Genomic DNA, 72089 nt, shown 5'->3' on the forward strand with positions numbered 1-72089 from the left:
TATTCTTCTGCAGGTACGCCAGGGTCAAGTTGCTCCGATATACGTCATCAACCTTCTCATTTCAGACATCATTCAGCTCTGCTGCATGATCGCACTTGTGTCAAATCATGAGACTCTCATGGCTGTGAATGTCTACAACAGTAGTCTACTGTCGAGTGTTGGCTTCATGGTGTGCATCTCACTGGAAAGGTAAGGTCTGTTTAAAGCCGTGTGTAGTGCTACAGTGTCTGATAATCATGTTTCTGAATGTTCCTGCACCTCCTCAAAGACAGTGTGTCCCTCTGGTTTTGCAGGTACCTGGTCATCGTCCACCCACTGTGGTACCGATTCAAACGAACCATCAAGATCTCTATAGCGGTCTGTGCCGTAGTCTGGGCCTTCCCTCTTGTTTATTTCCTTTTTGTGTTTCCCTGGGTTACTTATACGGTTGGTGTAATAGTACTCCCCATTATCCTCATCATCCCCTTCCCACTGTTCATCTTCTTCCTGGTCAGGACCCTCAGAGCCCTCTCTTCTACCGCCTCAGTCCGCTCTGATGAGAAACGACGAATCGTTGGAACTTTGGTGGTGGTGCTGCTCATTTACACGCTGCTGTTCCTGCCCATCATTATTAGGTTCCTGTTAGAGGCGACTGGCTTTTACTCTTCAATGTTTCACTACACGTCCGGTATATTTGTTAGACTGAGTCCTCCTGCAGACTTGCTCCTGTATATCTTCATCAGAAAGCAGACCATGGGCAACTGTCTGGCCTCTGTGTGTGGTTGCATAAAGGAGAGCAATGATCCCACCACATCAGCAGTGACTGTTGACGACATTTAGACAGAAAGCTTTAAGGAGGCAGAGAGAGAGAAGAGAAAACAGAGCAAATGTACTCTAGAATCATAGTATATCCAAAATGTACATCCATGTCTATCCAAAACCTTTAGCATGTGCATGAAGAAGGACCATGTTTGTCATGTTGTTAATCATCTTTGAAAGCATGAAAACTAGCTACACACACTTGTGGATCTTTAATAAGTATATCTTTTACTTCTGCAGCAACCAGAACTTAGCTTCATGACTCCTCCCACTCCAGGAGTCGGTTAACAGACGCAGTGATACAGCTGCTAGGCAATTCTGATTACTACTGATAGTTAGCAGAAGAAAAGCGCTAGGCTAATGTAACTTTCCATCTCTATCCATTTCAACTTGAGAAGGCATTTGACAGAGTAGAGTGAGGCTTTCTGATAAAGGTCTGTGAAAACCTGGTTTGGGGCAGAATTGATCAAATGGGTTAAAGTGGTCTACGCAGGGCCGAGAGCATCAGTGCTCACCAACGGACAAACGTCCCCCTTTCTTCAACTCATACGCTTCCATCTTCAAATGTTCTTCATGGCACAGAAATAAATCACATGATGAATTATGTGTAAATGTGTGTTTTCTTTCAAGTGCAGACACAAAAGTGAAATAAATCCAGTAACCTCTACAAAACTACACATGGACTGTGCAGAGGCTACCTGTACACTGCAAAAAGGGTAACTGAAATATACTTGATACAAAAACTACTTGAAAACAAACTTCCTACAGAACAGTTAGAAGTGAAATATACTGAATATAAGCAAAGAACATCTCATTGATTTATTTAGTATATTTAATTTGAGCAAATGAAGGCCTGGGGACAAAAAAGACAACACTAGTTTAAGTATAAAATGACTCACTATTAGAAGACTATGAATACTCTGTTTCTTGATATAAACTGGCTCATCTTAAAACAAACCCTAATCCATCTTCAAACTAAAACTAAAATCTTTAAACCAGTCCTTAGTCTTAGAATATACCTCTGAAATGTTTCTACAGAAACCACAACAGCCAGCTGGATTACTGGCAACCTTTAATAAACGTCAGGATTAACAACATATAACATCAAGAACAGTATTAATAGTGACTCAGGGCTGATGCATACTTCAAGACATTTAAAACAGTCTTTAGAGCCAAACCAAAACAATATATTACCATTTTGCACAGCAGGACTATGAGCAATCAATAAGATACAAGCTGCTGTAAATGCCTTAGGTTGGAATGTGAAGACAATCCACAAAAATATCAAATATAAATCTAAATTTGAGATGTCTAGAAAGTAAACAGATCTTTTAAGGGTCTGCAGGAACCTGGGTGAGCTATTTCAGCAAATAACTAAAGAGACTGACTGTGCCAGCTACTACAGTTTTTCTTCAGACACAAACCAAGTGCAAAGAAAAACAAGAAGAACAGACCTGACATTATGCTGCTTAACATTCACCTACTTCTCAACAAATCATTTACATTCTGTCTTCGCCTTCTTATATGCACTAGTGGAGTCTTCATCATGGGTGGTATCACTAATCACCTCAGTTTGAATGACAGAGAGGAGTGTCGCAACGCATTTTGGGTCCTTGCCTGGCTGTAACAGAAAGAAAAGGTCAGTGTGGTGAAGAGTTTGAAGAGAGGCAGTGCTCCTGCTTAAAAGGGTTTATCCACACAGTCATTTTTTGATGAACTGATCATTTGGAACTAATAAATGAAACCAGGAGCACTATCAACACTTAACATCCCTCATACTGTGATTCACTATAGGAAATGAAATTAACATGAATTAGTTCACAAAGATCTTCACAAAGATCTTCAACACATCACTGGAGCTGTGTGAAGTGCCCTCATGCTTCAAAAGCTCCACCATCATCCCAGTTCCAAAGAAACCCACCATCACAGGACTCAATGACTACAGGCCTGTCGCCCTGACGTCTGTGGTCATGAAGTCCTTCGAGAGACTAGTGTTGAGCCACCTGAAGGACATCACAGGCCCCCTGCTGGACCCCCTGCAGTTTGCCTACCGGGCAAACAGGTCGGTGGAGGATGCAGTCAACATGGGTCTGAACTACATCCTGCATCACCTGGACTCCCCCAGGACCTACGCTAGGATCCTGTTTGTGGACTTCAGCTCTGCGTTCAACACCATCATACCAGACATCCTGCACCAGAAACTCACCCAGCTCACAGTGCCGGCCTCCATCTGTCAGTGGATCACCAACTTCCTGACGGACAGGAGACAGCAGGTGAGGCTGGGGAGCATCAAATCCAGCACCCGGACCATCAGCACTGGCTCCCCACAGGGATGTGTTCTCTCCCCACTGCTCTTCTCCCTCTACACCAATGACTGCACCTCAGGAGACCCCTCGGTGAAACTCCTGAAGTTTGCAGACGACACCACCGTCATCGGTCTCATCCAGGACGGAGACGAGTCTGCTTACAGACAGGAGGTGGAACAGCTGGCTCTCTGGTGTAGTCAGAACCATCTGGAGCTGAACCCGCTCAAGACGGTAGAGATGACAGTGGACTTCAGGAGAAGCCCCCCCCCCACTCCCCCCCCTCACCATCCTGAACAGCAGTGTCCACTGTGGACTCTTTCAGGTTCCTGGGATCCACTATTTCCCGGGACCTGAGGTGGACCTCCCACATAGACACAATCAGAAAAAAGGCCCACTTTGTCTGTTAGTGTAACACTTGAATTTCCCCGTTGTGGGACGAGTAAAGGAATCTCTTATCTTATGGATTGGCACAGTTCAGTACAGAGCATAATAACTTTCACAGCCTCAGGGGCTTCAGCTCTTCTGCTCCGTAGCTTCACACTTCCAGAAGAAATGAGGGAGGCTCCAACCTCTCGCACAGTTTCCACAAGAACATCAATAATGTTAGTGTAGTGGAGAAAATGTTGATAACTCCGTCTGGACACTAGTTTGTGTAGTATTACCAGGTTCACACAGGGGTGTCGGCCAGAACACCACTTAAGGCCAAATGCTCGAGAGCACGAAAAACACCGAGAGTTGGAAGTTGGTTGATTTGGGTTTTACTTCGTGTTCGTATGTGTGGGTGTGTGGTTTTCTACAAAGAAAAAGGGACAACAAATATGTCTTAAATAGGTAAAGCAATAAACACACTTCTTTATACTATAGCTTAGCTTAGCAAGACAGTCTGCAAATCTACACAATGAGCACATGGTGAACATCTACACTCCGAACGGTGGCTCAATAACAGTTCACAGTGCAACATCAAATTAAATCAACTCTCTTATTACAATTATCCTTTAGATTAATACTCACTCTTTCATTCATGCACATCCAGCTTCTTGTCACTTGTCTGTCACTGCACCAGCTCTCATCACCGCATGGCCTCACTCACTCACAGTCAAACACTAGCTGGGGAAGCCCCTCCCACATTGAAAGTGAAAGCATAACTTAAACAGAACTGAAACCAAACAGGATTTAACATTACTCTGGGGCCTTTTCTACAGTTAGAGTGTTTTGGTTGCGGTCTCCCTCTGTGACCACCTGAGGGCGCTCAAGACTGACCTTTGACTTCTTCACTGTAGTTCACTTGTCAGAGTGCTGTAGAGCTGAAATATGTTTGACTTCTTTGATTTAGAGCTTCACTAACAAGACCACGCCCTTGTACAGTATAATTATGTTTGTAACAGGACCTACCGAAATACTTAACAACACCATGTCATTGAACATTCCAAAAATGAACCACATGATGTTACAGTTTAAAGAGTTTCATTTAAAGAAGATAAAGGATGGAGGTAGGGAGGGATGAGTAAGGGTCGAGGTATCTGAAGAGTCGGGAATGAGGTGTCGAGACTCAGGATGGGGATAGTCTTGACGCCCCTCTGGTTCAGCAACCCCCAAGTGAACCTCCATGGACTAATCTGTTATGGGGCCTTTTTGTGTCTTTATGGTAGATGTAACCCTGGTAGGCTTGGGAAGACCAACAACCAAGAGTTTTAATTGTATGGTCAGGGATCCCTTGCCTGGATGTGGCTCCGATTGAAAAGAGTGACCTGAAGAAAGCTCAGGGGAGATGCCTGTTTTTGTGAGAACTTGGCGGAGGTGGTGGTGGAACCTGAAGCGTGTTTCTACTGTGCCAGTTTTGGTGATGCAGAGAGGGTCTTGAGGGGAAGCTTGCTAGGCTAGACGTTACTTTATGTGAGACATGACGGGTTCGAAAGTGCTAAGATAGTTGTCAAGTTTGAAAAGGAAAATGGGCTCAGAAAGAGCAAGTTGATCTGTTTTGCTGTTTGAGATGAAATCTTTTTTTATTTTGTATTATTTAAGTGTTGCATAACAATACAAGAAGTGTGAGGAACATGACAATACCGTACAAAACAAAGAGGAAGACAGGACAACAAGTGAACATTTCAGAGACAAAACAGTGACAAGCAGGAACAAACAAGGTACTGTAATAATAAGCATACTAAGGAAGTTAGAAAGCTGTGTGTGTGTGTGTGTGTGTGTGTCTGTCTGTCTGTCTGTCTGTGTATCTGTCTGTCTGTCTGTCTGTCTGTCTGTCTGTCTGTCTGTCTGTCTGTCTGTCTGTCTGTCTGTCTGTCATTGTAGCAAATAGGACAGTAGTTTGAGATAGACTGGGTGGGAGAAAGTAATGGAAACAAATCTGGGGGAGTGGGGTGAGTTACATCAATGATTAATAGAGAACAAACATTAAATAAAAATAGATTAATCAATTCATCATAATGATGATAACAACAACAACAACAATAATAATAATAGTAATAATAATAATAATAATTATTTTTATTATTATTATTTTTTATTATTATTATCATTATTATTATTATTCTAATGATAATAATAATGATAAAATAATAATAATAATTATTATTATTATTCTAATGATAATAACAACAACAACAATAATAATAATAATACTTATTATTATTGTTATTATTCTAATGATAATAATAATAATAATAATAATAATAATAATAATAATTGTTATTATTATTATAATGATAATAATAATGATAAAATAATAATAATAATTATTGTTATTATTCTAATGATAATAATAATGATAAAATAATAATAATAGTAATAAATTAATAAAAAGAAAGAAAAATAGAATTAAGAAAAAAAGGTATACAGATACTACTGCTACTACAAATAATAATAAAAATCCTCATGAATAGTAATAATAATTACTATAATTAACATTACCAACATCACATACAAATGAAATAAAAAAGGAATATAAAATAATAATATTAAAGGCACTATGAGGAGTTTTTAACTGGCTGAGAAACAGACTGAAACTGATACTGATGCATCATCATGACCCTCTAAAGCAAACAAGACCATCCACAACAACACCGATACCTCCTCTGTTGTCATTTTTAATGCCTGAAACTGTTCTGAGGGGGTAGGTGTCAGAACAGATGATTGACATCTCGCTCTAGAGACACCCTTTTTTTGGCTGTTTTCATGGCAAACAATCACATTGTGTGATGAAGATAAATGGTAAAAGACAACAGGATGAGGTTATTGTCTGAAGACATTAATTTTGTATTTGCAGGAGAAGAGATAAGAGGTATCACTTTGTCCACAAGGGGGCGCCAGAATCGATACACACCAGAAGTTCCTCACAGCAGCTTTAATAATAATAATAATAATAATAATAATAATAATAATAATAATAATAGTAAATAAAAAAAGGGGAAATAGTTCAGTGGGCCAGCAAGAAATTGAGCAAATAAAAAAAAAATACAATACTTATAATACTATTAATAGTAACAATAAAAAAGTTTAAAAAATAAGAGTACTATAACCAAGTACTAAATAATTACAATAATAATAATAATAATTCTGATAATATGTTTTGTCTTTTTCCCCCTGATTTGTTGGGTTCCTGATTGGGCCACCTCCCGACAGACTCTCAAACATCCCGGACAGCCCCCAGACCCAATGGGAGGGGGCTTGCCCGAGGGGGTAAATTTCCATGGGAAGTTAAGCTAGGGAATTTTGCAAATGGATAGGTATCATATCCAAGAATAAATATGTGTGTTGTTATAAGCAGACATCCATCCAAAATAATACAATTAAAACAGATTTATTTGTAAGTAGAACTTTATCAAGTGTTAAATTCTTTCATTGAAGAACAAAAACATGAATGTTGAGTTAAATATTACTCATCCCCCTGATCCAACCCATTCAAAACTTAACAAAAATACAATCCCAACAAAGTCCCTTTCAAAATGTTAAATGAAAAGAGCCGCTCTTCCTCCAACAAAGTCCCATTCAACATGCAAATAAAAAAGCATCTTCCCTCAAGCTTCTCAAGACTAGCCTCTGCAGGATTCTAGAAATCATCTGTGCATGTGATGGAGGAATGCACAGTGCATGTAGGGGGCGTGGTCTCAATAGCCCTGCAGTAAGCAGTGTGCTATGTGCATGTGATTGAGGAATAGCATAGATATTCAACTGTACTTGCATGAAATCTGGTTGTTTTAGTCAGGATTATGCTCAAATATATTTCCCCCAACGATATTTAAGTTCACTATTAAGAGCCAACCTTCAATTTAGTTAATTCCTGCTTTATTCCCATTTATTCCTGTTAATTCCCATGGAAAGTTTCCAACTTTGAAAATTCCTGGAATTTTGCAACCCTAGTCAGGACCCAAACTGTCCATCAACCACACTGTCTATCACATATTTCCTGATTTCAAAAAGTTTTTTTTATCTTTTCAACAGAGGGTGAGATGGAGGGCATCAGAAGGGAACAGAAAGAGTGAAGTGAAATAAATGATGGTACAGATGGAGCAAAATCGTTCTGATTCTAATGATATAATGACAGCAACAAACATAGTTGGAGTAGAAATAATAACAACAATAAGTCATGAATGAAAATAGAAGAGGTAAATAAAATTTGAAAAAAAAAAATTATATATACTTAGCTTTAGCTTTCTACAAGTAGTCTCTGCACAGTCCATGTGTAGTTTTGTAGAGGTTACTGGATTTATTTCACTTTTGTGTCTGCACTTGAAAGAAAACACACATTTACACATAATTCATCATGTGATTTATTTCTGTGCCATGAAGAACATTTGAAGATGGAAGCGTATGAGTTGAAGAAAGGGGGACGTTTGTCCGTTGGTGAGCACTGATGCTCTCGGCCCTGTGTAGACCACTTTAACCCATTTGATCAATTCTGCCCCAAACCAGGTTTTCCCAAACCTTTATCAGAAAGCCTCACTCTACTCTGTCAAATGCCTTCTCAGGTTGAATTGGATAGAGATGGAAAGTTACGTTAGCCTAGCGCTTTTCTTCTGCTAACTATCAGTAGTAATCAGAATTGCCTAGCAGCTGTATCACTGCGTCTGTTAACCGACTCCTGGAGTGGGAGGAGTCATGAAGCTAAGTTCTGGTTGCTGCAGAAGTAAAAGATATACTTATTAAGATCCACAAGTGTGTGTAGCTAGTTTTCATGCTTTCAAAGATGATTAACAACATGACAAACATGGTCCTTCTTCATGCACAAGCTAAAGGTTTTGGATAGACATGGATGTACATTTTGGATATACTATGATTCTAGAGTACATTTGCTCTGTTTTCTCTTCTCTCTCTCTGCCTCCTTAAAGCTTTCTGTCTAAATGTCGTCAACAGTCACTGCTGATGTGGTGGGATCATTGCTCTCCTTTATGCAACAACACACAGAGGCCAGACAGTTGCCCATGATCTGCTTTCTGATGAAGATATACAGGAGCATGTCTGCCAGAGGACTCAGTCTAACAATTATACTGGACGTGTAGAAAAACATTGAAGAGTAAAAGCCAGTCGCCTGTAACAGGAACCTAATGATGGTGGGTAGGAACAGCAGCGTGTAAATGAGCAGCACCACCACCAAAGTTCCAACTATTCGTCGTTTCTCATCAGAGCGGACCGAGACTGAAGAAGAGAGGGCTCTGAGGGTCCTGACCAGGAAGAAGATGAACAGTGGGAAGGGGATGATGAGGATAATGGAGAGTATTATTGTTACTGTATCAGTAACCAAGGGAAACACAATAAGGAAACAAACTGGGAAGGCCCAGACCACGGCACAGACCGCCACAGAGATCTTGATGGTTCGTTTGAATCGGTACCACAGTGGGTGGACGATGACCAGGTACCTGCAAAACCAGAGGGACACACTGTCTTTGAGGAGGTGCAGGAACATTCAGAAACATGATTATCAGACACTGTAGCACTACACACGGCTTTAAACAGACCTTACCTTTCCAGTGAGATGCACACCATGAAGCCAACACTCGACAGTAGACCACAGCTGTAGACATCATCAGTCATAAGAGTCCGATGATCTGACACAAATACAATCATGCAGCAGAGCTGAATGATGTCTGAAATGAGAAGGTTGATGACGTATATTGGAGCAACTTGACCCTGGCGTACCTGCAGAAGAATAGAGGTAGAAGTAAACATCACTCTCTGCAGTAACAGCCATGATTCATCAAACTATGACTCTCATGACATCCTGGCATTTCACTGTATTCAGACTTTGACCTGTGTTTCATGCTCTCATGGGGAGGCACTCTGACCCAGTCAAACAGGAGCACAAGGCTGAAGTGTGGGTTGTGTCATGTTTATGTAACCAAGCTAGGGCTGGAAAGGGATTTCTGGGTTTAGAAGATAAAATACCAACAACGCCACCTTGGGACTTTCACCCAAAGAGTTTTACCAGTATACTTATTTTTAGTTACCGCCCCTTTAACAGAGGGTTTCCCCTTTAACAATACACAGGTTAGTCCACAAATGAATACAAAGGCATGGTTTAGAAAAATATATACACAATCTTTATTTTAATTGGCCGACAAAATAGTTTTAAAACAACATAATTATTATTACTTTAACCATGAACAGACATACTAGAAATCAGTGTTAGAAAGACACCGCTAACTGCAGCCAGGTTATCTGAATCAGGCCTATAAACACGGCACAATCACTACAATAACACACATCTAGTTAATACATTAGACGATGCAAAGAACATGAAAAAGCCTGACAGTAAACTGTAGCTACAGCCACGGCTGCTTACACAGCCTGGACGGGGATACTTCAACACTGTTACTGAGCAGAGTCTTTAAATCACACTGTTCCTGAGCAGAGTCTTTAAATCACACTGTTACTGAGCAGAGTCTTTAAATCACACTGTTACTGAGTAGAGTCTTTAAATCACACTTTTACTGAGTAGAGTCTTTAAATCACACTGTTACTGAGCAGAGTCTTTAAATCACACTGTTACTGAGTAGAGTCTTTAAATCACACTGTTACTGAGTAGAGTCTTTAAATCACACTGTTACTGAGCAGAGTCTTTAAATCACACTGTTACTGAGTAGAGTCTTTAAATCACACTGTTACTGAGCAGAGTCTTTAAATCACACTGTTACTGAGTAGAGTCTTTAAATCACACTGTTACTGAGCAGAGTCTTCAAATCACACTGTTACTGAGCAGAGTCTTTAAATCACACTGTTACTGAGCAGAGTCTTTAAATCACACTGTTACTGAGCAGAGCCTGTAACTCAAGGCAAAAAGAGACAAAAAGACACCAAAAAAGACAAGCAAAAAGACAAGGAAAAAGTGGCAATCTCGGCCGTCCGCGACCCTATCACGTCACTACCCCACGCTCATACCGCGTACTATATGCGTTGCTGGCACACAACGACCCGCCAACCCGAAAGGAACACCGTCCTGCTCTCAACCTGGGGTGCATCTCAAAGCTCTAAACGTCCATCCTCGCGTCTCTTCCTCGCGTCTCTTCCTCGCGTCTCTTCCTCGCGTCTCTTCCTCGCGTCTCTTCCTCGCGTCTCTTCCTCGCGTATTAGTCCCGCCCACCAGAGATGTGAGGAAATGAAACGAGAGGAGAGAGGAAACGAGGAGATTTGTATTTAGAGAAATGAGACGTCCTCTCCTCCAGAGAGTCACGTGAAGCGACGTCGGTTTGTGATGACGGCTTTAACAGCTGTTTGTGTCTGCACACATGTTCACTGTAATAACTCTGATAAATATAAACAGTAACAGAGCTCTGTCTCTGTGTTTACATGTTTAACACACACCTGTTTAACAAACACCTGTTTAACACACATGTTCACTGTAATAACTCTGATCAATATAAACAGTAACAGAGCTCTGTCTCTGTGTTTACCTGTTTAACACACACCTGTTTAACACACACCTGTTTAACACATACCTGTTTAACAAACACCTGTTTAACAAACACCTGCACATGAAGAGAATCAGCTCTCTGTTTATTCTGTCCTGAAGCATCACGGATCGATTCATCAGTAAAATGCCTCATTATTAAATTATTTATGACTTTAAGGGAAAATAGAAACCATGCAACTCTTTTCAAACCCTGTGCTCATTAATGATCAGCCTCATATGAAACTTTATTAACCTGACAGGAAATATAACAAGTGTTTTTACTAACAGACAAACTTTACAGTCAGACTTCTCTTCATGAAGAAAACCAGAACAAACAGGGAAACTAACAGGAGGAATAACTGATCATTAATATATATTCTATCTATGATATTAGACTCTATTACTCTATTTCATTAGACAGTGAATCTGACAAAAACAATCAGATATAACATAATCCATCCTCTGTTATATTGAATTTATGATTTTGCGTTCAGTATTTTGTGTTTAAACTCACCTCAAACACTTTTCAATCTCAGGTCATCAAATACAGACTGTTTAGAAACCAACGTGTGTTTATGATCTGTTTCAGGGCACCCTTAGTGACTGTTTTAAGGTCTGTTTCAGGGCACCCTTAGTGACTGTTTTAAGGTCTGTTTCAGGGCACCCTTAGTGACTGTTTTAAGGTCTGTTTCAGGGCACCCTTAGTGACTGTTATAAGGTCTGTTTCAGGGCACCCTTAAGGCTGATTTATACTTCTGCGTCGAATCGACGGCGTAGCCTACGCCGTAGGTCCGCGTAGCTCCCGTACCTACGCAGAGGCCTACGCACGTAGCTGACGTGCACCTCCTCCAAAATGTAACTACGCGTAGAGCCGACGCGGACCGCAAGCTCTGTGATTGGTCCGCTCGACGGCTTTGTCTTTCCCGCATTCACAGCACTTCCGGGGTCTCGGACATCGGCCACACATCGGCCGTGTATTTCATCTCCTCCTCTCTATCCTTCATGTAATCATGTCTGTATGATAAACAGCAACATGTATCAGCTGTAGATTAACAGAACACGCTCTGAATCGATGTGGAAAAGTAAACAGAGATCGTAGCGGGACCGGAAGCAGGCGACCGACTATCAGAGAGACCACACTGCCCTCAGGCGTTTCGGCGGAGAATTGCTGCGCGACACAGACACATCGACGCACAAGTATGTGGGGCTCATGTCCGCGTCAGCCCCTGCTGCGTAGGGCGACGCAGAAGTATAAATCAGCCTTTAGTGACTGTTTTAAGGTCTGTTTCAGGGCACCCTTAGTGACTGTTTTAAGGTCTGTTTCAGGGCACCCTTAGTGACTGTTATAAGGTCTGTTTCAGGGCACCCTTAGTGACTGTTTTAAGGTCTGTTTCAGGGCACCCTTAGTGACTGTTTTAAGGTCTGTCTTTTCTCTGTTATTAAACTCAGCTGATGTTAAGTTTCGGTTAGGTCCGAGCCGCTGCAGCGTCCAATCGGTGAGTGATATTCGATAAGGGGGCGTGTCTGTCAGAGAAAAGACATCCGCAAAGTCTGCTCTCGTGTTTCCTCGATCATCCCTCCTCTGATCAGTCTCCTCGCTCCTCTCTCCTCTCTCCTCCAGCAGCGTTTAGAGCTTTGGGACGCAAGTTAAAATGGCGCGTCAGTAACTACTTCCGGTTCGAGCGAGGAGCAAGGAGCGAGGAGCGAGGAGCGAGGAGCGAGGAGACTGCAGTTTAGAGCTTTGAGATGCACCCCCGGAGCTCTGCAGAGACTGAAGGGAGCTCCGTCACTCAATTTTATCCCCGCAAACAACCAGGTAACCGCAGGTGATTGGTTCCCACCCAGCTGTGGGGCATGAGCGCTAATCAGCCGGTTACATTTGCATTCAGAAGCTGTACCTCTATAACTTTACACACATTTCAGGGACTATCCTGAAACTAATGGAGAAGATGATTTTTCACTAGTGAATTATGTTTTATGTGAACTATGTATTACACTGAACTAACTATATATATCTATAGACACTTCAGACATTTCACAAAAAGTCCATCTCTGGTTAATTTAAGAGTATCTGTAATGGTGAGGGAAAGTCAGCCTCTGGAGACCATGAATACTCACAAAGTGTAACACTTCTCCATAGTTTTTATTCTAGTTTTTAAAACACAAATGTTGAGAACTGATGGAATAGACTATGTTTTACTTATTCTTTGCCCAAAAGTCATGAAATAAAAAAGTAGGTTGGCTTCATCCTCTGACGACCATGAACGCTGACAGAATTGAACACTCCTTTGACCTTTTTTAATCAAACTTACTGACCAAGTTTAGTGTGTTTTGCTGTTTCTTCCTCTACAGTGTAATTGTGATGTTCAGAAAATGCACCGTCACATTTTATGATGTTTGTAATGTTTTATTTTGGTAATCATATTCCTGTTACAAGAACAGTGTAATAATATAAGCCATAACGGCTGGTTGATATTCGTTGTTTGACTGCAAAGTGTCACTTATATACAGAGTGTGCACCTTGCCAGTAGGGGGCAGTGTGGCGCTGTGCTTCTCCCTAGGGACTCTCTTTGATAGCGGACTCTGGCTCCTTCCTCATTCTACCGAGCGAAGCTTCACTGTACAGAAGCATGGCTGCCTGTCTCATCCTTTCTCCTGTTTAACACAGGTTTGTAAGCATTGTAAACATGTGTCAATGTATGAAAATGTTGTTTAACAGAACAGAAGATATACTGATGTAGAAAACTTATTGATTTGTATTATTCGGCCGATGAGCAGAGACTTCATTTTTACTCTGTGTTGTGTCTGAACCGTAATGGTGCCAACGAACTAATGTCTTTACTTTGGTTGATTTCAAAACAAGAGTCTGGTTTCTTTTTGGGCTCCAGGGGCCTGCTGCATGAAAGTAGGATTAAGATATCCGGGATAAATGACTGAGCCGAGTTCACCCAATCCAAAACAAGAGCGTCCAGGCTCAGTCGGTTGCACAAAGACCAAGCCAGGATGAGCAGACACGGATTCATCAAGCCAGGGGAAACCAATCCTGGCTAAGTGCGCGTACGCGGCTTCCTTAAATAGACCCCAGATATCGATCGCAGATTCACTGATTCACCATGGCAACGCGTGCGGCATACTTTTCACCGTCAGAAGAGGAGATCCTCATGGAAGCATATGAAGAGGTGAAAGATCAAATCAGAAAGAAAGGCAACACAGCATCAATAATTAAACAGCACCAAAAAGCTTGGGAAACCATTGCAGATCGCCTGAATGCGTAAGTAGTGCACATGTACACACTTACACTCTTGATAATCACTAAATTAAAATTGTTGTGGAATCGATGCAGATGTGTTTGAAATTGTGTAAATGTAACTTCATCAGACTGTATAACTCTCTGATTTAATTTCCCCTTGGGAGAAATAAAGTTTCTCCTATCTTATCCTGCAAGTGTGTGTGTGTATATATATGTATATACTTACTTACAGGACAAGATAGAAACTTTCTTTATATATATATGTGTGTGTGTGTGTGTGTGTGTGTGTGTGTGTGTGTGTGTGTGTGTGTGTGTGTGTGTGTGTGGCTTAAACATGACTGGGCCAAAAAGAACTTGGCAGCAAGTAAAAGTCAAATACAAGAACATCTTGCAGAATGGTAAGTGCCCCCCTGACTAATACTTACACAAGTGTACATTGTACCCAGAAGGTGCCTGCTCACACAAATGATGTACTGTTTTAGCCGTCAAAAAGAGAGGCCAAATACAAAGAACGGGTGGTGGGTCACCTCCCACCGCCCTCACCCCAGCCGAAGACATGGCCTTATCACAAAATAAAGGCAGGCCAGTTTTGGAGGGGATCCTTGGGGGGGACAGAAACAAATGCATGTCCCTCCCAAGAGGCTAACCGCTTCATACAAGGTACCTTCTTCCATCTTTACATGTGATGTAAGCACATTCATATCTAATCCATTTGGACTATCTGACTTTGGTTTGCCTTGCAGTTTCTGGCAGCACTATCTCCTTGCTGGAGCCACCAATGCCAGATGAAGATGATGATGATGATGATGATGATCCAGTGAGTACACTGTAGGCCTGCCGTGTTCCCTGATGACGACAGTGGTCGGCTGGTCAGGGACCAATATGTGTTGAATTACTTTAGTTAACATGCTTTAAATTTCAGTTATATATGGCCTGCAGTGGCAGAGACATATATATATTCAAATTTGAATTAATTTGACCTCTTATAATTGCACTGTATATTGTGTATACAAGCTTGTAGGGAGGCTACTGCATGTATTAATTTGTCTGTTCATTTGTTGTGTATGGATTTGGCCTGCATTTATTTCAGTGTGCAGACATTATATACAGACTGATTGTGTATGCATTATTTTGTTGTATGCTTTTGATTCCATGCTTTCTATCTTGTAGAGTCACTGTGTGGCTTCAGTTTTGAAAGGAGCTGATGGTTTACCTGCTTTTATATATCCTTATTCAATAAAGGAAGATCATGTCACTCTCTGTGTATTTATATGGGATGTGTATTTTATATATCGCGTGTGGGGAAACTAAATTATCTAATTGCAATTTGCAACATCTAAAATCATCATTTATCTACAATGATTAAAAATCAATGATCGCAAATGTTTAAATAATGACTGTGGGTCTAGTTGAATGTGATAATGTGTAGTGGACAGCAGAATAACTATTAGTTTCCATTTGTGGTGACTGCTGACTGAGATAAGGGATGAGATTAAATAGATCCTGGAACTTAGCCTGGTCTGGAGCAGGCTAGCTCCAAAGAATAAATCTCCATGGTAACTAATGTCATAAAATATCCTGCTTCCTCCTATCCTACTTTCATGCAACCGGATCACGGATAAGTTGAGCCAGGATAAGCAACATATCCCGGCTTAATCCCTTATCCTAGTTTCATGCAACAGGCCCCAGTTCATTTCAGGTTGTGTATATATTGTGTTTTGGTGTAATACTTAGTTCTAAATGTATATAGTGTTACGTCAGGGTTCTGTCATGTTTTGTGTCTGCAGCTTCCTGTGGTGATCACCTGTGTGGGGGCAATCAGCTGAAGTCTATTTGGGCAGGTCCTCAGTTAACATTCACTCTCTCTCCCCTCTCTCAGCAGCAGCAGCACCTCAGTGGTTTGTTTCCAGTTTTCAGATTAATTTCTGTTTGGTTTACAATAAAATACAATTAACTAACTTAACCCTTTTGTGTTGTGTCCCTTACTATGTTCGGCATTCGAGCCAGCCATAACAATAGGTTAAGAACTTTAAGAAATGACAGTTGTCAGCCTTCAGCTCATGTACTTAAATGTTTAAAGGTAGCAGCATGTTAGTTTATTTTCATTAACATTGAGAACATATGATTTTAATATTTAATATCAAGTAGTTAAAACTACAATTGTATAAAATATCAGTTTAAGAGCTGAAGACTAACTTTGACAGTTGAAGACTGTAGAAACAGAGTCACACTGAGGAAGGGAAAACCTTTATTTTGAAAAGTAAAGTATGAGATACTGTTGAAATTCAATGTCTGAGGATCTTGTTTATTTGTAATGTAATGTATGTGGTGCTGTTAAATGCAGACAGTAGCAAACAGAAAGTTAACAGAACCTCCTTTACTGTGAATGTACGAAGAAATTGTACCGAGCAAAGCTGCACTGTACAGAAGCATGGCTGCCTGTCTCATCCTTTCTCCTGTTTAACACAGGAACCTTATCTGTTTATGGGACCTCAGACTGGGACCTGTAACATAAGCAGAAGCATTCTGCATGTGTATAAACTCACATCGTCTTTGGGCTGATATTAAAGCTAGCACCAAACCCAGATCCAGATCCTCTACAGACAAGCACACAGTTCCACAGAAACATGACACAGACAGTAAATAAAGTCACAAAGTACATACCAGAGAGAGAAGAGCATAGATGGTCACGAGCACCAGAGGAAGGCTGATACTGATGATTATGCATGTCACAACATAATATATGAAATTCATATGTCCGTCATCCTGAAGTCCTGTGTCATCGTAGTAGTCTGTGTTGTAGGTGGTGTTATTGAAGCCTGCTTCCATTCTTCAGTGTAATCTAAAGTTATAGAGATCAGGAAAAATAACAGTTAGTAAAAAGCAGAGTGCAGTAACATGAATAACATGGTCGTCACTAAACACAGCATTTCATCTAACGTGCTCAGTTTATTCAAAAGTTTGAGATCAGTGTGAATAGTTTCATGGACTTTAAACTTCAAAGGTTCTGGTGGCCAAGGCTTTCCTTTTTCACTTTACAAAATGTTTTCTTTAGAAATATTATTTGTGTTCAATATTTGAAACAAATACAAAAGGAGGTTTAAAAGGTTCCAAATAACACGGGCTATAAAGGTGGAGTCTGGGGTTTGAATCCCACATGGAGCTAAGAATATACAGCTTACATTTTTCACACTGAGACAAGTCAAGTTTCTTTTTCTGGATGATTCCTCTTTTAGTCCGATCCAGTGTTGTAGTACTCGAGTCCAGGACTCGGACTCGAGTCACGTTTTGCAGGACTCGTGACTTGAATTGGACTCGGGCACCGATGACTTGGATTTACGCACGGCATGCAGCGCTGTGACTTCATTCATAAATGAATCTCCAGACACACTGGCTGTATTTCATTAGAATCTCACTGCAGTGGCAGTTAGACCTCGTCAATTTACTAAAATCAAAACAGAAAATCAAACCGGCCAATGAGCCAGGTAAAAACCATCAGACTATCAAAATGCTTACTAAAATAAAATAATAATAATGCACATAACATTGCCCTTAATATAAACAACACCAAATAAATGACATCAAGTAAAATGATTATGAATATATTAGAATAATTCATATTTATGACATAAAATGATGGAAATAGTTCCAACATTAAACTGGACTGGTCAGAACTCAAATGTGCTGTACAAGAAGAGACAAAGCAGACTCTTTCTGCTCAGGAGACTCAGGTCTTTTGACTCTGTGGTGGCATCAGCCATCTTCTTTGGAGTGGTCTGCTGGGGAAGCAGCATCTCTGCTGCTGACAAGAAGAAGCTGAACAGACTGGTGAAGAAGGCCAGCTCTGTCCTGGGCTGCCCACTGGACCCTGTGGAGGTGGTGGCTGACAGGAGGATGATAGCAAAGCTATCTTCTCTGATGGACAACACGTCACACCCCCTCCAGGAGACCATAACAACACTAAGTAGCTCGTTCCGTGACAGACTTCTTCACCCACGGTGTCTCACAGAGAGATACTTTTTTAATAATTGATATTTTATAGGCTCTTGTTTGCTTCATATTTTTTGCACTGTCTACTTTGTTACTGTGACACTTGAATTTCCCCGTTGAGGGACGAGTAAAGGACTCTCTTATCTTAACACTAATGTTAATGAAAGAAATGTGTTTCCTACACATCCAAAAGGTCCCACACAGCCAGTCCAGGTCCACACAGCCAGTCCAGGTCCACACAACCAGTCCAGGTCCACACAGCCAGTCCAGGTCCACACAGCCAGTCTAACAGTCAATAGTTTGGATTCAAACAGCTGCCCTCCTTGTAATATATGATATTACCGGTGAGGACTCGACTTGGACTCGGACTCAAATAATGAGGACTCGACTCGGACTCAGATTTTTCTCTGGTGACTTGGACTCGACTCGGACTTGAACACAGAGGACTCAGGACTCGACTCGGACTTGGATTTGGTGACTCTACTATAACACTGGTCCGATCCAACTTTTTAATATTCATGCTGCATAGTACTGTACACAAACACAACAAGCTTTTAGTTTACCTCTTCAAAATTTGGTGTGCAGCAGCTGTTGGTTGTGCAGCAGCTGTGACTTATCACCAGAGGGTGGTGCTGTCACTAATGGAGCGCCGCCTGCAAGCTAGTTCAGGCAGACAACTCGAGCCGCGCTCATCATACTGACACGTCACCACCTCTCCATCAGCTGATCTCAACATCCTCATTCGGCGGTCTATTTAAACGGCAAGCCTCCTGTCTCTGCCTCTGCTTGCAGTGCTCCTGCTGTTCTGCTCAGTGCTGTGTGAAGTTTGTCCCCACCTCCTCCCCGGCTTCCACCTGCGGGCTCCGGGGGGGTTAGTCCTCTCTCATTGCTCCTAATGTCTGCATTTAAATAATCTACGAGGAGTAATGAAATTCGGAGCCCACACGCCAAACACAATACTGTATGCTGCAATAAACTTATTAAGTAAACGTGAGTTGTCTGACTGAACTGAATGTATATGTAGAGCTGTTCAGGTCCAGACTATCAGCTTGTGTAAATGTTAGCACAGAGAACAGTCTAACACTGGCTTTAAACAGCAGGTGGGCCATGACTGAGTTATCACCTGTGTTCATGTTGTGAATGTTCATGACAGAACATGAATCAAACAGTTAAGATTGAAAGATAAAACCTGTATATGGGGGTTTATCTTGTCTGCTTCCAATAGGCAGGGGTATGACTATGACCACAGTGTGTATGTAGATGAGTTGAGGCTGGGACCGACATCAACCCTGTTAGATCAGACACTGTGGGCCCGATCTACTAAAGGTTTGCGTGTATAAAAACACGTGCAAACTTGATAGCGTGCGCAAAGCAGATTTACTAAGCGGGTGCACCGAGGATTGCGTCTTTCAAATGAGCAAAATAGCACTCGCTATCCATTTAGCGTGTTTGCCTTCATGAATATGCAGAATACATGTAGATCATCAGAACGTGCAAAATACTGGGAGGAGGAGATACAAATGTAATCATTAACACACGCAATGTGATTTATCAAACCTGAAGCAGATAGCGGGCGGTGTTTTTGCGTCTATATTTAGCACGTTTGAAAGGCAGGTGCAAACTGGCACAGTGTTACGCACACATGGCTGTGGTCACTGTAAAGCTCATCATATCTTTACAACATGCCCTGTAACAGCGGGGCTTACAAGCATTACTACAGTTTTTACACACAGTTATGTCATTTTCAAGTCAATCAAACGGACATGAAGTCTAACAAACCAAGAGAACAACGCAAATAAATAAATAAAACAACACAAATTCAAAGCAGTTCAGCACCACGGATAGTGACCGCATCATTCTAACACCCACTTTAACTTTTTCATACAATGAGAGCACAGTAGGTCACTGTATCAACAGCTATAAAGTTTAGTCAAACTGGCACAGCGGCCCACATCTTCACATACAAACAAAAAATCTATATGAAGTACTCGGCCTACTCACTACTATTTGAAGGAGCCTTAAGCTCCGCGGACTTGTCCATGATGCACTGTATGTCCATTTTCTTTGCTCTGTCATTCTCAATAGATAACATGACATGTCCACACAGTCTCTCCTGTCCCATCGTGCTCATCAAGGGGTTCTTAGTTAGTTTTAACTTGGAGAATGAGCGCTCAGAAGGTGCAATGTTGACGGGAAGAGTAAAAAATAAAAGCAGGGACAGGGCGGTGCAAACCTTACGGAATGCATAAGTTACTGCTGGGTGGTTGACAATGAGTATTTTTGCCAGATCCGCAACAGACTTTTGCTGTGGTATCTGGTCCCTGAAAGAGGTTCTAAAAGAAAGCAGCTGGCCAGGGAAGCTGAGGGCGATGTCCCAACTGTAGTGCTCACTAAGCCGCCAGGCAGCTTGGTGTAACTCCTCATCTCGTGCTTGCAGCAGTGTGTTGGGGTGAATTGCCTCAAACATGTTCACAGTTCCATTTAAGCTGGTGAATCTATGGGACAGTTGCTGGATGATAATATCAGGCATTAAAAACGTTCACCCGAAAGTTGCTCTCTGCATCAGTGAGGCGACTGTCTTCATCAGAGTGACGCCTAACTTTTCTGGCCCTGGTTGTTTCAAAACTGCGATTGACTTCCCAATTGAGTAGTTAGAGCAAGAGTGGCAGACTTAGCCTCATCAAATTGCTCTCTTTTTTTTTTTTTTTTCATTTTGGTACTAACCCAAGCCCAAGTTTTATTTGCTTTGTTAAATGCATTACCATATATAAACTAATGTTATTAACAAAGTATTGCCAGACCACTTGTCCATTCACTGCTCAGGGAGTTACAGTATATGAGACAATACTGGGTCGGTTGAAAATAGGTATAAGCATGATCTCAATTAACTTAGTTTGCTTCCACCTGTCTGATGTACTGAAGGCTTTTCCTTCATGCCAAATTTCACTTTTTCAATGACATAAAAAATACTACGATGTGAGAAAACAGTGATAAGTGTAGAGTCACCACGGCTAATGAAAACCTCATATAAGTCAGGTTATGGTGTCTCCTTTAAAAGCATTGATTAACAGCATTAGCATCCAGTTCAAAGTGTGCTCTTATTATACTTGTTTAACTTCTTTAAACATTTGAGGAGAGGATATTACATATGACTAATTATAAGTGACATGTTTATCTACAATATTCATTCTGCAGTCTTATTTTCTCATAGATATGTGTTCACACTTCAAAAAAATCTAAATAAAAAAAATCCCATTATGTCTTCATTAATTTGTTCAGGAAAAGCTCCAACTGGCCCACAGCAGCACCAGAGTGCTGGCATAAAGGACCAGAACGAAGAGGTAAAAGCGGAACAAGTAGAGGTCAAGCTTAGAGCAGAGAGCCAGCCAGTCAGCCTGAGCCGAAGACTCGCTGTCATCCTCTGAGAAGGCCAGATGGAGGGAGACCAGCTCAGGGAGAAGCCACTCAAGTCCAGAAGGAGCCTCCTGGATCTCATTCAGGGACAGCAGATCCTCCTCCAGAGAGGGCTCCAACTCATAATCTCCAGAGGGGTTGATGAAACAAGGGTTTTGAGGGAGGTTAAAGCGCTCTCGGTGAACTCCTTTTTTTTTTTTTTTTCTTTTTTTTTTTTCTCGTCTGCATATATATTTCTGGTTTGCGTCATGTTTGACACAAACTGTCAAATATTAATGAAAATTGTTCTCTAAACTCCATCAAAACGCTGACTGCATTTTGGAGTAGAGTAGATGCGTTTATTTCATCAGCAGATCTTCTGTTTTTTCTCACATCATTCACCTTTTCACAGATGGCCTCCTAAATCGTGTTTCTAACGCTGAGATGTCTTTGCTGGAGTTCACCGATGTGTTTATTTCCCTCCTCCACAAAGATCTCCAACTCCATGTCTTCAAACTTCATTTATCATTTAAGGCCACTCTGCTCTCTCAAACTCTCCATGGTGACAGCCGACAGCACACGCAAAATACTCATTAAAGGGCGGTCCGCACCACTTTTGCACTTGTTATCATTTGCGCACGCAGTCTTAGTAGATCACCCGCAACACGCCCAGAAGTAGTGCGTGCAAAATTATTATTTGCACACGCAAATTAGGGCTCGTTATTTGGGATCTTAGTAGATCTGTGTGTAATAGTCAGTACTCTGTATTCCCACAGGGTGGCGCTATGACTGCAGTTGGAAATCTGCATATAGTTGTGTTCAGGGGTGGACTCTGATCATGTTTATGTAATTTGGAGCAGATGGAACACTGTAAGAAGGATTTGCAATAACTTCCTGTTTCATGTCCAGACCGCGCTGCCAGGGACACAAACTTTGACGTACGCAAAAACATTTGATAACTTTTAATATTTCAGAGTGTAGATACACTGACTGAATTTGGAGTTGATTGGACAAAACCCCTCACAAGTTTGCTCAAATATGAACCCTATAAATTGCCCTTAACATGACAAGATCAGACTTTCAACTTAGAGTGGTGGACTTCCTGTTTGGATGTCATCATGACAGTAAGACACTTTTTTCAGGTTCTTAACTTGATACATATTCCTCCCGGTGTTCATGCATGAAATCAACTCTGGGTGAATCTTTGAAGATTTCTGGGGTTGATATGGAGCCGTTCTTGCAGAAGTAGTGTGTGGAACCATGAGATGTCAGATTTTCATCAGGCCTGATGTGTGCACTGAATCCCAGAGTTTTGAGTTTATTGACTCATCAAAAGCATGTGATACCGTAGACCATCAGTTGCTACTGCAGAGGCTATAATAGCATTGGTTTTGATTTTAATACATAAAATTGGTTGACCAGATATCTTTCAGATAGAAAACAATCTGTTCAACTTGGGAGCCATTTTTCTGATTTTTCAGCAGTCAAAAAGGGAGTTCCACAAGGCTCGATTTTAGGTCCAGTTTTATTTAATATTTATATTAACAATGTTGTTTCTTCTTCTATATGCTGATGACACTGCACTGTATTGTTTTGCTGATTCTGTTTAACTCACAGTCAGTCATTTACAAAATTAATTTAAGATACCCTGAATGACTTAAAGCTGGTACTTAATGTGACAAAATAAAAGTGATGCTTTTCCCCAGAGCCAGAACAATAGAGCAGAATGATGTAAGTATAGTTACAAGAACAGGATTCAGAACTGAGAGAGTCACAGAATCTAAATATCTATGCATTGATAAAAACCTCACATTTAATATTCACATCAGTTCTCTTTCAGACAGACTCTGAGAGGAAGAGGGCTGTGGAGGCTGTTTTCATGTCAGTCTTGGACTACGGGGAAATAATCTGTTGAAACACATCTTCCTCAACCCTCAAACGCCTCGACTCCATTCATCACTCTGCATTAAGATTTAAAACAGGTGACCCCTATAACACACATCAGTGTGTTCTGTACAATAAGGTTGGCTGGTCCTCTCTCCAGGAGAGATGGAATATTCATCACCATCTTTTATATTTAAAATGACCACCATACCTCACTGAACTTTTTAACTACACAGATCGTTTGTATCAGACTCACACCTCAAACCAGCTGCTTCTACATGTTCCTCCATTAAAACATCCCATAATTCCCCCTCATTAGTTTCATGTTGGGGCCAAACATACAGAACAGACCATGTGAAAATGAATAATGAGGAGAGGAATATGTCAAAGGCTATGAACAACATTCTAGGTATACAGAGCTTATATGCAAATAGATATATATTCTTTACTTTTTGTCTTTACAATCACACACTGGACATCATCCCAAATTAAACTAGAAGATAGAAGCATTACAAATGTCATTACTGTAACATTCATTTTCATGCCTTTTTGTTCCTCTTCTCATTCTTTCACTGACGTTTCTGAAAAGATCACAATATTAACTCTGTTGACTACTGAAGGATTCTAAAGAGTCCAGATCTTACCTGAATGAAGTCCCTGCTCTGTGTCTGATGTTTCTCTGCTTCTTCACCGTCTACAGTGATCACTTTAAGATATTACATCCACCAGGTTCCTCAATTTATCTCTGGTCTCTTCTAAGGAAGTCAACAAAATGATTCAGATATGATAATGTGTTTTCTGAGAAAGAGATTGCATCACAAGCACAAACCATGTAGTAAGTAAAGCAGAGGCCTTTTGTCACATGAGTTTCATCTCCTCCTACAAAGAGACAACCCAGGAAATGTACTTTTAACTTTATTAGTTAATATATATTTGTGCTGCCATGCCAGCGTGTGTGGCTATTGTTTTAGAATGTTCATTTATTTTTTATTTTTATTCCAATAGCCAATCAGGCTTAGGCTGGCCAGATAAACAGGAAGTCAGTGTCACATGTTCAGTAATGGCAGACAGAGACTGAGTTTGGAAATGTCATAATTTAATCCTCATCCATCCGTCTTGTTGTTCTAAGGAAAGCATCGTCTGTATGTATGTTCAAAGTTAACGTGTCTGACACATTTTGATGACTGTTTTTCTATTTCAAGTGTTTTAGTAAATTCTACTCATGATGTTTGTATTGTTAGCATAGCCAGGTTCATTTTGATAGCACTCTATTGTAGTGATGTGTCATGATCAAAAGCTGCTGCTCTGAGATCCGATGCTTTATAGTGGATCAGAAGAGCCGGCTCGCATCGAGAGAGAGACGGCTCCCAGTTTTTTCCTTTCGCTGCTTAGCTCTCACAGTGCTCAGCCCCAGCTCTGCTCACGGCAGAACTTTGTTTTGATTGGTCAGCATGGCGGCCATGCAGCCTATCACATGTGAGGATTTAGGATATAGGTGACGGAGGGGAGGCTGTGTATCGTGGCTACATCTGTTCCTTCAGAGAGAGTCTTCTTGAAGACAGGGCAAATACTCACTGAGAGGAGAAATCAGATCAGACAATCCAAGCTGAGGCATCTGATTTTTCTCAATGCCAACCTGAGGACATTAATAATGTTTGCTTGAGTTTGGTTCTGGTTCTTTTTGCTTTTGTGCAATAAAAAGTTTGATTAAAATACTGAACAAAAGTAAGAATAGTTTTGTAACAGAATAAATGAACAAAATTAGGCAATTATAATGCTTCTCATAAAAACACTGTAGGTAAAAGGGTTGTCAACACACAAACCATGAGTTTTTGTAAAGTTAAGGTAAAATATACGGCTACAAAAGATCCTAAATTAAGAGCCGTCCGGCTCTTCTTTGGGAGCCGAGTCAAAAGAGCCGACTCTCTGAAAAGGGCTGAACTTCCCATCACTACTCTATTGGCGATGTGTTTTTTCTTCAGTTTTACTCTGTTATCAGTGAAGGATATGTCTAATTAAAGAGCCATTACACCTGTCACTCATTGAGGAGTTGTCCGTGCTAAGCTAGCTGTGCTAAGCTAACTGTGCTAAGGTCCAACAGTGAGGGCAGAACAATATTACATACTTTTAAAGTGTGTATATCACTGGAAAGCTGAAGGCAGGGGTTTGTCTAAGAGGTTATAACTTCAGTACACGTTGACTTCTTAAAGTTGACTTCTGAAAAAATCTAAATTATAGATCGTGTTTGAAACGGGCATCAAATCACTCCTATCCTTGCATCTCTCTACTGGCTCTCTGTCCATTTTAGAATTGGTTTTGAGGTTTTACTGATCACTTTAAAAGCTTGTCTGGTCTTGCCTGGAGTTAAAGTCTAGAAATGCTGAACCTTTATGATCCATCTTGTATACTTAGATCCTTGAATGGAGCTCTTCTGGTTGTTCAAAAGACGAGACTTAAATCTAAATGATTTCTGCTTGTGCCGTCGGGACCCCTCTACACTGAAACTAGCTCCGGTTTGAGTCATATGTTAAAGGTCGTGAACAGTGTGTCGTGATCAATAACACCAGGTCTGCTTTTTACAAAAGTGAAACAGGAATTCCCCAAGGATCTGTCTTTGGACCCGTCCTTTTCAGTTTGTATGTTAATGACTGACCAAACATATGCCCTGGTATAGGTCTTCAGATGTACGCTGACGACACAGTGGTTCATGTACCAGGTAAAACCTGTGGTGATGTTGCAGATAAGCTAACTAAAGGCTTTCAACAAAAATCAGCTTGGCTTGATGCCTCTTGTTTGACACTAAACACTAAGAAATTTGAGTCAATCTGTTTCTCCATTAAAAAGTGACCTGCAACAGAACCACTGAACGTCAGGATTAGGTGAATTCATGGAACACAGATGAAGTATTTCGGGATATTTTGGACTAAGTTCAATTTTAAAAGCTATGTTAAAATGATCTGCCAAAGAATTAAAGCTAATCTCTGCTGTTTTAAAATGATAAAAAACAGCTTGACACTCAACTTTGCTTTCTATTGTAAATATGATGATACTTTCACATCAGTCTCATGGTTTAACAGCCTGGTCCCCGGCCAAGCAGTCACCACTCAAATCCTTAGAGAGCCTTAACAATCAGGCCAATTAGACACCACCACTGTCACGTCTTAAGTAAATACAAAGGTTTACGTTTTAGTCATTTCATTGATCTCCATTATGTAAAGTTTGTGTTGAAATGCTGCGATGGACTTTCCCCTGAACCTTTCTGCAGACACATACAGAGACTACAGAGCTGCAGCAGATCCACCAGAGCAGCTTTAAATGGTGACTGTAAAGTCTCATGCTGCACAATATCTCTTCCTTCTCTCTGTGATAGGAGTCATATCCTGGAACTCTCGACCTGACCGCATGAAACTCGTTACAAACTTCACCAGGTTTAAGAAGAGAGTCAACAAATCCTGGTTAATTCAGCACCAAACCTGCACATGTCTGATTGTCTGAATGTTCTGTCACTGCCTAATGTGTGTTTGATTGTATCTAGCTGAACTCAACATAGCTTTTCTTTTTTATTTGAATGTCCTGTTTTGATATTTGACTCCATCAAAGCTCCTCTAGGGACCGGCTGTTACAAATGAGCGTTCACTTCAAACACTATGATACCTGTATTAGATGTTCACAGTCCATGTATCTGTGCCTAACAAATAAACTATAGATCAAATAAATCACTTATTGAAACTGACTTTTAATCTCATGACTTTGTGTGATTTTACCTTTTTAATTGAATGAATTTAGTATTCATTAGTTTTGTTTAATCTCTCTGTCATTGATTCTTTTTAATGCTCCTGATCTATTTATCTGTTCAGCCCTCTTCTGATGTTCTGTCTTACTGTCTCTAACCTCTTTTATGTATTTATTTGACTTTACTGTCTTACTGTTCCACTTAACAAAGAGCAGGAAACAGTTCTAAGGTTTTAAAGTTTTGTACTTCAGTACTCCAATCACTAAAACATGCTCCAACGTTCTTGCTTCATACCCTGTACTTCATGTTTCTGTTACTTATTTCCTGTTTGTGCCTTCATTATCTGATGTTCAGGGTTGTCAGTAAATGATGAAAGTAGAGTTCTGAGAATGAGTTGTGTGTGTCGTAACAGTGTGGTTATTGAATGATGTCACTAAACAGAAGAAATGGTATAATCAACGATGTCCTTGGAGATAAAATGTGTCAGGACTTCAGAGTTTGGTTCTTTAGATGTACACAAAACGGGACGATGCCCGCTCAAGCTAGTATGTTACAGACAACCTGAACCAACTTCATGATAATCTCAAAATGTATGCAGAGTGAACAAGACGGGGTCCAAAGTTAGAGAAAAATACTTTGATAGAATAAGTCTCAGGGTGCTTTCACACCTATGGCTTGTTTTATGTGTCCTCATTCAGGTGATAAAGTGAGGCATTGTTGTATTTTTCCTTTGCCTAAATCACACAGCACCACAGTGCTGTCCTCCCCCACTGCCCACACATCCATATCATCAGCTATGAGTAAGAGCTTACCCACCCCCACATGCTACAAGCTCCTATTCCTGCCTTTGATTCAATTCAAACACTCAAACTATCTTTATCTCTATCTCTTATCTCTACTTCCTCTGACTCCAACCTTCTAACTAACCCACAAAGTTTGCCATGTCCACTGCACTTATACAGCCTGATGATTTGCCCCACATGTGTTACCCATAATAACACAATTATTGCCCTCATTGTAAGCAGGTGCGATTTGAGGATCAGACTTTAATGGGTGCTCAGCTGAAATTGTGATATGGAGAATTCCTTGAAAGTGTTGGAACCTACCATTAAACCACTCATTCACATATTCCTCCTACATATGAGATTTCTTTTAGCCTCACACTCAGGACAAGTTTATTTCTTGAATGCATTATAATATTCAGAGGTGAAAAAGATATGTCATAAGACTTGAATTGGAATCGTGATAGATGTCTAAATGTCATATCACAAGTTCATCTGGCTGAGTGCATTTCACCACAGCTGACAGCAATCTCCATGTTGACTACGAGCAGAGTTTAAACATATACCTGACCATACACAGACTTTATTTTGTACTTGTATACTAATGTAGACACGAACACAGGATGATGATCACGAAAAACAACATTATTCATGCTGTTAGCTAACGAAGGCGTCACTACTAAAGGCTGATCTATACTTCTGCGTCACCCCTACGCAGCAGGGGCTGACGTGGACATGAGCCCCACATACTTGTGCGTTGTTGTGTCCGTGTCGCACAGCTATTCTCCGATGAAACGCCTGAGGGCAGTGTGGTCTCTCTGATAGCCGGCCGCCTGCTTCCGGTCCCGCTACGATCTTTGTTTCCTTTTCCACAGAGATTCAGAGCGTGTTCTGTTAATCTACAGCTGATACATGTTGCTGTTTATCATACAGACATGATTACATGAAGAATAGAGAGGAGGAGATGAAATACACGGCCGATGTGCGGCCGATGTCCGGGATCCCCGAAGTGCTTTTAATGCGGGAAAGACAAAGCCGCCGAGCGGACCAATCACAGAGCTTGCGGTCCGCGTCGGCTCTACGGGTAGTTACATTTTGGAGGAGGTGCACGTCAGCTACGTGCGTAGGCCTCGGCGCAGGTACGGGAGCTACGCGGACCCCCGGCGTAGGGTACGCCGTTGATTCAACCCAGAAGTATAAATCAGCCTTAAGGGAGAGGTTCCGGTGGCCAGTGGTGACGCTTTCAACAGTGTGACTGCCCCCTGGTGGCTGGCTGCAGTATAGGTCAAAAAATCCATCTCCCCCATTCATTTGAATGCAGTCAAACTTTAAAAAATAAATACATGTGGTATGAATGTTTCTCACATCCGTATGCTGTGGTGATATGTAGTTAGTATTTGACTGTTTTGTGTCCAAGGCCTCTTTTTCCTGAAAAGTTTCTTTTTCGTTAGTTATTAGAGTTTAAAAAACGGGGTTTTACTTCTGGGTTTCCTTTGATTCACAGCCGCCGTGGAGTGAAACTTCAAAGGACACACAGCGTCTTGTGACGTCACGCTGTAGGGTTACAGTGGCTTCACAGACTCTGGCTGCACAATGGCGGCGCCCAGGAGAGGGATTTTTTGGCTTCAGATCTGTACAATGGGAAGAGGCGGAGCAACGCTGTCCATTTTTATTTACAGTCTATGGTCACTATATGTCACTTTATTGCAGCAATATCTGTTTCTTTCTGTTTTATATTTTCATTTCTTGTCATTTTTGACCAGATGAATACGATTTTCCTGTCGAAGGAGTAAATGATTTTCACGTAGGCTACTTCTGTCCACATTAAAATCGATGTTCCTCCAAACGGGGCATGTCGTAATGTGTCAACCATGTCAACATAAACAACACTGTAGAGTCAAAGACAAGCAGAGTATTCATATGTTTTGATTTTCTGAATAGATGACAATGTGTGCTGAAAAGCTGCTCCTTCAACTCATCTGTCCGGACTGTCACCAGTTAATCTAGCACCAGTTCAACCATGACACCGGCATGTAAACACATGACTTAACGAGCATTCAGAAACCAGCAGCTGGGGCTGGACACAGCACTTTAATATCAAGAAGCACAACACTACCACCATAATATTTCCATCCATCCATCCATCCATTATCTTGACCGCTTATCCCGTTAGGGGTCACGGGGGCTGAAGCCTATCCCAGCTGGCTCCGGGCGGAAGGCAGGGTACACCCTGGACAGGTCGTCAACCAAACACAGGGCTAACACAGAGAGACAGACAACCATTCACGCACACACTCACACCTATGGGCAATTTAGAGTGATCAATCAACCTGGTAAGCAAGTTTTTGGACTGTGGGAGGAAGCCGGAGTACCTGGAGAGAACCCACGCATGCACAGAGAGAACATGCAAATTCCACACAGAAAGGAACCTGCCAGACCGGGGTTTTGAACCAGGAACCTTCTAGCTGTGAGGCAACAGCGCTACCCACTGCACCACCGTGCAGCCCATAATATTTTCTCACCTTGCTAATCTTTTCCAAAGTAAAACATGAGCTGCTGGTTAGCTGCCAGTAAAACTCCTCTCCTGCACATGTCCTCTCTGCATGCTGCAGTGAACACGTGCAGTGACGTTAACGAGGCTTAACGAGCAGAGAGACGGCACTCTCAGCACAGCTAAACTTAGTTCTGTTCACTTTACCATGTGCTTCTCTGATGTTACACATAAGATTCAGAACACATCTTTATTATCACATGGAGATGCTTACCTTTAAAAGCAGAACAGTTCACAACAATCCACTGCATCCATTAGGCCTGACTCTGTTCTCCTCCTCCTGTACATTTAACGTAGTGGGCAGGGTTAAAAAAAATAAATAAAAACAGTGTCAAAGGCTGTCCCACACCTGCGCCACTTCAAAGTGAATCAGCCCATTACAAGACAGGGCGCCAAATTTGGTCATGTGAATCAAAATGTGTAAGAAACTGTAATTCCAGGACAAGCTGTGGGTTACGCTGTGATACACTGGGATACACTCAAAGTCAGGTCGAGTGGTAGATAACGACTTCCACAGAAAAAGAGAATATATGTTATTTAGACATTGACAAATGCAGATTCACTCTCCAAATTATGAGGACTTTGGCATAGTCTGTCTATTACCTTCAGGTCCAGTTGGCCCAGGTAAAAAGCCAGGTAAACTGTCTGTACAAACCATGAAGGAAGGACCATGAAGAATAAGGACAATGAATGTGTAACAAATATATTGGTTTGATGTGTTTCATGTTTTCCTAAAGTTTTCATAACATAAAGAAGCATGCAAGTTAGAGACACACACGCACGCACATACACACACACACAGATCCACAAACACACACACACAGATCCACAAACACACACATACAGATCCACAAACACACAGACCTCTCCTTATCTGTCTGTCAAAACAGTCGTGAATTGTGCATTCCTTCTCCTACCCTGCTTGAATATTCTAAGGTATAAGATTCTAGACATTTCCAAAATGTATGTGAACCTATGAGTTTGTCATTCTGAAGCTAAGATAAAGACTTTGATAAGAATACTGAAAACCCTGAAGCACGATAAATTAAGACAAAGTTATTAAAAACACGTTTTAAATGTGTTTTCTTCCATGTGGTCACACCGCCATCTAGAGGACATATGCATTTCACTGTATACTGATATACATATAAGTGATGATAATCATCAATCAAAATGAACTGTGATGTTTCAGGGTACGATATATTCTCATAGATTACTTTGATTTGTTTGTCTTTGTAGGATTGTGTTTACTGTCACTTATTTTAATCCATTACTGCTCTCCAAAGATATGCATTGGTGATAGCGGTGGTGAGATGTTTATATTAATGCAATATTTCAAGAGAACTTAGTCAGTAATTACAATAGAAATCCTTTATTAAGAGGCTGTGTTAAAGTTGGAGTCAGAGAGATAGGAAACGCCCAGTGAAGCCCATAAAAACTCCAGACGCAAAGCACTCGCTCTCTTTTTGCTTTAGTCTCTTATTCCAGCTCCTCTTATTCCCTCTCTTCTTTTTACACTCTTAGGGCGTCTCATGTCTTCTTACTTTTTCTCCTGTCTCTCGTGACAGATATTTTTTCTAGAACTTTTTCTCACTGTGTTACTGACGTTAGCGTTGATTATTTTTCCGCAGCCACAAAGTTAATTTTCTTAGTTAATTTTATTTGACCAAAGTTCTTTTTTCATCCTTAAAACACTTTTCTTACTTTTAATTCTTTACGCCAAAGTCATGGCAGTAAAGCAAAGCCCGCCTTTATCACTAAAGATATTATCTTCTAGTACTTCCTTTTTATATTTTTGAAACACAAGTCTTTAAGAAGCCTGTCTTTTAGACCAATTCCCAACTAAGCTGCTAAAAGAAGTAATTCCACTAGTTAGCAGTTCTTTACTCAGTATGATTAATATGTCTTTACTGACAGGCTATGTACCTCAATCATTTAAAGTAGCTGTAATTAAACCTCTCCTTAAAAAGCCCACTCTTGATTCAGGCTCCTTATCTAACTATAGACCGATATCTAACCTCCCCTTTATCTCTAAAATCCTGGAGAAAGTGGTGTCAGTTCAGCTCTGGGACTTTCTTAAGAGCAACAGTCTGTTTGAGGACTTTCAGTCTGGGTTTAGAGCCCACCATAGCACAGAGACTGCACTGCTAAAAGTAACCAATGATCTACTAATGGCCTCAGACAGTGGTCTTCTTTCCGTACTGGTTTTATTAGATCTTAGCGCTGCATTCGATTGACCATCAAATCCTGTTACAGAGATTAGAGCAACTAATTGGCATTACAGGAACTGCTTTAGCTTGGTTTAAATCGTACCTAACAGATCGATCTCAATTTGTTCACGTTAATGAAAAGTCCTCAGTGCAGACCAGGGTTAGTCAGGGAGTTCCACAAGGATCAGTGCTAGGACCAATTCTTTTCACCTTATATATGCTTCCTCTAGGTAACATCATGAGGAAACACTCTATTAATTTTCATTGTTATGCTGATGACACTCAGCTCTATTTATCAGTGAAGCCAGAAGAAACCAATCAGTTATCTAAATTAGAAGCTTGTCTAAAAGACATAAAGACCTGGATGACCAGAAATTTCTTACTGCTAAACTCAGGAAAAACTGAAGTGATTGTTATTGGCCCCAAACACCTCAGAGAGACTTTTTCTAATAATATAAGTACCTTAGACAGTATTAGTCTGGGATCCAGCACCTCTGCTAGGAATCTAGGAGTCCTATTTGATCAAGATTTATCCTTCAACTCCCAAATTCAGCAAATCTCAAGGTCAGCCTATTTTCACTTGCGCAATATTTCTAAAATTAGACACTTCCTATCTCAGAGCAACACAGAAAAACTAGTCCATGCATTTGTTACCTCCAGGTTAGATTACTGTAACTCCCTCTTATCAGGCTGCCCCAATAAGTCTCTAAAGATTCTTCAGCTAGTTCAAAACGCCGCAGCTCGAGTATTGACTAAAACTAGGAAGAGGGAGCACATTTCTCCAGTGTTAGCTTCTCTACACTGACTCCCAATAAAATGTAGAATAGAATTTAAAATCCTTCTTTGAACCTACAAAGCCCTTAAAAATCAGACACCCTCGTATCTTAAAGAGCTCATAGTGCCCTATTACCCCTCTAGAACTCTACGCTCCCAACATGCAGGCTTGCTAGTTGTACCTAAAATCTCTAAAAGTAGTATGGGACCTCTCTCTCTTACTCCCCTCTGTCTTTCCAGACCCAATTCGGTCGAGGCATGATGGCTGTCTAACATGAGTCTGGTTCTGCTTGAGGTTTCTGTCTGTTAAAGGAAGTTTGTCCTCTCCGCTGTAACTAGCTAAATACTGCAATGTGCAATGGTCATGATGGATTAAGGTGGGGTCAGACTGAGTCTTATCCGGTCTTGGTGTTGGGTCTCTGTTCATAATTTGACATAGAGTGGTCTAGACCTCCTCTGTTTGTAAAAGCGTCTTCAGATAACGTTTGTTGTGATTTGGCGCTATACAAATAAAGATTGATTGATTGATAGATTGATTGATTTATTGACCATGTCATTGAACATTAAAAAAAGAAACCACATGATGTTACAGTTTAAAGAGTTTCATTTAAATAAGATAAAGGGTGGAGGTAGGGAGGGATGAGTAAGGGTCGAGGTACTTGAATAGTCGGGAATGAGGTGTCGAGACTCAGGATGGGGACACGTCTTGACGCCCCTCTGGTTCAGCAACCCCCAAGTGAACCTCCGTGGACTAATCTGTTATGGGCCCTTTTTGTGTCTTTACGGTAGATGCAACCCTGGTAGGCTTGGGAAGACCAACAACCAAGAGTTTTAATTGTGTGGTCAGGGATCCCTTGCCTGGATGTGGCTCCGATTGAAAAGAGTGACCTGAAGAAAGCTCAGGGGAGATGCCTGTTTTTGTGAGAACTTGGCGGAGGTGGTGGTGGAACCTGAAGCGTGTTTCTACTGTGCCAGTTTTGGTGGTGCAGAGAGGGTCTTGAGGGGAAGCTTGCTAGGCTAGATTACTTTACGTGAGACGTGACGGGTTTGAAAGTGCTAAGATAGTTGTCAAGTTTGAAAAGGAAAATTATTATTATTATTTTATTATTTCAGTGTTGCATAACAATACAAGACGTGTGAGGAACATGACAATACTGTACAAAACAAAGTGGAAGACAGGACAACAAGTGAACATTTCAGAGACAAAACAGTGACAAGCAGGAACAAACAAGGTACTGTAATACTAAGCATACTAAGGAAGTTAGAAAGCTGTGTGTGTGTGTGTGTGTGGGCGTCTGTCTGTCTGTCTGTCTGTCTGTCTGTCTGCCTGCCTGTCTGTCTGTCTGTCTGTCTGCCTGTCTGTCTGCCTGTCTGTCTGTCTGTCTGTCTGTCATTGTAGCAAATAGGACAGTAGTTTGAGATAGACTGGGTGGGAGAAAGTAATGGAAACAAATCTGGGGGAGTGGGGTGAGTTACATCAATGATTAATAGAGAACAAACATTAAATAAAAATAGATTCATCAATTCATCATAATGATAATAACAAAAACAACAATAATAATAATAATTATTATTGGTATTATTCTAATGATAATAATAATGATAAAATAATAATAATAGTAATAGATAAATAAAAAGAAAGAAAAATAGAATTAAGAAAAAAAAAGGTATACAGATACTACTGCTACTACAAATAATAATAAAAATCCTCATGAATAGTAATAATAATTACTATAATTAACATTACCAACATCACATACAAATGAAATAAAAAAGGAATATAAAATAATAATATTAAAGGCACTATGAGGAGTTTTTAACTGGCTGAGAAACAGACTGAAACTGATACTGATGCATCATTATGACCCTCTAAAGCAAACAAGACCATCCACAACAACACTGATACCTCCTCTGTTGTCATTTTTAATGCCTGAAACTGTTCTGAGGGGGTAGGTGTCAGAACAGATGATTGACATCTCACTCTAGAGACACCCTTTTTTTGGCTGTTTTCATGGCAAATAATCACATTGTGTGATGAAGATAAATGGTAAAAGACAACAGGATGAGGTTATTGTCTGAAGACACTAATTTTGTATTTGCAGGAGAAGAGATAAGATGTATCACTTTGTCCACAAGGGGGCGCCAGAATCGATACACACCAGAAGTTCCTCACAGCAGCTTTAATAATAATAATAATAATAATAATAATAATAATAATAATAATAGTAAATAAAAAAGGGGAAATTCAGCTAGGGAATTTTGCAAATGGATAGGTATCATATCCAAGAATAAATATGTGTGTTGTTATAAGCAGACATCCATCCAAAATAATACAATTAAAACAGATTTATTTGTATGTAGAACTTTATCAAGTGTTAAATTCTTTCATTGAAGAACAAAAACATGAATGTTGAGTTAAATATTACTCATCCCCCTGATCCAACCCATTCAAAACTTAACAAAAATACAATCCCAACAAAGTCCCTTTCAAAATGTTAAATGAAAAGAGCCGCTCTTCCTCCAACAAAGTCCCATTCAACATGCAAATAAAAAAGCATCTTCCCTCAAGCTTCTCAAGACTAGCCTCTGCAGGATTCTAGAAATCATCTGTGCTTCATGTGATGGAGGAATGCACAGTGCATGTAGGGGGCGTGGTCTCAATAGCCCTGCAGTAAGCAGTGTGCTGTGTGCATGTGATTGAGGAATAGCATAGATATTCAACTGTACTTGCATGAGATCTGCTTGTTTTAGTCAGGATTATGCTCAAATATATTTCCCCAACTATATTTAAGTTCCCTATTAAGAGCCAACCTTCAATTTAGTTAATTCCTGCTTTATTCCCATTTATTCCTGGTTTATTCCCATGAAAAGTTTCCAACTTTGAAAATTCCTGGAATTTTGCAACCCTAGTCAGGACCCAAACTGTCCATCAACCACACTCCATCACATATTTCCTGATTTCAAAAAGTTTTTTTATCTTTTCTTTAAAGGTGACATATCACGCTTTTTTCATCAATATATACTGGTCTAAGAGGTCCCCAAAACATGTCTTTAAAGTTTATGCTCAAAAAAACACTTTGAAATCAGATTTTGGCAAGCCTGAAAAACTCTCTTTGTCAGCCCTGCTCAGAACGGTCTGTTTTCTCTCTGACCACGCCCCCTCAGGAAGTGGATGTGCCCTCTGCTCTCCAGCATGTTGATCTAATGTTTACATGTTGGCTGAATAGACACACTGCTTACAGACTTACTTCAACCCTCTGAATCTGATCCAGAATCTGATCCTGACGGAGAGGCGCCTGCAGCAGGACCTTTCTGAACCATTGGTCACAGATTTAGTGTTTCTTGGTACACAGCGACGAACATGCAGCTATGTGGCTATGCTAACTAGCGCTAGCACTTATCCATGATAAATAAAAATCATCCACTAGATCTTCAAATCTGCAGACGTGGGGAGTAAAACCGACCTTTGTGTTTATTAAGACAGCCTACAACTAGCATGCCTCCCTGCTAAGCTCCTTGTTAGCACACATTTGTGCAGGGAATGAAAAACGGAGGCAGAGTTGAGTTGTATTTTATACAGTCTATGGGCTGAACAAGCTCCGAGCTCTGACTCCGTGACAGACCGGATATTGTTGTGACGTAACAAAAACACTGAAGTCTGAAACGGCTGGTTTCACACACATTTACAGAAAGGTGGAGAAATCAGAACAGGGGCAGAATGGATTCTTTTTTTATTTTCAGGTTTTTTTTAGACATGCCAGGGAAACATATTCCAGGTAGGGAACCATTAAAAAGTCGATTTGGCATGATATGTCACCTTTAAGAAAGAGTGAAGTGAAATAAATGATGGTACAGATGGAGCACAATCGTTCTGATTCTAATGATGTAATGACAGCAACAAACATAGTTGGAGTAGAAATAATAACAACAATAAGTCATGAATGAAAATAGAAGAGGTAAATAAAATTTGAAAAAAAAAATTATATATACTTAGCTTTAGCTTTCTACAAGTAGCCTCTGCACAGTCCATGTGTAGTTTTGTAGAGGTTACTGGATTTATTTCACTTTTGTGTCTGCACTTGAAAGAAAACACACATTTACACATAATTCATCATGTGATTTATTTCTGTGCCATGAAGAACATTTGAAGATGGAAGCGTATGAGTTGAAGAAAGGGGGACGTTTGTCCGTTGGTGAGCACTGATGCTCTCGGCCCTGCGTAGACCACTTTAACCCATTTGATCAATTCTGCCCCAAACCAGGTTTTCCCAGACCTTTATCAGAAAGCCTCACCCTACTCTGTCAAATGCCTTCTCAGGCTGAATTGGATAGAGATGGAAAGTTACGTTAGCCTAGCGCTTTTCTTCTGCTAACTATCAGTAGTAATCAGAATTGCCTAGCAGCTGTATCACTGCGTCTGTTAACCGACTCCTGGAGTGGGAGGAGTCATGAAGCTAAGTTCTGGTTGCTGCAGAAGTAAAAGATATACTTATTAAAGATCCACAAGTGTGTGTAGCTAGTTTTCATGCTTTCAAAGATAATAATAATAATACCTAAGTTTTATATAGCGCTTTTAAATAACTCAAAGACGCTTTACAAGAGATACAAATAAATAAATAAAGACATACAAGACAAGCAGACAACAAGAGGTGGAAAAATTAATGTGAGGGGAATGCCTGTTTGAAAAGGTAAGTTTTTAACTGTTTCTTAAATGAAAGAAGTGAGTCAGAAGCACGGATGTGTGTGGGGAGAGAGTTCCAGAGGGTGGGAGCGGCTATGGCAAAGGCCCGGTCCCCCAAGGTACGGTGCTTGGATTTAGTGATGGGAGTGAGGAGGTTGGAGTCAGAGGATCGGAGACGGCGGGAGGGGTGGTAGTACTGGAGAAGGTCAGTGAGGTATGGGGGGGGGGCAGGTTATTGAGGGTTGATTAACAACATGACAAACATGGTCCTTCTTCATGCACATGCTAAAGGTTTTGGATAGACATGGATGTACATTTTGGATATACTATGATTCTAGAGTACATTTGCTCTGTTTTCTCTTCTCTCTCTCTGCCTCCTTAAAGCTTTCTGTCTAAATGTCGTCAACAGTCACTGCTGATGTGGTGGGATCATTGCTCTCCTTTATGCAACAACACACAGAGGCCAGACAGTTGCCCATGGTCTGCTTTCTGATGAAGATATACAGAAGCAAGTCTGCCAGAGGACTCAGTCTAACAAATATACCGGACGTGTAGAAAAACATTGAAGAGTAAAAGCCAGTCGCCTGTAACAGGAACTTAATAATGATGGGCAGGAAGAGCAGCGTGTAAATGAGCAGCACCACCACCAAAGTTCCAACTATTCGTCGTTTCTCATCAGAGCGGACCGAGGCGGAAGAAGAGAGGGCTCTGAGGGTCCTGACCAGGACGAAGATGAACAGTGGGAAGGGGATGATGTGGATAATGGGGAGCACTATTACACCAACCGTATCAGTAACCAAGGGAAACACAATAAGGAAATAAACAGGAGGGAAGGCCCAGACCACGGCACAGACCGCCACAGAGATCTTGATGGTTCGTTTGAATCGGTACCACAGTGGGTGGAAGATGACCAGGTACCTGCAAAACCAGAGGGACACACTGTCTTTGAGGAGGTGCAGGAACATTCAGAAACATGATTATCAGACACTGTAGCACTACACACGGCTTTAAACAGACCTTACCTTTCCAGTGAGATGCACACCATGAAGCCAACACTCGACAGTACACCACAGCTGTAGACATCATCAGCCATGGGAGTCTCATGATCTGACAAAAATGCGATCATGCAGCAGAGCTGAATGATGTCTGAAATGAGAAGGTTGATGACGTATATCGGAGCAACTTGACCCTGGCGTACCTGCAGAAGAATAGAGGTAGAAGTAAACATCACTCTCTGCAGTAACAGCCATGATTCATCAAACTATGACTCTCATGACATCCTGGCATTTCACTGTATTCAGACTTTGACCTGTGTTTCATGCTCTCATGGGGAGGCACTCTGACCCAGTCAAACAGGAGCACAAGGCTGAAGTGTGGGTTGTGTCATGTTTGCATTCAGAAGCTGTACCTCTATAACTTTACACACATTTCAGGGACTATCCTGAAACTAATGGAGAAGATGATTTTTCACTAGTGAATTATGTTTTATGTGAACTATGTATTACACTGAACTAACTATATATATCTATAGACAATTCAGACATTTCACAAAAAGTCCATCTCTGGTTAATTTAAGAGTATCTGTAATGGTGAGGGAAAGTCAGCCTCTGGAGACCATGAATACTCACAAAGTGTAACACTTCTCCATAGTTTTTATTCTAGTTTTTAAAACACAAATGTTGAGAACTGATGGAATAGAATATGTTTTGCTTATTCTTTGCCCAAAAGTCATGAAATAAAAAAGTAGGTTGGCTTCATCCTCTGACGACCATGAACGCTGACAGAATAGAACACTCCTTTGACCTTTTTTAATCAAACTTACTGACCAAGTTTAGTGTGTTTTGCTGTTTCTTCCTCTACAGTGTAAGCAGAAGCATTCTGCATGTGTATAAACTCACATCATCTTTGGGTTGATATTAAAGCTAGCACCAAACCCAGATCCAGATCCTCTACAGACAAGCACACAGTTCCACAGAAGCATGATATAGACAGTAAATAAAGTCACAAAGTACATACCAGAGAGGAAAGAGCATAGATGGTCACGAGCACCAGAGGAAGGCCGATACTGATGACTATGCACATCACAACATATTCTATGTAATACATTCCTACGTCATCCTGAAGTCCTGTGAGGTTTCTGTCATCGTAGTAGTCTGTGTTGTAGGTGGTGTTATTGAAGCCTGCTTCCATTCTTCAGTGTAATCTAAAGTTATAGAGATCAGGAAAAATAACAGTTAGTAAAAAGCATAGTGCAGTAACATGAATAACATGGTCGTCACTAAACACAGCATTTCATCTCCTGTGCGGTATCCTGACTCTCATGTGATCCAGCTGTCGAACAGGTATGATATATTTAAACTGGATGAGTTTCCCTCCTCTGGTTTCCCACTCATGGCTGACCGCCGTGAGTGGGAAACCAGAGGAGCCTAGTGCCTCCTTGCTCTCCCCCTCAAAGCCTGTCGTGGGCCAGAATGTCGGCCCATTTCCAGCCATTCTCTGCCAAACTTCACCACGGCTCCTCAGGGCATTTCCGCCAGTCGCTCATCTGGCTGTGCTCTGTCACTGCCGCCGCCGATAGACCCGACTCCGGCCGTGGCTTCCCCTGAAGTCGCGCTGCTTCTCCTCCACGGGTGTTCAGTGCAAACCGGGCTACTCAAACTGCTTCAACCAGGATGAGGCGCCGTAAGATGCTGAAGGAGGCCGTGATCAGACGTTACGTGGATCTCCCTCAGACGGGGCTTCTTCGCTCCTGTTCACCTGGGCTGTGCCCACAATCACAACCGCTGTCCCTGTCTCTGTCCTCCAGCCCCGACAGCTCCCAATCATCGCCCCCACGTCCTCTCATTCCCCCAACAACTCTAATTATCAGCGACTCCATAATAAGGGACATCCACTTCTTTAACGCCATCACTCGGTGCTTTCCTGGAGCTACGGTCCCCGTCATCCTGGACAATCTGCTGGACCTCCTCCCCTCACTCCTGCTGACCATCAAAAACATTGTCCTTCATGTTGGGACGCACCAAACGCACCAAAAATGATTTGAACCTTCTTTTAAATGTTTTGAAGGACTCTGGAAAAACGTTTTTTATCTCTGGCCCCATCCCTACCCTCGGTCGCGGAGCTGAGCGATTCAACCGAATCCTCAGTCTTCACACCTGGCTCCAATCCGCATGCAGCTCTCATGACCTGTCTTTTGTGGACAACTTTAACCTTTTCTGGGACCGTGCAACACTGTTCAAACGGGACAGAATTCACCCCAACAGACGGGGTAGCCGAATGTTGTCAGCAAACATTCTGCATCAGGTCCACTCTCAACACTCCGAATGACTGTCTGCAATCAAAAAACACAGGTACACCTGCTCCTGTCACTCACTCCTCCCCTCAAAACTGCCTGTTGTTGTCATCTGGAGTTACCGCAATAGCCCCACCTACTGGTTCAATAGTGTCCATACATGTCCAACCCCCGTAACAACATCACAGGAGTTGTCCCATCTGTTAGAATCACTCACACTACCTCACCTCACTCTGTTGATTTCATTAAAGCCATCATCTCTGCTCGCTACAATACTGTCAAAAGAACTACAAAAGGACCAAACAAGAACAACCTTACTACAGTTCACATAAACAAGCACTCCTCTTCATCTCCAACTCAGACAGAAATCAACATGGCACGTTTTAATCATCAGGGCATTAACAGAAAAATCTCTCTGTATAAATGAACTCATCAGTGATTACAAACTGGACTGTCTTTTTCTAACCGAGACTTGGCTGGGCACAGATGCACCTGCCACACTGCTAGAGGCCTGTCCACCCAGCTACACCTTTTCTTTTTCCTTTAGAGAAGGAAAGAGGGGTGGAGGCACAGCCTCAATTTTTAAAGAAACAATGAAGGTAAGAGATGTGGATTTGGGAAGCTTTAATGCATTTGAATATAATGCAAGCTTTTTTAACGCCAACCCTAACTTCCTTGCTGTGACTGTATACAGAGCTCCTAAATGATCTGTACCCCTGTTTTTAAGAGAATTCTCAGAACTACTGTCAGTCATTCACACTACCCATAATGCCTGTATCTTAACTGGTGATTTTAACAACTATACATGTCGACAATCTGGCAGATACCAGAGCCAAAGAGTTTTTAGAATTGTTAGAATGTATGGGTTTTAAGATAAGATACTCCTTTATTCATCCCCCAACGGGGGAATTCATGGAGTTACAGCAGCAAACAAGAAGGTGTACAGTACAAGAATTTAACAAGAATATACATAGAAATAAAATGTTCATCAAAGACGACAGCTTGGCCGTAATTCTCCTATCCGCCACCACCTCCACAGGGACCAGGACTTTGAACAGTTTTAATCACTGCCTACCAAATTGCACAGAACGTAGTCAGAAAACGCCCCCCCCCCCCCCCCCCCCCCCCCCCCCCCCCCCCTGAAGTAGCCACAGCTCTCACATCACAAATATCAAACTACAAAAATCATGTCAGACCATCAGCCTGTGATGACTTAGTCAAGGATTTTAACAGTAAAATGAAAACAGTGCTTGATGCAACTGCTCCAATTAAAACCAAGAAAACGACCACAAAAAAGGTGGTACCATGGAAAAATGACCACACAATGAACCTCAAGAGAGAGTGTAGAACTGCTGAGTGCAGATGGAGAAAAACAAAACTCACTATACATCAAAACATATTTACTGAAAAATTTCAAAACTACAATAAAGTAATTCGGACGTCACGACAAGCATACTTCTCAAACCTCATAAACACCAACATCCACAACCCCAGACTTCTTTTAACGTATCATTGATTCACTCTTACACCCCACAGTCAACAACAGTGCTCTGCTTTCAGGTTCCAAATGTGAAGAGTTTGCTGGCTGCTTCAGGGAGAAAGTACTCAACATTAGGTCTGGTATCTGCCAACAAAACATGCACACTGCACTTTTACCTGTACCACATGTGCCATGTGATGACAAGTACAGCTGTTTTGACCTGGTTGATGGTGACACACAGAGAAAAGTAGTAACAGAACTGAAACCCTCCACATGTTCCCTTGATCCCATCCCTACCTCTCTCTTTAAAACTGTTTTTAATTCTGTATCTGAAGACATACTCACCATAGTAAACTACTCTCTACAGCTGGCTGTCTTCCCCAATGATTTTAAAACCGCTTTAGTCAAACCTCTTTTAAAGAAAGGGAACTTAGACATTTTATCAACTAGCAATTTTAGACCAATTTCAAATCTCCCATTTTTAAATAAGATTTAAGAGAAACTTGTTTTTATTCAGTTAAATACCTTTTTAAACTCAAATACCAAATTTGAAATGTTTCAGTCAGGTTTTAGAACACATCACAGCAAAGAGACCGCCTTACTAAAAGAAGTAGATGACATCAGGAAAAACCTTGACAACAGCAAACCTACAGTCCTGGTGCTACTTGACCTCAGTGCTGCTTTTGATACTGTTGACCATCAAATCCTTTAAAACAGATTAAGTGAGCATGTTGGCCTGTCCGGTAGTGTTTTTAAATGGTTCACATCCTACCTCTCTAACAGAAATTTGTATGTAACAATCAATAATCAAAACTCCAAACATCATGAGGTTAACTGAGGGGTACCGCAAGGATCAACTTTAGGACCCCTACTTTTTAACGTGTACATGCTTCCCCTGGGCAGTGTCATCAGGAGACATGGCATAGATATCCACAGCTACGCTGATGACACTCAGCTCTATGTGGACATGTCTCCTGATGACACTCAGCTCTATGTGGACGTGTCTCCTGATGACACTCAGCTCTATGTGGACGTGTCTCCTGATGACACTCAGCTCTATGTGGACGTGTCTCCTGATGACACTCAGCTCTATGTGGACGTGTCTCCTGATGACACTCAGCTCTATGCGGACGTGTCTCCTGATGACACTCAGCTCTATGTGGACGTGTCTCCTGATGACACTCAGCTTTATGTGGACGTGTCTCCTGATGACACTCAGCTCTATGTGGATGTGTCTCCTGATGACACTCTGCTCTATGTGGACGTGTCTCCTGATGACACTCAGCTCTATGTGGACGTGTCTCCTGATGACACTCAGCTCTATGTGGACGTGTCTCCTGATGACACTCAGCTTTATGTGGACGTGTCTCCTGATGACACTCAGCTCTATGTGGATGTGTCTCCTGATGACACTCAGCTCTATGTGGACGTGTCTCCTGATGACACTCAGCTCTATGTGGACGTGTCTCCTGATGACACTCAGCTCTATGTGGACGTGTCTCCTGATGACACTCAGCTCTATGTGGACGTGTCTCCTGATGACACTCAGCTCTATGTGGATGTGTCTCCTGATGACACTCAGCTCTATGTGGACGTGTCTCCTGATGACACTCAGCTTTATGTGGACGTGTCTCCTGATGACACTCAGCTCTATGCGGACGTGTCTCCTGATGACACTCAGCTCTATGTGGACGTGTCTCCTGATGACACTCAGCTTTATGTGGACGTGTCTCCTGATGACACTCAGCTCTATGTGGACGTGTCTCCTGATGACACTCAGCTCTATGTGGACGTGTCTCCTGATGACACTCAGCTCTATGTGGACGTGTCTCCTGATGACACTCAGCTCTATGTGTGCGTGTCTCCTGATGAAACTCAGCTCTATGTGGACGTGTCTCCTGATGACACTCAGCTCTATGTGGACGTGTCTCCTGATGACACTCAGCTCTATGCGGACGTGTCTCCTGATGACACTCAGCTCTATGTGGACGTGTCTCCTGATGACACTCAGCTCTATGTGGACGTGTCTCCTGATGACACTCAGCTCTATGTGGACGTGTCTCCTGATGACACTCAGCTCTATGTGGATGTGTCTCCTGATGACACTCAGCTCTATGTGGACGTGTCTCCTGATGACACTCAGCTCTATGTGGACGTGTCTCCTGATGACACTCAGCTCTATGTGGACGTGTCTCCTGATGACACTCAGCTCTATGTGGACGTGTCTCCTGATGACACTCAGCTCTATGTGGACGTGTCTCCTGATGACACTCAGCTCTATGTGGACGTGTCTCCTGATGACACTCAGCTCTATGTGGATGTGTCTCCTGATGACACTCAGCTCTATGTGGACGTGTCTCCTGATGACACTCAGCTCTATGTGGACGTGTCTCCTGATGACACTCAGCTCTATGTGGACGTGTCTCCTGATGACACTCAGCTCTATGTGGACGTGTCTCCTGATGACACTCAGCTTTATGTGGACGTGTCTCCTGATGACACTCAGCTCTATGTGGACGTGTCTCCTGATGACACTCAGCTCTATGTGGACGTGTCTCCTTTTATGTAGGGTTTAAAAATTGTATTAATTACTTTTGCTATTATATTGATTTAAATGTTGCTTTATTATTTTATTAATTTTAACTTTTTTATCTTTTTCTATTTGTATTAATGGTTCTTGTGGCCAAGGCTTTCCTTTTTCACTTTACAAAATGTTTTCTTTAGAAATATTATTTGTGTTCAATATTTGAAACAAATACAAAAGGAGGTTTAAAAGGTTCCAAATAACACGGGCTATACAGGTGGAGTCTGGGGTTTGAATCCCACATGGAGCTAAGAATATACAGCTTACATTTTTCACACTGAGACAAGTCAAGTTTCTTTTTCTGGATGATTCCTATTTTAGTCTGATCCAACTTTTTAATTTTCATACTGCATAGTACTGTACACAAACACAGCACCCTTTTAGTTTACCTCTTCAAAATAATGCGTCTGCACTGTTTATTGTCATTTTCAAATATTTATTGCTTAATGTGCTGAGAAAAATAATCCAAGATAAAGCTGCAGGTGGTGATGAACAGGCCCTGGCACTTTGGTGTGCAGCAGCTGTTGGTTGTGCAGCAGCTGTGACTTATCACCAGTGGGTGGTGCTGTCACTACTGAATGTATATGTAGAGCTGTTCAGGTCCAGACTATCAGCTTGTGTAAATGTTAGCACAGAGAACAGTCTAACACTGGCTTTAAACAGCAGGTGGGCCATGACTGAGTTATCACCTGTGTTCATGTTGTGAATGTTCATGACAGAACATGAATCAAACAGTTAAGATTATAAGATAAAACCTGTATACAGGGGTTTATCTTGTCTGCTTCCAATAGGTGGGGGTATGACTATGACCACAGTGTGTATGTAGATGAGTTGAAGCTGGGACCGACATCAACCCTGTTAGATCAAACACTGTGTGCAAAAGTTGGTGTCCGTATTCCCACAGGGTGGCGCTATGACTGCAGTTGGAAATCTGCATATAGTTGTGTTCATATTTATGATATTTCAGCAGTCACAAAAGGAGTACCTCAAGGCTCGATTTTAGGTCCAGTTTTGTTTACTATTTATATTAACAATGTTGTTTCTTCTTCTATATGCTGATGACACTGCACTGTATTGTTTTGATGATGATTCTGTTCAACTTGCAGTCAGTCATTTATGAGATTGAGTTAACAATTTATAAGATACCCTGGATGACTTAAAGCTAGGGATGTAACGATACACTCAACCCACGATTCGATTTGAATTCCCGATTTTTGGTTCATGATACGATTCACTCATGATTCTCTAACGATTTTCAAGAAAACTGGATTGAACTCAAAATTTAAATAACTATTATTTTATTTCAGTTCTCAGATATGGACAGTTGGGGTATATATTTGTTTTCTTATATTTCTTTGTAAACAAAGTCATCCTTTTTCATTTTTAAGGTGTGTTGTTACTAAAATAAAACCACTGCACACTTTTTTTCAGCACCTTGAAAAAAAACTATTATAGTAGAAATAGAAATGAACAATTCCCAAATGAAAGCATTAAATATTAAACAAATAAGGTCAATCTCTTTAAATTAGGGATGTCAATTTCAAGTATTTTCCGTGATCAATCTTTGGAAATGTTAACGATCAATTATCGTTCAATCATTAAAAACATGTTTTCCATGTCAAAAATAATGACAAATGTGTTTTTTTCCCCTAAATCAAATGTTCCTTCACGATACAGTGTATATGACTGACAGTATTAAACAGCTAGGGATCATACTGAGGTGTTCAAAATGTTAACACTGAATATCAACGTGAGGAGCAGGCTTATAAATAATCTCTGTGGACTCATGGTCATAGAGTGAAGACTCAGACTACAACATGTGGATTTACTGCAACAGGACAACTGAACAGGATCAGATTTCAGACTCACAGTGTCCAGTTTTCTCCTTCTTATTGAGAAAAATAAGCATTTAAACGCGGTCAGGTGTCAGAATCAGTCCGGCGATGGCAGAGAAAAGAAAGCGCTCGTGGAGACCTGTCACTCAGCTGCAGCCCCCAGCTGAGCGTCTCCGCTGTGAGCAACACCTTCAGTCAGCTGATTCTGAAACATGCTTTAAAGTTAAAACACCTCCACTCAGCGAGTGATGAGAGAGCAACGCAAGAGACTTCATGATGTTGAACAAGCGGAGTATAATGCAGATAGTGCTTTCTAATGGTTAAAAATGATATCCCAATACAAATTAAGTTGTCTCCATTTTAATCCACCCTTATTTGTATCAATTTTTTACCAATTTTCGATATACTGTTACATCCCTTCTTAAAGCTGGTACTTAATGTGACAAAATAAAAGTGATGCTGTTCTCCAGAGCCAGAACAATAGAGCAGAATGATGTAAGTATAGTTACAAGAACAGGATTCAGAACTGAGAGAGTCACAGAATCTAAATATCTATGCATTGATAAAAACCTCACATTTAATATCCACATCAGTACTCTTTCAGACAGACTCTGAGAGGAAGAGGGCTGTGGAGGCTGTTTTCATGTCAGTCTTGGACTACGGGGAAATAATCTGTTGAAACACATCTTCCTCAACCCTCAAACGCCTCGACTCCATTCATCACTCTGCATTAAGATTTAAAACAGGTGACCCCTATAACACACATCAGTGTGTTCTGTACAATAAGGTTGGCTGGTCCTCTCTCCAGAAGAGATGGAATATTCATCACCATCTTTTTATATTTAAAATGACCACCATACCTCACTGAACTTTTTAACTACACAGATCGTTTGTATCAGACTCACACCTCAAACCAGCTGCTTCTACATGTTCCTCCATTAAAACATCCCATAATTACCCCTCATTAGTTTCATGTTGGGGCCAAACATACAGAACAGACCATGTGAAAATGAATAATGAGGAGAGGAATATGTCAAAGGCTATGAACAACATTCTAGGTATACAGAGCTTATATGCAAATAGATATATATTCTTTACTTTTTGTCTTTACAATCACACACTGGACATCATCCCAAATAAAACTAGAAGATAGAAGCATTACAAATGTCATTACTGTAACATTCATTTTCATGGCTTTTTGTTCCTCTTCTCATTCTTTCACTGACGTTTCTGAAAAGATCACAATATTAACTCTGTTGACTACTGAAGGATTCTAAAGAGTCCAGATCTTACCTGAATGAAGTCCCTGCTCTGTGTCTGATGTTTCTCTGCTTCTTCACCGTCTACAGTGATCACTTTAAGATATTACGTCCACCAGGTTCCTCAATTTATCTCTAGTCACTTCTAAGGAAGTCAACAAAATGATTCAGATATGATAATGTGTTTTCTGAGAAAGAGATTGCATCACAAGCACAAACCATGTGAAGTAAAGCAGAGGCCTTTTGTCACATGAGTTTCATCTCCTCCTACAAAGAGACAACCCAGGAAATGTACTTTATTAGTTAATATATATTACATCCTTTTAAAGTGTGTGTTCCACTGAAAGCTGAAGGCAGGGGTTTGTATAAGAGGTGCCGGCTGTAACTTCAGAACACGTTGGCTTCTTAAAGTTGAATTCTGAAAAAGTGAAATTATAGACCCTGTTTTAAACAGGCATCAAATAATCCTGTCCTCCTGCTCTGTCCACTCCTTGGTGGACAGGGGAGATAACCATCGGTATCTGTTGGCCTCCAGTTTTGCAGTTGGCAGGAAATAGGTGAGGGGATTGCTGTCAGGGATAAGTGTGAAGGGAAGCTTTAGTAGGGGGTTCTGATGGTTGAGTCACAGACTGCTGGTTATTGACACTTTGTTCTGTACTCAGTTCAACCAGCACAGTCTTTGTGGGTATTACTACATCATGCCCAGTCTCATTGTGCAACACAACTGGAAGTCGACTGAAGTGCCTTGAGACAACTGGTTACCAACAACCCACAGGTCAAAGAAGAACGCCCTGAGATGGGATGAACCATGGATATGGGACACAGCATTATCTGTCTTGACAGTGTGCTCTTCCACTACCTTCTGAACCTCAGGTGGGTTGAACATGTAGCCTGAAAGGGTGAGTGGATGCGTCACTGTGGCAGGAGGCACAAAGAAAGAAGGAAAGTCACTGGTCAGGCTTGGCAGGGTTTTAATCTGTTCTGTATTGCCATCCACTGAAGTGTCTTTGAGTGGACATTTTACTTCATGTTCCCTTGGAGATTGAAACACTTGTTAGCTTTTCCAGTCAGATATAATCTCAGATATAATCTCAGCTCCTGAAGGGGCTTGAGAAAGTTTTTCTAGCTCCTCTAGCAGAGGATGGTGCTGCACAACATGAAGTGGGCGGGACAGATGCTGGAAAGCCTGAGTGCTATTGGTTGTCTGGGGTTATGACGGAGGAGTTGATTATACAACAGGAGAGGCACAGAGTGTGGGAATGTTTGGATCAGTTGGACAACAAGAACTATTCCAGAGGGACCCATTGTACCTAGGTTACACTTGCATCTCTCTACTGGCTCTCTGTCCATTTTAGAATTGATTTTGAGGTTTAACTGATCACTTTAAAAGCTTGTCTGGTTTTGCCTCGAGTCTAAAGTCTAGAAATGCAGAACCTTTATGAGCCATCTTGCTGCCTTAGATCCTCGGATGGAGCTCTTCTAATAGTTCAAAAGTCAAGACTTGAATCTAGAGGAATTTCTGCTTGTGCCATCCAAGTGGCAACCTCCGGCCGTGAGAAATGAACAGAAAGTCTAAAAACTGCAGTTCCTCGAGTGTCCACTTGTGACGCTGGCCCCAAAGAACCAGAAACCACATACACACCCATTCAAAGAGCCGGTCTTTACAGCAGAAATAAACATGTTTACAGCCTGGTTTAAAAGAAGGTTCAGGTCTGAACAGTTCATTTCTCTGTCAGCACACACTGTACGGGGTGAACCGTTTTATAACTCAGAATTTTTCGATGATATACTGTATATATCTTGAGATGATTTGTTTTCCATAATTAGAGGCACAGCTGACTTAATTAACAGTCGGGAACACTGTAGCTGTTAGCCAGGAAGCTAAAGGCCCGCCTTTTTACCTCACACTAACTCCACAGCATGATCGGCTTCAGAACAGGGCTTTAGGAACAGATTGGTGATGTCACTCAGACTAGGTCTGTTTATTATACAGACTATGGGGCCATCAGGGACCCTCTACACCAAAACGACCTTCCAGTGGGGAACAGGTGTGCAAGAACTGTGACATCTTTTGAGTCACTTATTAAAACTCACCTTCATTCCAATGACTTTGTGTGATTCTACCTTTTTAATTAAAGTCATTTAGTATTCATTAGTTTTGTTTAATCTCTCTGTCATTGATTCTTTTTAATGCTCCTGATCTATTTATCTGTTTGTTCTTCTTCTGATGTTCTGTCTTCCTGTCTCTAACCTCTTTTATGTATTTCTTTTACTTTTACGTCTTACTGTTCCACATCTTTTTATGTTTTGTAGGATGTCAGGGGAGAATTGCCACTTACAGTGGATAGCGAAAGTCTACACCCCCCTGTTAAAGTGCCAGGTTTTGTGATGTAAAAAATTGAGACTAAGATAAATCATGTCAGAACTTTTTCCACCTTTAATGTGACCTATAACATGAACAATTCAACTGAAAACAAAATTAAAATCTTTTAGGAGTAGGAATAAAAAATAAAAAGCTAAAATAATGTGGTTGCATAAGTGTACACACCCTTTAACTATTACTTTGTTTAAGCACCTTTTGATTTTATTACAGCACTCTGTTTCATTTTTTTGTAGGTCTCTATTATCATGGCACATCTTGACGTGGTGATATTTTCCCATTCCTCTTTACAAAAAAGCTCCAAAATCATCAGATAGTGAGGGCATCTCCTGTGCACAGCCCTCCTCAGACCACCCCACATATATTTAACTGGATTCAGGTCTGGACTCTGGCTGGGCCATTCCAAAACTTGAATCTTCTTCTGGTGAAGACATGCTTTTGTTGATTTGGATGTATGCTTTGGTTTGTTGTCGTGTTGAAAGTTGAAATTCCTCTTCATCTTCATCTTTCTAATGGAGGTCTGGAGGTTTTGTGTTAAACTGACTGGTGTTTTTAACTGTTCATACTTCCCTCCACCTTGACTTTGGCCCTGGTTCCAGCTGAAGAAAAACAGGCCCTGGTGTTCTTTATGTGATGTGCAGTGTTGTTTTTATGACAAACATATCTTTTGGAATTATGGCCAAAAAGTTCAACCTTGGTTTCATCAGACCATAAAACATTTGATGCTTTTGGGAGACTTCATGTGTGTTTTTGAAACATGTTGCTGGGCTTGGATGTTTTTCTTCATAAGAAAAGTCTTCCGTCTTGCCCCCCTACCCATAGCAGAAACATATGAAGAATAGGAGAGATGTTGTCACATGTAGTACACAGACAGTACTAGTCAGAAATCCCTGCAGCTCCTTTAATGTTGCTGTAGACCTCTTGGAAGCCTCCCTGACCAGTTTTCTTCTGGTCTTTTCATCAGTGTTGGAGGGATGTCCAGTTCTTGGTACTGTCACTGTTGTGCCATTGACCCTTTACCCCTCAGAAGGCTGTGCCTTTTTCCAGGTCTTCACTGGAAATAAGAATTTGTTCTTAATGACTTACCTGGTTAAAAAAAAGGTTAAATAAATAAAAATAAAAGTGCCGTATTTTCTCCACTTGATGATGACGGTCTTCACTGTGGTCCATGGTAGATCTAATGTGTTTATTAACATGTTTGTACCCTTCTCCTGACTGATACCTTTCAACAATGAGATCCCTGTGATGATTTGGAAGCTCTCTGTGGACCATGGCTTTTGCTGAAATATGAACTGAGGACATGTGATGAAAATCCTCCTAGAACAGCTGATCTTTATTGGGATTAATCAAAGTCACTTTAAATTATGACAGGTGTATACTGACTACTATTTGCCATGAGTTTGAATGTGATTGGTTAATTCTGAACACAGCCACATCCCCAGTTATAAGAGGGTGTGTACACTTATGTAACCACATTATTCTTATTATTATTCTTTTAATTCTTCCCCCTAAAAGATTTAAGGGGTGTTTAGACATTCGCTATCCACTGTAGGGTGTAATATAAAAATATATGAATATGTTTTTATAAAATATATGAACTTACAGAGAAACTTGTGTGCAATAAAAATGACCACACTTACTGTTGAACATAAAGTAAAGACAACAACAACAACACTTTGAACAATAGTTCAAATGAGCTCTTCTGTTAGAATCTTCTTACAACAAGTACAAAGAAAATAAATAACATAACCAAACAAAACACCACAACTGTGGCTAGAAATACCTGTGGCAGCAGCATATCCACAACACACACACACACACACACACACACACACACACACACACACACACACACACAGACACACACATGCAGGCACATACACACACAAACACACACTCAGACACACACACACACACACACACTCAGACACACATGCAGGCACATACACACAAACACACACATGCACGCACATACACTAGCACTCACACACGCACACACACACACACACTCAGACACACTCAGACTCACACACACACACACACACTCAGACACACACACACACACACACACTCAGACACACACACAGACACACACACACACACTCAGACACACACACACACACACACACACTCAGACACACACATACAAACACACACACGCGCAGGCACATACACACAGAGAAACACACACATGCACGCACATACACACACAAACACACACATGCAGGCACATACACACACAGAAACACACACATGCACGCACATACACACACACACATGCAGGCACATACACACACACAAACACACACATGCACGCACATACACTAGCACTCACACGCGCACACACACACACACACACATACACACACACACACAACATGGTGAACTGAGTTTACAACATTCTGTTTTTCTGCTTCCCTCTTTGCAGCAGTTCCTATTTTTCATGAAACCTCTGATGTGTTATCTTTCTCTACAGAGCAGGGATGACTGTGCTCAGGTGTTTCTGTTGGTCAGCATGATAACGTGAAACAACAAAACTGACGACTCACGCCCAGGCCTTCTTGGCTGTGTGTCTCTTTCCCGTAAAGAGGAAGTCATTTTGGGAGTGGAGCTTGATCAGCTCTGCTGTGTTCTCTTCCGTCCCTGTTAATGAGGAGATAAGACTGCACTGGATTACTCCTCAGGTGGTAACAAACACCCGAATGCATCAAGCCATCAAACACATCATTTCACACTTGATGACGTGTATAGAGCTCTATGACATGTCTGTGTGTGTGAATGCTAAACGATAGAGTTCATTTGGTCTTGATGTTAGCAGCCACATGAGTGCTTCCTGATGTCGCCCAGGTTAAGCCTTCACGGTTTTCTCCACCAGTTTATGGCTCAGTACAGCAAAGGCTGTGATAAACAAGTCCCCTTTGTTTCACAACATGTCTTGTATGTTTGATGAAACCTCTCTTTAACCAGGAACTCCCATTGAGAGTTCCAAACAACACAACATGAAGAACACACAAAGATCATCCTTGATGACGGTCGATCATTTGTTTAGTGATATTAATGTGTCAGATTGAGCTTTGTTAAATCATAATAAAATGATCTGTTTGGACGCAGCTGATCGTGAAATTAATGAAACAACAAAGGAGGTTATTCATAGAGGTAACTACAGACACTTCACTGTTCACATTTTTAGTATCCTCACCCTCTTGCATTACATATTGATTGTTTTAGGAGTAAAATGTGGACATTCATATCAGAATCAGAAATACTTTATTTATCCCGGGGGGAACTTCAGTCATTCCAGCTGCTCCTATACACAATAAGTAAGAATATCAAATAATATTAATAGAAGAAAGTAATTAATAAGATATAAATACAAATACAATGAAAATAATGACAATAAATGGTTGTATAATCCATGGTTGAGGGTACTCTGGTGGTCTGTCTGGAGATCAGGAAGAGGGCACTCTGGTGGTCTGTCTGGAGATCAGGAAGAGGGCACTCAGGTGGTCTGTCTGGAGATCAGGAAGAGGGTACTCTGGTGGTCTGTCTGGAGATCAGGAAGAGGGCACTCTGATGGTCTGTCTGGAGTCTGGTTATGGCAGCGTTGAGAACGTTGGACGCTGTAGTCAGGTTGGCAGAGGGGGGATGTAAACAGCTACCAGTATGACATGTGAGATCTCCCTGTGCAGATAATATGGTCGGAGGCCCACAGCACTCTCGCTGCTATCCCGGTCTGCCCGGTCAGTCTGGAAGCCGCCAATGGAGACGTTGTGGTCGGGAATATCCTGATGCAGCCACGTTTCCGTGAAGCACACCATGCTACATTCCTGAAACTCCGCCTGACTCCTGACTAGTCCTGTTAGCTCGTCCAGCTTCAGCTCAACCAGCTGAGCATGAGTAAAAACAAAACAAAGCAGGGATCTGGACAACAGTAATGCGAGTAAAAGTTAAAGTTGGTGATTTCAACGTGAAAACTAATATTAAGACGATCAAAACAGTGCAGCTACTTACACTTGGACAGCTTCTCTGCCAACATCTTGTTCAGGTTTCCCCGATGTGGGTTGTCGTTTTAATTCTATGGTGCTCTGAGTGAAGAAGTTTCACTTGGTGTCAGGTTTAATCTGTGGGGTTTTTTGCTGAGTTTCATCCAGGTGTTAGCAGGTCATCTCCTGCTGGGTCAGGATTGTAACTACAGGGTTCCCACTCTTTCCCAGAGATCATTTTCCAGGACAGGAGATCAGAGAGGATCCTACTACGCATGTCAGGTGAGAGTGTTGCGTCACTTCCGTTTTCCTCTTCCACTCTGTCGCACGTAGCTGCAGTTAGCTCTCAGCTCTCACTCTAAATTTCTTGTAATTCACATTTTCTTACCCTTCCACTACCGTAAGTTAGTCCTCACCAAGCACCCCCTCTCTCTTTTATTTGACCAGTAAAGCTCTTTAGTGGTGATTTGTGTACTTGTAGCTTAGCGTAGCCATTAGCTCATAGCTTAGCGTAGCCATTAGCTCATAGCTTAGCGTAGCCATCAGCCTGATAGCACGGTGCACTATGGCCACTCAGTCTGTCTCCTCTCCTGCACGGTGCTGCACGATGCGCCAGATGTTCAGTTATACGTCGTCCTCCTTTACTGATAATGGTAAATGCTGGAAGTGTAGCAGATTCATAGCCCTGGAGGCGAGGGTTAGTGAGTTAGAGTCGCGGCTCCGCACCAAGACAGAGGCAGTTAACCAGCCCCCTGTAGCCGGTACGGGGCAACCTAGCCTACCTAGCTCAGCTAGCTTAGCTTCACCCCCGGCAGATCCCGAGCAGCCGGGATGCAGTGGCTGGGTTACGGTGCGAGGGGGTAAGCATAGCCGTAAGCTAAAGAATCCCGTGTCAGACTACCAACCGGTTCACGTTCCTAACAGATTTGCCCCACTTAGCAACACACCTGCTAAGACTGTAAAGCCTCAGAAGGCTAACACTCTGGTCATTGGAGACTCCATAGTCAGAAACGTGAACTTAGCAAGGCCAGCGGTGTTAGTCAAATGTCTTCCTGGGGCCAGAGCGGGTGACATCGAGGCAAATTTAAAACTGCTGGCAAAGGCTAAACATAGATTCAGAAAGATCGTAATTCATGTCGGCGTTAACGACTCCCGGCGACGCGAGTCAGAAATAACTAAGCTTAATGTGGGGTTGGTGTGTGCTTTAGCTAAAACGATGTCTGACTCAGTAATTTTCTCTGGACCCCTTCCTACTCAGTCCGGTGATGAGTTGTTTAGCCGCACCTCATCACTCAGCCGCTGGCTGTCGGGTTGGTGTCCGCAGAACGGCGTGGGTTTCATTGATAACTGGAGATCGTTTTGGGGCAAACCTGGTCTGATTAGCCGAGATGGCATTCATCCTACTTCGGATGGTGCCGTCCGTTTAACTAGAAACATGGCAGATTTTATTAGTTTAGAAAAGTGACAACCCAGAGTGCAGACCAGGAAGCAGAGCTGCAGTCCTACACGCTCCTCTGCGCTTCCTTTGGGGCCGTCTCCCAGCCACTGTTTATATCACATAGAGACTGTGTCTGTCCCCCGACTGAGACCCTTCTTGTTAAACAATCCAAACATCAAAGGAGTAAATCAAAACAATCTGATTAAAATTAGAACCTCGAATGCAGCTGAACAGAATAATATTAAAATTAAATGTGGTTTACTGAATGTTAGATCACTGTCTGCTAAAGCTGTTTTAATAAACGAGATTATATCAGATAATCTCTTTGATATATTCTCACTAACTGAAACCTGGCTGGGTGAGAATGAATACCTTAGTTTAAATGAAGCCACTCCTCCTAGTCACCTTAATGCTCAAAACCCTCGAGTAACTGGCCGAGGTGGTGGAGTGGCAGCTATTTTCAATTCTAGTTTTCAGATTAACCCTAGACCCAGACTGGGCTGTTGCTCCTTTGAAGGCCTAGTTCTCAGCTTTCCCAATCCAGTTTCTAAAACAGTGCCACCAATCTTATTCGTTATAATTTACCGCCCTCCTGGCCCGTACTCTGAATTTTTAACTGAATTTTCAGAGTTTTTATCTAATTTAGTCCTCAGCTCAGATCAAATAGTCATAGTAGGTGACTTTAATATTCATGTAGACGTTGATAATGACAGCCTTAGCATTGTGTTTATGTCCCTGCTGGACTCAATTGGCTTCTCACAGGTTGTTAACAAACCTACTCACCATTTCAATCACACCCTCGATCTTGTTCTGGCCTATGGTCTTGAAATTGAGGACTTATTAGTCTTCCCACAAAATCCGCTTTTATCAGATCACTGTTTAGTAATGTTTGATTTCCTCCTAGTAGGTTCTACTCAAGGTAAAAAAAAACGTAATAACCAGGAATTTGTCTGATAGTGCCGTAGCTAAGTTCAAAGAGGCTATCCCTGCTGCGTTAAACTCAGTATTTAGTCCAACCTTAGCTCAAAGCTTGTATACTAGCTCCAGTTCCTCTCAGCTAGATCAGTTTGTAGATGATACTACAGGTTCTCTGCAGGTTACCCTAGACCTAATCGCTCTTCTTAAACAGAAGACTATTAGACGACAGAGGCTAGCTCCGTGGTATAATGCTCAAACCCGTGAACTAAAACAAAACTCTAGAAAACTAGAAAGATTATGGCGCTCCAATAAAACAACTGAAACCTGCTCACTTTGGAAGGATAGTCTTAATAAATATAGGAAGGCCCTGCAGCATGCTCGAGCTGCCTATTACTCCTCTCTAATAGAAGAGAATAAAAACAACCCTAGGTTCCTCTTCAGCACTGTAGCCAGGCTGACAGACAGTCATAGCTCCACTGAGCCATGTATTCCTTTAGCCCTCAGCAGTGATGACTTTATGAGCTTCTTTAATGATCAAATCTTAAAGATTAGAGATCAAATTAGTAACCTCTTACCTTTAACTAGTGCAGGACCCTTTACCAACAGCAGGATCATTGAAACGGCGTTAAAGCCAGATGTATACCTAGACTGTTTTTCACCCATTGACCTTCCTGAACTGGTTTCAACAGTTTCTTCAGCTAAACCATCGACCTGTCTTTTAGACCCAATCCCAACTAAGCTGCTAAAAGAAGTAATTCCACTAGTTAGCAGTTCTTTACTAAGTATGATTAATATGTCTTTACTGACAGGCTATGTACCTCAATCATTTAAAGTAGCTGTAATTAAACCTCTTCTTAAAAAGCCCACTCTGATTCAGGCTCCTTATCTAACTATAGACCGATATCTAACCTCCCCTTTATCTCTAAAATCCTGGAGAAAGTGGTGTCAGTTCAGCTCTGGGACTTTCTTAAGAGCAACAGTTTGTTTGAGGACTTTCAGTCTGGGTTTAGAGCCCACCATAGCACAGAGACTGCACTGTTAAAAGTAACCAATGATCTACTAATGGCCTCAGACAGTGGTCTTCTTTCCGTACTTGTTTAATTAGATCTTAGCGCTGCATTCGATACGATTGACCATCAAATCCTGTTACAGAAATTAGAGCAACTAATTGGCATTACAGGAACTGCGTTAGCTTGGTTTAAATCGTACCTAACAGATCGATCTCAATTTGTTCACGTTAATGAAAAGTCCTCAGTGCAGACCAGGGTTAGTCAGGGAGTTCCACAAGGATCAGTGCTAGGACCAATTCTTTTCACCTTATATATGCTTCCTCTAGGTAACATCATGAGGAAGCACTCTATTCATTTTCATTGTTATGCTGATGACACTCAGCTCTATTTATCAGTGAAGCCAGAAGAAACCAATCAGTTATCTAAATTAGAAGCTTGTCTCAAAGACATAAAGACCTGGATGACCAGAAATGTCTTACTGCTAAACTCAGGAAAAACTGAAGTGATTGTTATCGGCCCCAAACACCTCAGAGAGACTTTTTCTAATAATATAAGTACCTTAGACGGCATTAGTCTGGCATCCAGCACCTCGGCTAGAATCTAGGAGTCCTATTTGATCAAGATTTATCCTTCAACTCCCAAATTCAGCAAATCTCAAGGTCAGCCTATTTTCACTTGCGCAATATTTCTAAAATTAGAAACTTCCTATCTCAGAGCGACGCAGAAAAACTAGTCCATGCATTTGTTACCTCCAGGTTAGATTACTGTAACTCCCTCTTATCAGGCTGCCCTAATAAGTCTCTAAAGATTCTTCAGCTAGTTCAAAACACTGCAGCTCGAGTATTGACTAAAACTAGGAAGAGGGAGCACATTTCTCCAGTGTTAGCTTCTCTACACTGACTCCCAACAAAATGTAGAATAGAATTTAAAATCCTTCTTTTAACCTACAAAGCCCTTAAAAATCAGACACCCTCGTATCTTAAAGAGCTCATAGTGTCCTATTACCCCTCTAGAACTCTACGCTCCCAACATGCAGGCTTGCTAGTTGTACCTAAAATCTCTAAAAGTAGTATGGGAGGTAGAACCTTCAGTTATCAGGCCCCTCTCCTTTGGAATCATCTACCAGTCAGGGTCCGGGAGGCAGACACCCTCTCCACTTTTAAGAGTAGACTTAAAACTTTCCTTTTTGATAAAGCTTATAGTTAAGCTGGATCAGGCTTGGACCAGCTTTTGTCATGCTGCTATAGGCCTAGACTGCCGGGGGAACTGGCACACTGACACACTGGGATCCTAGCTCACCTTCTTCCCCCCAACCCCTTCATCACTTACTTTAACTCTGCCTGTCCCATTAAAGTTACTAACCATAGACCTTTCTGGAGTCCCTGAGCTCCATTGTTTCGTAGATTCCTCTGAGCTGCCGTAGACGTCCTCCTGCTGCGGACGATCTGGACTCCAGCTGATACGGACGTGCTGGACTCCAGCGGCAACAGCTTCTACGACTCGTCTCATCACTATCACCTCTCTCTCTTACTCCCCTCTATCTGTCTTTCCAGACCCAACTCGGTCGAGGCATGATGTCTGTCTAACATGAGTCTGGTTCTGCCTGAGGTTTCTGCCTGTTAAAGGAAGTTTGTCCTCACCACTGTAACTAGCTAAATACTGCGATGTGCAATGCTCATGATGGATTAAGGTGGGGTCAGACTGAGTCTTACCCTGTCTTGGTGTTGGGTCTCTGTTCATAATTTGACATAGTGTGGTCTAGACCTCCTATGTTTGTAAAAGCGTCTTGAGATAACGTTTGTTGTGATTTGGCGCTATACAAATAAAGATTGATTGATTGATTGATTGATCTCAGGTCACGTCACTTCCAGCCCAGACAGAACTCCTCGCTCTGCCACTGCTGTGATGTTGTGTCGTAACACTCTGGACTTGATCAATTCTGCCACCACCTCCCCCTGCTGGCCTCCTCGGGGAGCTGCTGCAGTTGCTTGTGCTGATAGTTTACCGGATGAGCTGTTGAACTTTCCTCTACTGCTGTTCAATAGCCCTGTGTTCCTGTGTTCCATCTCTCACCCCGTACGTCTCTATTGCTACCCTTTTTTTCTTCCTGTGCGTCTTGGAGTCCACCTGTTGGGCCCTGATTAGTAGTCCGCCACACCAATCTCCCCTCTGATTGGCCCAGGTCAATGTCTATTAACAGGCAAAACTAGACAGGTGCAAAACATTTAGTTCTTGATTGGGTTCATCGTGGCAATATGCAAGAACAAACTCAGAACAACAGAATGGTGGGCACAGAGCAGTGCTTGGATCCACATTCCCATCTGAACACCAGGCTGAGAACATCTGCCACATGTTCTGGTACTGCATGTGGGAAGACTAGGCCTCAGCATTTAACACCATACTCTGGCAACTGAGCAATCTCTCAGCAGTAGGTCTGGCCCTACAGTGGCCAAACCCACAGCTGAAATCAGTGAGGGTCAGGTGCTAAATCTGACCCCCTATCTGAGACAGAAGGTGCTTCCTGTCAGGGAGTTACCATGGTGGGTTGTCACAAATCCTGCATGTATACAGATAAACAGGCACTCTGCAGCTGTTGTAGCGCGCCGGTAGGTAGTGTCCTGGAGGGATATCCTGGTGCCGATCCTCGTCAACAGGTATTCAAACTGGGCCTGATGTAGCCGAAAAATAGCGCCGGAAGTGGCTGTCATCCTGACGCAGCTCCTGGAGAAGGTGATGACATTCACTGTCCTCTGGAGGATCCGATAGACCCAGACTCGGAGGCGTCTGGATCTCACACGGTTTTGGGCCTTCCCCAACAGACATAGAGCAGCAACTCTCGCAATAAGGTCCAACTCAGCCATGTTCAATGACAACTGACTGGAACGGCGAAGGAAGGGGGGAAGTCCCTCCCGTCTTGTGAAAATTTGCACCTAGAGCACTCGTGATTTAGACGCCTGAACTGAGCGAGTCATTCGTGATAATTAAGGGAGTAAACACAAAACATTCACATGTATTCGTGGGAATAGCGCGATCATTCGTGTCTGGTGTGAATGCGACATTAGACCCCCTACCAGGGCTGGACTGAGACCAAAAATTGGCCCTGGCATTTTTGGCCATGGCGGCCCACCATGATTATTTATACGATATGCAAAAGCACAAGACATACCAGAGGATATATGTGCACATTGTGTTGTTTCAAAAATTAAAATAAAGCACAGCAGCCTACATGGAAGAGAGTAACCATGTTAAAAAATGGATACACTCTTTCACTACTCACAGAGACTTTTATCTTGGGAGAGATGGACACAGTGTCACAATTCCATCTTGAAGTGAAAGTGGATGTCAAAGAAACAATGTTAGTGATGTCTTTTCAATGTTTAATGAAATATACTGTTTATACAAATACACAATTAAGACCACAGTAAGACCATATATCCCTGTAAAATAAAGAGCTCCTCATCAAAGTGGCACCTTAAAGGATGAACAACAGAGAGAATGAGAGAGAAAGATAGAGAGATGCAGAGACAGGCAGACAAAGGAAAGAAAGGGAGCAGGGATCAGCTGAGGTACAGTTTAAATAATGTTTAGGTGAACAGAGAGATGATAGTTTATTTTGTACTTACACATGCTGAGACAGAAGGCTGCATGGACCTTGGTGCTCTGAGGGAGACAGAAAGCAGAGGTGAGGTCAGATATGCTAGATTCATCTGATACTGTCTCTTCTAGAATTAAAATAAGAACTATTTAATAAACTCACAATGAAAGAAAAAGAACACATGTAAACTCCACATCAGGGAAAGGCAAACCTTCACTCCAAAGGGAGAGAAAGAGAGGACAAGTGGGTCAAGAGTAAGGATGAGACTATTTCAAAACATGTACATTGACAGTATTGGTGTCTTTAAAATAATGCAATAATAGATGGCTGCATTCATTACAGTCACTCTGTAAAAGTAGTAGGCTTTAGGACCATCCAGGTGGATGTCAGCAAGAACACATAACAACAGTATACAGTATAGTAAACTTACATGACTGAAGAATGCCTGTGAAGTCCACACCAATGAAAGACACATCCCTGGAACACCCCTGGGGGACAGGGGCCGCACCTGCTGCCGCAGTCGAACTTGAGGTGGCGATGGCAAACATAGCAGTAAGTTTGACACATTTTGCTGCGTCCACTTGTTTTTAGCTTTTTCTCTCGCAGCTTTTCTGCACCCCCCTTGCGCTTTTGTTGTTTATCCATTTCCACTCACTTCTCAATACAAAACTCTCCTCACAGACAAGCAAGAAGCACTCACTGAGCTAAACACAAAGAGGTTGACAATCATGTATTTCAATGGTGATGTCACTGGGCGGTGGGAAACCTAAATGGAAAGAGATCAGATGGTACCTCACAAGGACTAGCTAGTCTAATAGAATACTTGAATACTTGTCCTAAGGCAATCACTTATGATGAGCTGATGTTTACAATGTTACAATGTTTGTTTACAAAGTAGAGTTCAATTACATAACTCAGGTTGTGTTCCTTGCTGCATCATGGCCTGTATTTTGCTGCATTTTCTTGAATTAAAGTTTGTTTTAAGAAGAACGTTTGTTACAAATAACAGACTGAAACTAAGTGTTGTGTTCACAGTTTATGTTTACAGAGACAAAAAGCTTATTGAGCACTTTGTGTTTTCTTTTTCAAATGAAACTCCTGAAATGGACTTGTGTTTACATTCAGTTATTTCTTTTACTTGAAACCATGTCAAATTATAAGCACTTTGTATTTATAGCACTTACTGGTACATTTGACTTGAAATACTGGGCAAAATTGTGCAATGATGTGTTGCATCAATACATGTAAGGATTTTTGCATTTCATTAACGGACATTTTATTCAGTGACACAAAAAGCACACACTATATGGTGGTAAAATAAGTGTAAAGGGTAAAATAAGTGTAAAGGGTAAAATAAGTGTAAAGGGTAAAATAAGTGTCAAGGGTAAAATAAGTGTAAAGGGTAAAATAAGTGTAAAGGGTAAAATAAGTGTCAAGGGTAAAATAAGTGTCAAGGGTAAAATAAGTGTCAAGGGTAAAATAAGTGTAAAGGGTAAAATAAGTGTAAAGGGTAAAATAAGTGTCAAGGGTAAAATAAGTGTAAAGGGTAAAATAAGTGTCAAAGGTAAAATAAGTGTAAGGGGTAAAATAAGTGTAAAGGGTAAAATAAGTGTAAAGGGTAAAATAAGTGTAAAGGGTAAAATAAGTGTAAAGGGTGAAATAAGTGTAAAGGGTAAAATAAGTGTAAAGGGTAAAATAAGTGTAAAGGGTAAAAAACGGAATTCTAAAAAATTAAAACGGAAAAAACTGAATTTGGAACAAAATCGAACAGATTTCATAGGGCCCTAATACGAGCTGATTCTGCAGGAATACAATTGATTTATTTTCAAAACCTTTAGCTCCAATACTGCTACTTCTTCTACTGTAATGTTCATTTTAGCTGGATGATGAAGGCTCCAGGGTTTGATGCTCTGCTTATAGACAGGAGAAACAACTACATTGTCTCCTACAGGACTCTAAATTGAGCTCATTATTTTGTACTTTGATTACTTAGTGCTTACATTTGTTATCTTTTTAATGTTGTTTGTTAAAGTGAATTTAAACCTATTCTAAAGTGTAAATATACACGTGTTATTGTATTCTTGATACCTTTGCTAGTGTTACTGTGATGTTGGCATTAAACATTCAAGTGGTCATATAAAGGTCTTTAAATGTCTTAAACCTGACATGGAGAATCTAGAGGGAATCCTTCTATGCCTCTGTTTGTGTCTCTGTCTCATCCCTCTCATCATGTCAAACCCAAACAAAACCACCAGAGGGTGCCAGATACTTCCACACCGTCAGAGGATCCACTTCCTGTTTTTGACAACCGGAAACAAGACAAGATCTCCCCCAACAGATGAATCATCGTGCCTGTTGACTGCAACCAAATAAGACTCTGCTGGGGTTTTTGTGTCAGGATGCAACAGTGATCATATCGTGGATCTTTAAGAGCATCAGGATCATCGTTTTCAACACATTTCTCAGGGGCTCTGTCAGTAAGTAGTGGACTCTTTCCACATGGATGAAGACTGTAGTACTTGACTGACTGACTGACACTGTAGTACTTTGTTTTTCAGCACAACCCCACAAGTATGACTATGCAGTTATTTTTTCATTTTGACATAAAGTATTAACACACTAAACCTAAAATCGCCCCCTTATCGAATACCACTCACTGATTGGACGCTGCAGCGGCTCGGACTTAAGTGAAACTTAACATCAGCTGAGTTTAATAATAGAACAAAGACATAAAACAGTCACTAAGGGTGACCTGAAACAGACCTTAAAACAGTCACTAAGGGTGTCCTGAAACAGACCATAAAACAGTCACTAAGGGTGCCCTGAAACAGACCTCAAAACAGTTACTAAGGGTGCCCTGAAACAGACCTTAAAACAGTCACTAAGGGTGCCCTGAAACAGAACTTAAAACAGTCACTAAGGGTGCCCTGAAACAGACCTTAAAACAGTCACTAAGGGTGCCCTGAAGCAGACCTTAAAACAGTCACTAAGGGTATTCTGAAACAGACCTTAAAACAGTCACTAAGGGTGCCCTGAAACAGACCTTAAAACAGTCACTAAGGGTGCTCTTAAACAGACCTTATAACAGTCATTAAGGGTGCTCTGAAACAGACCTTAAAACAGTCACTAAGGATGCCCTGAAACAGACCTTAAAACAGTCACTAAGGGTGCTCTGAAACAGACCTTAAAACAGTCACTAAGGGTGCCCTGAAACAGACCTTAAAACAGTCACTAAGGGTGCCCTGAAACAGACCTTAAAACAGTCACTAAGGGTGCCCTGAAACAGACCTTAAAACAGTCACTAAGGGTGCCCAGAAACAGACCTTAAAACAGTCACTAAGGGTGCTCTGAAACAGACCTTAAAACAGTCACTAAGGGTGCCCTGAAACAGACCTTAAAACAGTCACTAAGGGTGTCCTGACACAGACCTTAAAACAGTCACTAAGGGTGCCCTGAAACAGACCTTAAAACAGTCATTAAGGGTGCCCAGAAACAGACCTTAAAACAGTCACTAAGGGTGCTCTTAAACAGACCTTATAACAGTCATTAAGGGTGCTCTGAAACAGACCTTAAAACAGTCACTAAGGATGCCCTGAAACAGACCTTAAAACAGTCACTAAGGGTGCCCTGAAACAGACCTTAAAACAGTCACTAAGGGTGCCCTGAAACAGACCTCAAAACAGTCACTAAGGGTGCCCTGAAACAGACCTTAAAACAGTCACCAAGGGTGCCCTGAAACAGACCTTAAAACAGTCACTAAGGGTGTCCTGAAACAGACCTTAAAACAGTCACTAAGGGTGCCCTGAAACAGACCTTAAAACAGTCACTGAGGGTGCCCTGAAACAGACCTTAAAACAGTCACTAAGGGTGCCCTGAAACAGATCTTAAAACAGTCACTAAGGGTGCCCTGAAACAGACCTTAAAACAGTCACTAAGGGTGCCCTGAAACAGACCTTAAAACAGTCACTAAGGGTGCCCTGAAACAGACCTTAAAACAGTCACTAAGGGTGCCCTGAAACAGACCTTAAAACAGTCACTAAGGGTGCCCTGAAACAGATCATAAACATACGTTGGTTTCTAAACAGTCTGTATTTGATGAGCTGAGATTAAAAGGTGTTTGATGTGAGATTTAAAAACAAAATATTGAACATAAAACTGAAAAAACAGGATCACTCCTGAGTTTATATCTAATGTTTATTTCAGACTCACTGTCTAACAAAATAGAGTCACAACATATAATAGATAGAATATAAATTAATGATCAGTTATTTCTCCTGTTAGTTTCCCTGTTTGTTCTCGTTTTCTTCATGAAATATCTTCTTGTTATATTTCCTGTCAGGTTAATAAAGTTTCATATGAGGCTGATCATTAATGAGCACGGGGTTTGAAAAGAGTTTCATGGTTTCTATTTTCCCTTAAAGTAATAAATAATTTAATAATGAGGCATTTTACTGATGAATCGATCCGTGATGCTTCAGGACAGGTGTGTGTTAAACAGGTAAACACAGAGACAGAGCTCTGTTACTGTTTATATTGATCAGAGTTATTACAGTGAACATGTGTGTTAAACAGGTGTGTGTTAAACAGGTGTGTGTTAAACAGGTGTGTGTTAAACAGGTGTGTGTTAAACAGGTAAACACAGAGACAGAGCTCTGTTCCTGTTTATATTGATCAGAGGTATTACAGTGAACATGTGTGTAGACACAAACAGCTGTTAAAGCCGTCATCACAAACCGACGTCGCTTCACGTGACGCTCTGGAGGAAAGGACATCTCATTTCTCTGAATACAAATCTCCTCGTTTCCTCTCTCCTCTCGTTTCATTTCCTCACATCTCTGGTGGCCGGGGCTAAGACGCTCGTGAACGACGCAAGGATGGACATTTAGAGCTTTGAGATACAACCAGGGAGAGAAGCCTCTCACACCAAACACACACCAAACACACATCAAACACACACCAAAAACACATCAAACACACATCAAACACACACCAAACACACATCAAACACACATCAAACACACATCAAACACACACCAAACACACACCAAACAAACATCAAACACACATCAAACACACATCAAACACACATCAAACACACATCAAACACACATCAAACACACATCAAACACACACCAAAGACACATCAAACACACATCAAACACACATCAAACACACACCAAACACACATCAAACACACATCAAACAAACATCAAACACACACCAAAGACACATCAAACACACATCAAACACACACCAAACACACACCAAACACACATCAAACACACATCAAACACACACCAAACACACATCAAACACACGACAAACACACATCAAACACACACCAAACACACACCAAACACACATCAAACACACATCAAACACACACCAAACACACATCAAACACACATCAAACACACATCAAACACACATCAAACGCTCACAAAACACACATCAAACACACACCAAACACACATCAAACACACACCAAACACACATAAAACAGACCCCAAACACACATCAGACACACACCAAACTCACATCAAACACACACCAAACACACACCAAACAGACATCAGACACACATCAGACACACACCAAACACACACCAAACACACATCAAACACACACCAAACACACATCAGACACACACCAAACTCACATCAAACACACATCAAACACACACCAAACACACATCAGACACACACCAAACACACATCAAACACACACCAAACACATATCAAACACACACCAAACAGACATCAAACACACACCAAACACTCATCAAACACACACCAAACACTCATCAAACACACACCAAATGCACACCTTTAGTATCTAAAGGTGCAGTATGTAGCATTTAAGGGTGCAGTGTGTAGTATTTAAAGGTATAGTGTGTAGTATTTAAAGGTGCAGTGTGCAGTATTTAAAGCTACAGTGTGTAGCATTTAAAGGTGAAGTGTGTAGTATTTAAAGGTACAGTGTAGTATTTAAAGGTACAGTGTGTAGTATTTAAAGGGGAAGTGTGTAGTATTTAAAGGGGCAGTGTGTGGTATTTAAAGGGGCAGTGTGTAGTATTTAAAGGGGCAGTGTTTAGCATTTGAAGGTACAGTGTGTAGTATTTAAAGGTGCAGTGTGTAGTATTTAAAGGGGCAGTGTGTAGTATTTAAAGGGGCAGTGTGTAGTATTTAAAGGGGCAGTGTTTAGCATTTGAAGGTACAGTGTGTAGTATTTAAAGGGGCAGTGTGTAGTATTTAAAGGGGCAGTGTTTTGCATTTGAAGGTACAGTGTGTAGTATTTAAAGATGCAGTGTGTAGTATTAAAGATAAGATAATCTTTATTGAGTCCCCATTTGGGAAATTCTTTTGTTCCAGCAGCTTACAAGTCTGGGCTGAGATAATGGTTCATTTTGGGAATCTCGAATTGGTAAAGTTCTGACTACCCGGGTGACGAAGTGATCTCAAAGGAATTGGGGCCCCTCAAATTGGACAACTTGGTCGAAGGGGCACTTTGTCTCCGGTTAGGCAGATTGGCCTCTCCAGGCCCCGCCCACCTCAATAAGGGGCACTTTCTTTTCATTTTGGGGCACTTAAACCCAAAACACTGCAAAACGTTCCCATTGGCTCGGGGGTGGTCATGGCCATGCCCCCAAGTGCCCCAAGTTGACTTAAGTTTGATAAGGGGTACTTGTCTCCAATTGTAAAGATTTGACTCTCCAGGCCCCACCCACCTCAATTATGAGCATTTTTATTCACTTAGGGGCACAAAAAGTGGCCCTACTTGAGTGGGCGGGGCCACCCCTAGATCGGGAGAACCCCCTAAGTGTAAAAAGTACCCCAAATTGGACTAAAGTGCCCCTAATTGAGTTGGCGGAGCCAACCCCCTTCCACCCAGGAGACCGTGGAGTGTCAAAAGCAGTGTCAAATGCCCAGAAATGAAGAGAAGTGACCCTGGGTGGGGGATGGGTCAACTAGGCCTAAAAGTTCTGTTTTAGCCTTCTGGAGGAGCTCGACTCAATTGCCCATGCCGAAGGCCCCAGTTCATTTTGGGTCACTTTCAGTGATGACAAAGTAGCCCAACCCACAGGTGGGGGTCCTGCGCATACTTGACAAGGTCGTTGTGGTCAAATCAATCAAAGGAACTATAACTGATTTAATGAGCCATTCGATGTTTCACTGTACCAGCTGTGTGTACTTAGACCTGCATGGCTTAATCTTTAAGTACACACGGCCTTTGAGACAAGCATATGCTACTGGCCTCTCCTCAGAGGTGAAACCGCGGGCCAGAGGAACCGTCCATCTGAACACTGGCCAAGAGCCAGCTGGCGGGGGCCCTCCGATGGCGGGTCACGGCTGCCAGTTGGTCAGTAAGTCTGAGCACAGAATCTCACCCTTCTTCTGTGTATAAACACACATGCAAACTTGACAGCACGTGCAAAGCTGATGTACGAACCGGGAGCACCGAGGATTGCGTCTGTCAAATGAGCAAAATAGCACGTGCAATCCATTTAGCCTGTTTGCCTTCATGAATATGCAGAATACATGCAGATGCAAATACTGGGAGGAGGAGATGCAATTGTAAACATTTAGCACACACAATGTGATTTATAAAACCTGAAGCAGATAGCGGTCTGTGTTTTTGCGTCTATATTTAGAACGTTTGAAAGGCAGGTGTAAACTGGCACAGCGTTACGCACAAAAGGCTGCGGTCACTGTGGCGAGAAGGAGGCATAGGTGCAATGACAGACGACGGAGAGAAAAGAAAGAATCCTCCGTGCGTGTGTCAACATATTTGGACTGTCTGAAATAAAAATAGTACAGACATCTTCTATCCAGCAATGCCATTTTGAACTGCTGGATGACCTGATTAAGGGCTGATTTGGAGCCAGTCACAAAAAGGAGCCATGCCATATCTCCTATGGAGAAACTCCTTCAACACTGCATTTTCTTGCATCTGGATGCCTTTGACATATTCCTCTCCTCATTATTCATTTTCACATCGTCTGTTCTTTATGTTTTAACCCAACATGAAACTAATGAGGAGTAATTATGGGATGTTTTAAATGTCCAGGCAATGATAACAGCTGAGACATGAAGAGTGCTTTGTCTCCCTGCAGGTCAGAGATGTGATATCTGAGGCAGATTACAGCCACTTAGAAATATAGTCAATTATCTTTTTAATGAAAAAGCCTTTACCCAAAGAATTGATGTCCATATGAATCCTTTATTTGGCAGCCTAGACACGCCCTAATCAATCAATCAATCAATCAATCAATCAATCAATCAATCAATCAGCCTGTATTTATGCACGAGAGATCAGTGAGGGGTAATCCTCATTTACAATGATATTGAGTCAATTACAGAGGTATTGAAAAACACAGAACTAAACTTGAAGGTCAAGTCCTGTATTTTTTTCAAATATTGAACACAAATAATATTTTTTAAGAAAACATTTTGTAAAGTGAAAAAGGAAAGCCTTGGCCAGCAGAACCTTTGAAGTTTAAAGTCCATGAAACTATTCACACTGATCTCAAACTTTTGAATAAACTGAGCACGTTAGATGAAATGCTGTGTTTAGTGACGACCATGTTATTCATGTTACTGCACTCTGCTTTTTACTAACTGTTATTTTTCCTGATCTCTATAACTTTAGATTACACTGAAGAATGGAAGCAGGCTATAACACCACCTCCCACACAGACTACTACGACTACCCCAACGACTACGATGACAGGACTTCAGCATTTCATATATATGTTTCTCATATTGTATGGCTATACATCAGTATCAGCCTTCTTTTGATGCTCGTGACCATCTATGCTCTTTCCTCTCTGGTATGTACTTTGTGACTTTATTTACTGTCTATGTCATGTTTCTGTGGAAATGTGTGCTTGTCTGTAGAGGATCTGGATCTGGGTTTGGTGCTAGCTTTGATGTTAACCCAAAGATGATGTGAGTTTATACACATGCAGAATGCTTCTGCTTACACTGTAGAGGAAGAAACAGCAAAACACACTAAACTTGGTCAGTAAGTTTGATTAAAAAAGGTCAAAGGAGTGTTCAATTCTGTCAGCGTTCATGGTCATCAGAGGATGAAGCCAACCTACTTTTTTATTTCATGACTTTTGGGCAAAGAATAAGTAAAACATAGTCTATTCCATCAGTTCTCAACATTTGTGTTTTAAAAACTAGAATAAAAACTATGGAGAAGTGTTCCACTTTGTGAGTATTCATGGTCTCCAGAGGCTGACTTTCCCTCACCATTACAGATACTCTTAAATTAACCAGAGATGGACTTTTTGTGAAATGTCTGAAGTGTCTATAGATATATATAGTTAGTTCAGTGTAATACATAGTTCACATAAAACATAATTCACTAGTGAAAAATCATCTTCTCCATTAGTTTCAGGATAGTCCCTGAAATGTGTGTAAAGTTATAGAGGTACAGCTTCTGAATGCAAACATGACACAACCCACACTTCAGCCTTGTGCTCCTGTTTGACTGGGTCAGAGTGCCTCCCCATGAGAGCATGAAAGCAGAACCACCAGAATGAGGAACAGCTTCTTTCCTGAGGCCGTAAGACTGCTGAACTCTGGTGGTGCTCTGCAGTCTCGGCTGCTCCCAGCCATACAGACTCCGATATGAACAGTACAATCAAACGGACTACCTCGACATTTTCACATTGTACATTTGCACCTTCAATTGCACTATTACATAACAGCTTGATCAGTCCATTCCTCACATGTGCACAATATGAAGAGTTCATTTGCAAAAACAGTTAACTCACTTTTGAAAAATGAAAAAAATGATTTAAAAAACATATTTTATTTGGACGCGCAAATGATTTGTGTTTACTCGCGCGAATGACTCTTTCAATTCGTGCATTAAAAATCGCGTGTAAACGAGTGCCTAGACGCGAATATACGCGAGAGGGAGTGGGGCTCCCACGCCACAGCTGTCTGTTGTCATCAAACAGAAGACAGTGGAGGCTGGCTTGACTTTCGTTTCTGAAGTGGAGGCTGGCTAGACCGCAGTAACAAGGTTGAGCTCGCGGACATTGAATGGGGAA

The 72089-nt window shown here is 41.5% G+C and overlaps 3 protein-coding genes and 1 long non-coding RNA gene across 5 annotated transcripts in view; 2 read left to right on the forward strand and 2 right to left on the reverse strand.

Moving 5' to 3' along the window:
• LOC117811248 (G-protein coupled receptor 4-like) overlaps positions 1-1410 on the forward strand; it is a 15393-nt gene extending 13983 nt beyond the window's left edge. For both annotated transcript variants that reach the window (XM_034681417.1, XM_034681418.1), the window contains 2 exons: positions 14-189; positions 294-1410. In XM_034681417.1, coding sequence (XP_034537308.1) covers positions 14-189; positions 294-819 — 702 coding nt within the window. In that variant the 3' untranslated portion in view covers positions 820-1410. The remainder of the gene's footprint in view (positions 1-13; positions 190-293) is intronic.
• Positions 1411-8266: 6856 nt separating this feature from the next.
• LOC117811254 (G-protein coupled receptor 4-like) lies at positions 8267-24263 on the reverse strand. Its single transcript, XM_034681425.1, has 4 exons — positions 24163-24263; positions 16916-17093; positions 9076-9251; positions 8267-8971 (listed from the first exon to the last, which is right to left on the reverse strand). Exons 2-4 carry the CDS (start codon positions 17078-17080, stop codon positions 8452-8454), a joined length of 861 nt encoding a protein of 286 aa, XP_034537316.1. The 5' UTR covers positions 17081-17093; positions 24163-24263; the 3' UTR covers positions 8267-8451.
• LOC117811263 lies at positions 13506-15506 on the forward strand. The gene is made up of 4 exons (XR_004630961.1): positions 13506-14272; positions 14613-14649; positions 14734-14911; positions 14995-15506. It is a non-coding gene; the product is annotated as an uncharacterized LOC117811263 (long non-coding RNA).
• Positions 24264-38377: 14114 nt separating the features above from the next.
• LOC117811245 (ovarian cancer G-protein coupled receptor 1-like) lies at positions 38378-48839 on the reverse strand. The gene is made up of 4 exons (XM_034681415.1): positions 48734-48839; positions 40266-40452; positions 39272-39447; positions 38378-39167 (listed from the first exon to the last, which is right to left on the reverse strand). Exons 2-4 carry the CDS (start codon positions 40437-40439, stop codon positions 38642-38644), a joined length of 876 nt encoding a protein of 291 aa, XP_034537306.1. The 5' UTR covers positions 40440-40452; positions 48734-48839; the 3' UTR covers positions 38378-38641.
• Between the last annotated feature and the right edge of the window lie 23250 nt (positions 48840-72089).

Source organism: Notolabrus celidotus, chromosome 4 (genome assembly GCF_009762535.1).
Source record: "Notolabrus celidotus isolate fNotCel1 chromosome 4, fNotCel1.pri, whole genome shotgun sequence".
Taxonomy (NCBI): domain Eukaryota; kingdom Metazoa; phylum Chordata; class Actinopteri; order Labriformes; family Labridae; genus Notolabrus; species Notolabrus celidotus.

Coding starts and splice junctions, on each gene's coding strand:
- LOC117811254 (XM_034681425.1), bottom strand. CDS start 17,080: ATGGAAGCAGGCTTCAATAACACCACCTACAACACAGACTACTACGAT. Junction 9,252..16,915: donor TCTATGCTCTTCTCTCTCTG/GTATGTACTTTG, acceptor ATTCTTCTGCAG/GTACGCCAGGGTCAAGTTGC. Junction 8,972..9,075: donor GTGTGCATCTCACTGGAAAG/GTAAGGTCTGTT, acceptor CTGGTTTTGCAG/GTACCTGGTCATCGTCCACC.
- LOC117811245 (XM_034681415.1), bottom strand. CDS start 40,439: ATGGAAGCAGGCTTCAATAACACCACCTACAACACAGACTACTACGAT. Junction 39,448..40,265: donor TCTATGCTCTTTCCTCTCTG/GTATGTACTTTG, acceptor ATTCTTCTGCAG/GTACGCCAGGGTCAAGTTGC. Junction 39,168..39,271: donor GTGTGCATCTCACTGGAAAG/GTAAGGTCTGTT, acceptor CTGGTTTTGCAG/GTACCTGGTCATCTTCCACC.